We start from the raw sequence: 72,089 nt of genomic DNA, 5'->3' as shown, positions 1-72,089 counted from the left end.
TAAGTAACTGTTTACGTTCGCTCGAAGAGTAATACAACTCATGGAGGCCAAACGTAAAACTGGTAACAAACTTTAAGTAAACTGTTCTCCTTTACAAAATTGACGACAGTTATTTACATACGAAACATTTCCATTCGGAATCGGATTAAAAGACTTCGGAATTGGATTCAAAGTTTCAGTTTTGTTTTAGGGCAAACGATTTTTGAAACCCTCTGCTACTTATAAGAATGAGGAAGAAATAAGTATTATTTTTTTGATAAAAAAAAATAGCTAAAGCAGTTTGAAGGCGATTTAACCCTAAAGTATGTTAGCTCGAAGAAAAAACATCCCCTATAAATTTTCTTGTATTTTAATTGTGGCTAGGGACGGTGCATAAATGCAAAACAATATATTCTTTTGCTAGCAGTGTCTAATATAATAATCAGATTTATGTACAATGCTCTTTTACAGAGAAAAATGAAGTGCTTCATTTTAAAATTCAAAGGGAGAGTAAAAGCTTTAACATAAGGACACTGGCAAAAGTTTTCATAGCTTGGTGTTCTGAACTTCCTGTTCCAACGCCAGTTGTAAGTGACTGGTACCTGTTAGAAATGTTCTCCGCTGTGTCGCCGGCATCAAAGCGAATGTCTTCACTATTTCCTCGTTTGATAAATGCGATCGCGCTGGCGCCGCTGGTTTTCTTAAGCAGAACAATACTAGGGCTTCTCTGAACACAGGAATTCGTAATGCGTAGACAAGTGGATTGACGAACGAGTTGGAATAAGTTAAAACAACCACCAGGAAATAAAATTTCCTCGCTATCTGGACTTGAAAGACAACGATTAGGTAGTGCATAATAGTTATAGGGAGCCAAGAAAGCAAAGCAAGAAAAGATACAAACAGCAAGGTCTTTGTTAAGCGTTTCTTTTGCGAGATTCTGTCTTGTTGTTTTGAAGCGACTCTTCTGTGTTGAAACTTTCTCCAAATGGCGATGTTACAGCCACATATTACGAATATTAGAAGTAAGGCGTATATCGTCAAGGGATATATAGCATGTTGGGTTGAAATAAAGAGATTGAACGTAGTCCAGACAGTAGTAACAAGGAAAGCAAGTATCCAGACCATGAAGATGATAATGCGGTATGTTCGCATCGATAGTGTTCGGTGCTTCAGTGGCCAATATGTTGCGTAAAGTCTCTCGCCAGATATAAAAGCCACAGAAATTGACGAAGCGAGCGTGAAAAAGGTATCAACAATCAGGTAGAGAGTATACCAAAACACCAACCGTCCTCCGTTCCAAAGCTGAAAATGAGCCCCAATACGGTAAATGTAGATCGGTAAAGCCACTGTTCCTAACATCAGGTCAGCAAACGCCATATTGATGACTAGAAACAAACTCCTTTTACGAAGGCTCCTGTTTACTGCAAACAGAACAATGGAGAGCAAGTTTCCTACAACAATAAACATAGATGACAAAATAAAAGCGGTGCACAATGCGATGCCTTCTGCCTTGGAAGGAACAATTATTGATGAACCAGTCGCGTTCTCTGAGCTATTCGTAGCTGCTTCTGTTCTCATCATATTTTAGTTTCACTGAACGATTGAAACGTCGATTAAACTTTGCCGATAAAAACGTATCGTTACTTGATGGGAAAAATAGGAGTTCTGCAAACCACAATATCTGAGAAAGAGGAGCGGGTGACAGATCATGACCAAATTTGTAGCTTTTTGACCGTTTTAAGGCCAATCATCGTAGACTAATCTTTCACATGACATGTCTCAGTTGACTTAAAACTGACGCAACCTGTCAAGACATATTTTAAAGAAAAATTTTAGAATGATTATATTGCCGTAATTGGTGACTAAGATGCGTCATCCATCAAGAAGCTTACATCATGTTCCTCAGATTTGACGGGTTGATCAACACAGAAGCGTCTGCTGTGTTTTTTTTCGCTTGATTTTTAAGTAAAGATTTCAAATGATGGTTATTTTCTTGAAACAGTGAATGAGTGAGCTTGTTATTCATATACTCCATGGTCGTTTTACGGAAAAGTTTGTAAAGAACTGACGGTTCTCAAACGTCTGTAAATAGTTCCCTTTAATAAAACTGCACAATTAATTTCCCCAAGCATTAAGCAGGAAGTTGATTGTAAAAAAGAACTCGCAGCATCGAGCGATCGATCGAAAGAGGTTATGAGTTTTGTAAGGAAAGTGAAAATTAACAGCGCTAAATATTACAACTTTGAGAACGTTTGTTATGTGAAAGCAAGGTGTAAGTGCTGTATCGTGCGATGCCTTCAATTTTCAAACGTGTCGAGGAAACAGCTAATACCCAAAGCCGAAGGAGTTAACAATGTTTGACGGCATCAATTGACATGTAGTCACCTTTTTCCTTAATATACGCCAATCATTAAAGATAAACTTAGAAATGATGGAAGAATTCCTCTTAAGAAAAGCTTATGTTTTTGCTTATATCTTGTATTTGCGCTTTTCAAGGCACAGTTATTAACGGGTCACTCAGCCTGCCTGGCTAAACGTGCTAATATATTTTGTTGAACTCGTCCGTATCTTTAACATGTTTATGTCCTTGTTATTTTGCGCTCACTGTAAATAACCATCTGCTAAGTGGAATTTTTGACCCAAGGCGAATGAAAGAAAAACCGAATCGAGGCGGCAACACGAATGGACATTTCACATTTTAAAATTTACTAATCTTCGTTGTAATAACCGGGAAATTTAGTGAAAAGCTAACTCTTGGTGACAGCAGCTTTATAAACTGTTTTTGTTGCTCTAAATTTGTGTTGCTTACGCTAGTGGCCATAGAATTATAGAATTAGTTATTTCAAAGATTAACAGGCAGCTTATAATTGAAAAGATCGTGAAGCATCGATCAATCGATCGAGGAAATTTAGGCTGAGGAAACTTGGAGTAGGAAGAAAACTCTGCTCTACTAGTTACAAAAGAGAAAGCGAAACGATCCTTTATGAAAACAATAGCTTGTGCAGCTTGAAGCTCTGTTGAACACTAATTCCAATTCAGATCTATATGTACAATGCAAAATTATAATGAGGATACTGCAACCATATTGGAGATCCATTGGAAAGTTTACACGAGAATTCTAAACAAAATTTAAAAGGCTAAAATGTTCAAAATTTAAAGAATTATCCATAAAAAATAGTTTGAGAAGGTTAATTTTGACAGAAAGCAAAGTGCAAGTGCTATATCGTGACGAGGAAACAGCTCATGCGCAAAACCGTGGGCGTTTACGTAACAACGTCTGACGGCACCAAGTGACATATTGTCAACTTTTTCCTTGATGTACGCGAGTTATTAAAGGTTAACCAATCAAACGACCGCAGCTTTTATGCACTGTTCTTGCTAGACTGAATTCAAATTTCTTCAAATGGCTAGAAACTATTTGCTTTTAAAACTGACTATGAAATAAATTTTTGCAAAAAAAGTGCAATGGAAGTCCTCAATCAAAATAGCACTCATTTCTGAATACTAAATTATCCTGCCTTTCACATTCTTTTGCAAGAATTTAAAATTCACAATGAGCTTGGTTCGACACAGAATAATCAACAAATGAGTGCTCGGCTACGGTGAAAAACGATAGTATATTTGTTTAAATTTACATGGAAGTATCACAGAACTGTATTTTGAGACAGGTTTTTACTTAAATTCTGGGGATATTGTGAATTTTCATCTGCATTTTCGAGTATTTTGCTGTTACGTGATTGTTAAATGTCTCATTTTATTTTAGTTTATTGGCCAATTATTCTTTGAGTTAAAAAGGAAGGAAGAATAGCTTAATCAACAGCTGGGTAAGCCATTGATAATTTAATAGATGTAGTTGCTTGGTTTGCATGGATATTGACTTTTTATTGTTTATAGAGTTCTTCAGTAATCCATTGACATTAGGGGTACGTCATAAATATAAATGAATATGAATATTGCATGAATATTGCGTGAATATTGCATCAATATTTACTTTTCATAGTTCATGGAGTTCTTCTGCAATCCATTGACATTAGGAGTCTTCGACATTTTTCTTTTTCAAAAATACATGTATAAAGAGATTTACATGTGCAGAGCGATTTATAAGTGAAAACAGCAGATATATTCACCAGACCTGCTGTAGCTTTTTAATTTTGCTGCGTTCGTTAATTGCCATCTGTTACAAGCTAATCATCGATGTTTAGTCACTGGCGGCGCACGTAATTAAAAATTTTAATTTAAAAAGGAAATGTTTGTCGTTCTAACTTTACAAAAGAATAAAGAACAGAATCATATTTACTCAATGTCTTGTTTGATCTTGAATTTCCAAGAAGTATTTACCACTGAGGAACCATACCTTACAACTTAATTCTCTATGAAGAGAAGACACTTAAAGATTTTAAGATTGCGGTTAGATCTATTGTAAATTTACATTTGTAAACTAGTCTTAGCTATTAAATATTTATATCTTGTAAGTTTGTCAATTTCAATTTTCTTTCGCTTAAAGTTATTTTTCTCGGTAAATTAGCATAATTTTGCTAGAGGCCTAATCATTCTCATCAACCCGAGTTGAAATAAAGTTATTTATCTATCTACCTATCTATCTATCTATCTATAAGTCAACGTTATAATCCTTTCCGACGGGGAAAGTAAACTTAAAGATTTGGAGTTGGTTTTAGCATGCCACTTTGAGTTAGGTTGGCAATTGAGTGCACATTGTTAGCGGTCCAGTGTTAATGAAGTGATAAAGATGCGGCATATGTTTTCGTTGTCCATTTTATGGCCCACAAATTTGAATAATGACCATCAAATAACCATTGGCGCTCTCTTAGTGTTAAATTTCAGTTTCGGAAAAATAAATAGACTTGGAATGAAAATTCAATGTTACACAGTGTTGTTCTTGTTCTTGAGCTAGTAATTGTCCTTTTAGCGACTTAGGAACACGCTCCTAGCCTCTCTAACCAAGCGAAAAAAAAAAAAAAAAGCGCAAAATATATAGAATCCATTTAGGTCGTGTATTGGGATTAACCGTTTCTGGCTGGTGGGTTTTTCGTCTTCTATTGGGGGAAAACCGTTTTTGGCTGGTTTGGTTGATCAAGGCTTTTTGAACCGGCTTCAAACCAGGTTGAAACAGTTCAAAAAGCATTTCGTGATTATGCCGCGTGATTGTAGCTCGCGTGAGGACTGTTCCCAGGAGTTACCGCGTTTCAACCGTAAATGGTTAGAAAAGTGATCTATTGAGAAACGTCAACCGTATCAACCCAAATTCAACCGGTTCCAGTCGAAACGGTTGATCCCAGTAGAACACGACCTTATATTATACTAAATATAAGGTAATGTGGCATGGCAATAAAATCTGACTTATGTTGGGAAAGTAATCCTTTCATTTTGTATTAAGTATATTAGTCAGTAGTTTCACTAGCAACCTTCGTGGCTTCCTTTGGTGTTGATATATGGAACCCCAGGAATGTGGGTTCCCACTCCACTGATGAGAAATCTCGTGATCAGTGGGTAAAAAGAAAAAAAATGTATTCAAGGGTGGGAATGTGTATGGATGTAAATAAAATAGACAAAAAAATCAACGTTTAGGTTAGTGGTAAAATTGAGGGAGCGACCACTGCAACACAGCACACTCCAGCTCAATTGTGGTGTAGAAACGAAATAGTTAGAGGAAAAAAAATGTTAAATCAAAGCAACCATGAGCATATGAAATAGTAAGGAAAGGGGGTAAAAATGTCCAGTACTTTAAGTTTAAGTTATTGATATGGAAGGGAAGTTGAGTAGTGGTGGTGGGGAAGACTTCTGGTGGTTTCGTGGAAAGGTACTTCAGGGTTTGCAAGGGTTGGTTTAATTTCTAAAGTTAAGTGTGTCGGTGGGGTTAGGGGAAGGGGGGTTTAGGCGGAAATTATTCAAAAATAAGATTTAAAGGTTAGTTGTTAAATCTTGCACTAACGCTGAAGGACCAACAAACTACAATGCAGCCACGTCAACCACAAGGTAGTACAAATTGATAAACAAATAAATAAATAAATAAATAAATAAATAAATAAGATAAAATTAGATAAAATACATGCATCTAGCGATAACTGTCTGATATCCCCGGCCCCCCACTTCAATGTTGTGTGGGCGCAGTGATCTGAGTAGTCTTAGAAACAGTAAAATCAAACCCCCAAAACATTGGGGGTTTTATTAAAGAACCAATCAAATTGTCGCTTAGAAAATGGGACGGTATGTTAGTTGTTAAATCTTGCACTAACGCCGAAGGACCAACAAACTGCAATGCAGCCACGTCAACCACAAGGTAGTACAAATTGATAAATAAATAAATAAATAAATAAATAAATAAATAAAATAAAATTAGATAAAATACATGCATCTCGCGATAACTGTCTGATATCCCCGGCCCCCCACTTCAATGTTGTGTGGGCGCAGTGATCTGAGTAGTCTTAAAAACAGTAAAATCAAACCCCCAAACATTGGGGGTTTTATTAAAGAACCAATCAAATTGTCACTTAGAAAATGGGACGGTATGTTACACTAAGCATGAACACTTAGCATGGATCGTGGGGAAGAAAAACAGCTTCAACAGCCAGAGGTGAACATAAATATTAGTTTTAGCGCAAAAATAAAGCATTTTTGTATCAGCTAAGTGTTGTCTCCACTCTGAAAGAGAACTTATAGTGCCATATAACTTTACGAAATGTTGACTAAGACGTTTTTAAATACTTCAGAATCTTGTTCAGAATCTAGCATGTCCTTAGACCAACCGACGCATTACAAGATGTAGATAAATTAATAATTGTTAAATTGTAGGAGGCAAAGCGGAAAAACTCTTTTGCTAAGACAACTTAGCCAGCCGAAAGCTACTTTACCACGTATTATTTTCACTCAAAGGAAAAGCACAGTACCGAAGCCCTAAGAATGTTTCGCTAAAACGTATCAGTCAATTTTTTCAGGGTGTTATTTCCAGCAGACGAAAATTGATTAGACGTAAAAAAGTGTAATTGCTGGTTTTCACTGTCATGCCACAAAAACAAAATGGTAAACATTCAATAAATTAAGTCAAGAATCCGAGATATGATAGATGATTAATGCATAAACACCCTGTTTGGTTTTTCATACCTGCGTTATTCGGAGAATTGTGTTGTCTAAATTGATAGATCTCTGTGTGGAGACGCCATGTTGCACCGATATTGCTGCTGTAACTAACAGAAGAGTGTTATTTTCTCTTAAAGAAAACGTATAGTGTGATAGCTTGAGAAAAGTTTGCTAAGACGCATTCAAATTTTCCAGGGTGCCTTTTTTTCAAAAGAACATTAAATAATTATAAAATGTGTAACTTTAAAAGCCCAATGAGCATCAAAACAGCGCTCATGTGTACATATCCGTATATGACGAAGGATGGAGATAAAAGCAGTCTTTTATCATAACATTGTCGCCTTTTTATGTAATATGTAACATCCATCAGACCTACTCAAAGTTTTCATGGTAAGAGGCACACTAAGTGAACGTTCGTTAACGAAATGAGAAATATTTTTAGACTACTCTAAGTAACTGTTTACGTTCGCTCGAAGAGTAATACAACTTATGGAGGCCAAACGTAAAACTGGTAACAAACTTTAGGCAAACCGTTCCCCTTCATAAAATTGAAGACAATTATTTATTTACGAAACATTTCCATTCGGAATTGGATTAAAAGTCTTCGGAATTGGATTCAAAGTTTCAGTTTTGTTTTAGGGCAAACGATTCTTGAAACCCTCTGCTACTTATAAGAATGAGAAAGAAATAAGTATTGTTTTTTTGATAAAAAAACCTAGAGCAGTTTGAAGGCGATTTAACCTTAAAGTATTTTAGCTCGAAGAAAAAGACATCCTCTATAGATTTTCTTGTATTTTAATTGTGGCTAGGGACGGTGCATAAATGCAAAACAATATATTCTTTTGCTAGCAGTGTCTAATGTAATAATCACATTTATGTGCAATGCTCTTTTACAGAGAAAAATGAAGCGCTTCATTTTAAAATTCAAGGGAGAGTAAAAGCTTTAACATAAGGACAAAATATTTCATAGCTTGGTGTCCTGAACTTCCTGTTCCAACTCCAGTTGTAAGTGACTGGTACCTGTTAGAAATGTTCTCCGCTGTGTCGCCGGCATCAAAGCGAATGTCTTCACTATTTCCTCGTTTGATAAATGCGATCGCGCTGGCGCCGCTGGTTTTCTTAAGCAGCACAATACTAGGGCTTCTCTGAACACAGGAATTCGTAATGCGTAGACAAGTGGATTGACGAACGAGTTGGAATAAGTTAAAACAACCACCAGGAAATAAAATTTCCTCGCTATCTGGACTTGAAAGACAACGATTAGGTAGTGCATAATAGTTATAGGGAGCCAAGAAAGCAAAGCAAGAAAAGATACAAACAGCAAGGTCTTTGTTAAGCGTTTCTTTTGCGAGGTTCTGTTTTGTTGTTTTGAAGCGACTCTTCCGTGTTGAAACTTTCTCCAAATGGCGATGTTACAGCCACATATTACGAATATTAGAAGTAAGGCGTATATCGTCAAGGGATATATAGCATGTTGGGTTGAAATAAAGAGATTGAACGTAGTCCAGACAGTAGTAACAAGGAAAGCAAGTATCCAGACCATGAAGATGACGATGCGGTATGTTCGCATCGATAGTGTTCGGTGCTTCAGTGGCCAATATGTTGCGTAAAGTCTCTCGCCAGATATAAAAGCCACAGAAATTGACGAAGCGAGCGTGAAAAAGGTATCAACAATCAGGTAGGGAGTATACCAAAACACCAACCGTCCTCCGTTCCAAAGCTGAAAATGAGCCCCAACGTAGTAAATGTAGATCGGTAAAGCCACTGTTCCTAACATCAGGTCAGCAAACGCCATATTGATGACTAGAAACAAACTCCTTTTACGAAGGCTCCTGTTTACTGCAAACAGAACAATGGAGAGCAAGTTTCCTACAACAATAAACATAGATGACAAAATAAAAGCGGTGCACAATGCGATGCCGTCTATCTTGGAAGAAACAGTTTTTGTTGAATCAGTCGCGTTCGCACAATCTGAATGTAAATACGAATATGAAACATGAGTAGCACAGTCTGCGGTGCGATTCATTTTTTTAGTTCAAAAGAAACGATTAAAACGCCGATAAAACTTTGCCGATGACCACGTATTGGCAGTAGATGAGGGAAATTGGAGTTTCATAATTCGCACTGGTCAAGTGGCATCACCGCAAAATTTCTCAATTTTTTTTCTTTTAAGAACGGTCCTCGAAGGCTTAGTAAATAATGTTTCATTAAGATGCGAAGCTTAAGCTAAGAAGTCCACCTTACTTCCAAACTTGACGCAGTTTTTCAAGACTTAAGTATACGCATGTACAACCTTAACGAAACGGCAGATGTGTTATTAAATTTTGGCTGTAATGTTTGCACTTTGAAGAGGACGTGTGGCTAAGTACTTGACGAGCCGGGGCTTTGAGACCTGAAGGTAGAATAAATTACGGAGATTAAATTTTTAGTTTCTAAGCCCAGTCGTAACAGAAAAATTTCAAGAGTGATCAAGTGGCACATCACCATCATCACCGCTTTTTCGTAGGAAAGTAGGAGAGAATGCAGAGTGGCAAAATCACGAGTAATCGTATTAATGCGATTTGAAGGCGCTCCGTTAAGATAGATTTGCGGGAGAAGGCGCTTTCGTATATGTTTAAGTCTAATGTAAAGTAATAGATGTCCAACGCAAAGGCGGTGGGATCGAATCCCGTTCAAAGCCTGAAATTTTTTTCAGGTCTTTTTTCCAGTAGTGTTATGGCTGTATTCGCATCTATCATCATGTTTAAGTCTAACGTTTTTTTTCTAATATTTAAGCAGTATTTCGTTCAGGAAATCATTGATGAGAATTGATTTGTCATGTAATTTGAAGCTGTAAATGTAGTTTCTCATGGATAACATCGTCTAATTGAACTTTCTTTCTTATCCTTCTGGATGAGTTCCCTGTGGTTTCTATCCTGCCTTGCCCGGTCCATTAATCATTAACGTGACCACTGTAGATTCCTCAAAGCATTTCTTACCACCATGTTTTTAGTGGGTTACACTGTATCTGTATTTCGCGTTTTCGCGCCCATTTCCTGACGCCTTTCGTGGTGAGTTTAAGTGCTTACGCCCTCTGCAGTTTGGATGAGTGTGGTGAGACTTCTTAATATCCCCCCTTGTTCGTTAACTCTGTGCATGCCTCCCTGCGTTTTGAACCCTCGTTTACGCGCGTTTTTTTGGTGTGGTACACCATGTGCAAGTTGCGTTCCTGTGCGCATTTCCTCAGTGTGTTTTCTGTGGTTTTGTCACATATGCAAGACAAAATTACAAGATTTACTGGCAGGCTCGAACTCCTGAAAATCATGCATTCCTTCCCGGCATGCATTTGCTAATTTGCTCTTTGCGCGAGCAGATCATTTTAGTAATGGAACAGAGGCAGTAAATGACTTCCAGAGTGAACTGTGGATTCTTAGCCAATGAGAAAAGAGATAGTAACCACAGTGTGTGATAATAAAAACAATAATAAACTTTATTTACCCTACACATCTACACATTACAGTGCCAGCCTACACAATACAGTTCCGCTAGAAATCAGTGGCCCCGAAACAAAAAAACTGCAGTAAAATTTATAACTACGAAAAAAAAGTTACAATGTACAACAAAGAAAGAAAAGAGCTTGAGCGAAATTAATTACAAAGGTATCGTGGTAACTACATTGCAATCATAAAAATGACGCCGTCCGCAAATTATTGATCAGTAGTAAAATGGTGGCGAGAAGTGTTGTAACATGTGTAGGCTTTTCCAACGAATACCTAAACTCATTGATTGTTGCATATTGTATTTTATTCAACAACACTCACACTCATGCTCAGTGATATTAAGAAGTGGGAAAAATATTGTTTAGCGGGATAAGCCAAGCTGGTACAGCTTGGCTTAAGGGAGGTGCTAAAATTACGACCCACGCGAATCCGGGTGGGAGGGTGGGCCGTCCACCAGCTGACCCGCTGAAAACTGAGCTAGAATGTGAAGTTGTTGGGCGGGTTTCCAGTATTTATTGTATCACAGGCGCGCAATCTTACGTAATCCAATTTTTCAACCATTAGTAGGGGGTTATGTAAGAGTAATTCCATTTTGCATATCATTATGAGTGTTTAGAATAGTAACTGAAGATTAAACAAGGATTATTTATAAAGCTTATTAATGTGGAAGTGTCGGTCGTAGTATTTTGTACACTCGAAAAATAGCTGATTTAGTCATGAACAAAAAGGGAAAAGGTGGTGGAGTCTTATTCTTTGTTAGTCCAAATGAAAAAAACATGGGGCATTTGCTCTATCCACCTGTATCACGTCTAAGAAGACTGGGGAGAGAGATAGAATGAAGGTACGGAGTGTAGGACGCGCCCTCTCTTACATGATCCCCTCGAGTACTTGAAGGAGTGAGCTAGTTATCGAGTCCTACAAAGGCCAAGTTGCTGAAAATTATGGAGGTTTCAGTTTCGCTTGGGTCAAAGTATTTTTCATTGTCCTGAGCTTCCTTGATTTGACCGTTGGTAAAAGCCAAATTAAGGAACAAAAAATAAAAAGAGGAAAGCACCGTAAATTTTTGGGAAAAATTATAATTGACATTAAATACATGCCTTTTCATCAATTCAAAAAAAAATGTACACTGGGCTCTTTGCTAGTGAGACATAAATACTGTAAATACTCGCATTAGGTACTTCATTAAAACTTCTATTTAGTTACTTATTATAAGTTAGTTCTTATCACCTAGTTTACTTACTTGCTACTTGACTAATTTTACTGTTTTTGTTGCCAACTGGAAAGTGTTGCTTCTTTGGCCACTACGGCACACTTTCATTTTTTTGTTTGTTTTTCTATTTGTTCGTTTGTTTGCTTTTTTTTTTAATACATCAAATTATAGCAATTGAAACAAGTATGAGTAACTGAACTTGCACTTGAAGCCATTTAAACACTAAAAACTGAAGTCATTGCTCTGTGCTAGAGTCCTGGTCGAACGGCACACCATAGTCCATGATACTTCGAGAAATCAATTTTTCCTATAACTTTCATCAACTATAATTTACATGATCAAACGGCGCGAAGACGTTTGCCATAATTATAATCGACGATAGCTTATTTTAAGCTCCCTCTAGCTTCTACTGCCACGCTTCTTCGGTGTAAATCATAAACAAATGATTCTGGATAAACCTCATAAATTTTCTGGCAAGGGGGTTTCTAAACAGCAGACAACCGTTTACATGAAAAATCTTGGGTGACCCTGGGCAGAGGACAACTTGCTTTAAATGCAGAGAGCTTGTAGACACCACGCCTACCAGAGATAAATTAGGATATAAAGGGCATGAGGAAACTCGAAATATGAAGGGACCTGCTTTTTTGACATAAACAGTAATAGGAGCCATAATCGGGGACGGAGACCGTAAGCGCGCGCCATTTCTAGTATTGGGGCTGTCCCTATGATAAGGGACAATTTTTCTATTTTCAGAACAAATTGCGCCATCGTGCGCGGCTTACAGACGGACATGCTGCGAGGATTTTTGCAGATGTAGCGCGGGAAAATGGCGTCCGAAATTCCCGAAATGTTTGATGCTTTTGGCCCACAACTCAATACGTTTATGTCTGTTGGAATTTTGCTTCAGTATTTTCGTCGTAAGCTGCTTCAGTTTGAGTGAAGTAAGACAGTGTCGAATTTAGTTATGTCCCGCTTTATATCACTGGCCAAGCTGGGTTCCGCTGCTTCTTTTACAAGAGCTCTACATTACTCCATTCTAAGTTTCACGTATGTTGAAAATTAACAGCTTTTTCATCACGCAGCAAAAAAACTAGCTGGATATATTTGGATATTGCAGCGTTTCAGGACTTCAAAGTTTCCCTCCTCTTGCCACACGCTTGCGAGGATTTCGCCAGAGTCTATCGCGACCGAAAAGAAAAAAAAAAAAAAAATTGCAAGTTTCTGTATCGCCTGAATTGTAAGCACCGCTTGATGTTTCATCAAAATCCAATAAGTTTATGTCTGTAGATGCTGCTCAGTTTTGTTTGTGTACAATTCCAATAAATTGTCTGTTTTCGATGAATAAGAGCGCCCGCCGATGCGTGTTTTGTTCAGTCAGTAAATCATGACAAACTGGACGCACTTTCGTGTGAAAACGTACATCGAACTCATATAATATCTCTAGTTTTTAAATATGTTTAAGGTTGATAAATGTTTGAGAACATATTAAAAGCTTAGTTGAAAATATGTGAATACAGCAGAAAAATCAGCGAAATTACGGTGGAGCTTGTCAATGGCAGTTTACCGTACCCTTTCTATGTTATTTGTATTTTGCGGTCTCAGAGTGACCACGCCATCCTTATGCTTAAATCCAAAAATTCTTGACATAACACGATTACCACATTGCAAAGCGAGAAAGCATTTTATGGTGGACATCAGCTACACTTCTTCAAAAAAGTCTTCAATTCGACCCAGGTAGACTTTTGTCTTGAAATATCTCGTTCACAGCTATGCAAAGGAACCATTTTCACTGACTCCCGCAGTTCGTATCGGAACCGCAATGGCCCCCAACAATGGTAAGAAACGAACACGTACTGCTCTCCATGACGCTTATATTCCAAGACGGACTGTTAAATTACGCCAAAAAATAGAACTGTTGATCAAGAGTTGTTGAGTTCAACTCTTTTTTTCCACCCATGGAGGGTCACGCATTGTAATGCCAGCGCGTGACCGATTCACTAGATTAGAAACTCTGAAAATAATATTCTTCTCAGATTCAGGAAATGGGTGGTCAAATACTTAGGAAAATATTCAGCACATAATTATTATGAGCTGTTACCTTGCTGTGCAAGATTGCTATTAGACACGGCGAACATGGAGCAAGGACGATCCAGTCCTCTAGCCCTCCCCCCCCCCCCCGTTAATTGCGCATTTTTCGTTCCTTCTAAAACATCTGTTCCTTGCAAGACATCAGACATTTGTAGTGATTATTGTATATAGGCCAAAATCTTTTCTGACACTTCTGTTTGCTCAGTGTTGGACAATCTAACGAACAAGTTTCTACGTCCAATGTAAAATTTTGTGATATTTTCCGTGAAAATTGAAGCTAATTCGATTTTGTCTTTCAATTTGAATGTTTACACAGGTGTAATGATGCACTGATTTTCGAAGATGAAAGTGTATTTGGGCTGCGAATTTCCTGCCTTGTGCCTTTTTCAACCCGGATTCAAAGATCAGTAATCGGCTAGTTTTATATTTCTTTCAATGGGTAAAAGTGCACCCATGTCTGTATAGTGCTAACGGGCTTATAGACATATTTCGGGAAACCCGGTCACAGACTGAGGCCATCGCCAAAATGTTTCGCTTCCCATCGCCCAAGCGAAAGGCTATTTTTGGGATAAATTTAAAATAAAAAACTTTTTAGGCGCATTGCCTTCTGCCTTTTTTTGGTGTTGCCATGTTTAGTACCTTTCATAAACATCTTCAAGTGACTCTGACATCTAAATCAGACCTCATAACGACGTCTTCGAACACCTGTGAGAGTGAGAGTGGCAAAATGGAACTCATGGCCGTGAACGTATAATCAAGGCTTGCTTGAAATAATTTATTTGCTAATTTTTCAAAATTTTCTTTGCAATTGCATATCATTTCGTGCATCAGCTAACAAACACTTCAAACGTGGAAAAATCATTGATCCCGACATGCGTTAAAGGCTGAATAAAAAGGTTGTGATACTGGCTGTATAGTTATTTCTGAGAGGCTTACGGATACATTCAGGAACTTTATACAATTAATGTTTTCATAGAAGAGCACTCATTTCAGGTTCAAGGGATTCAAGATTCTGTTTATTTGCCTTTTTACGTAATATATAAGGAGGTTTTAGCGATATACCGAATGAGCAAAATTGGTATGGTAACTTTTATCAGCCGAGCTTAAAATCAAACATTGTTTTAAACAAAATAATGAGTAACATACTGTTGCACAGTAGGCTGTATTCAGCCGTCCGCTCCCCTGAAGAAGAACTAATACTGCAGAGGGGCGTCTGTGGGTTACTGTTCATAATAGGTTCTCTCGTGTAATTGACGTTGCTCATCTATAACAACATTTCAGTTTCACAACATCTGACGTGCCAAGTGGAAACAAAAACGAAATTCTTGTGTTCACGTGGTTTTGTCAAAAGGCCGTTTATGGCATTTGAGCATGTTCACAGATATTCACGCAATAATTGCTCAACTAGAAACTGAAATAATAGTGAGTTACCTCCCTTGCGACTAGAGGAAAAAATCTTTTACGACGTGTTACATCTTTTCCTATCTGACATGCTTTGAAGACAGACGGGGCAACTTTAGAAGAACTTAGCCTGCGAGCAGGCTCACCTTTGAATCACGCGCACGAGCGGCGAAGAACAACGCGATCCGGCGGGAAGGAGTCTGGTGAAGAGGCGCAAAGAAAGTGAGCTCACTTTCCTGTCCCGCGGCTACGCCGCGCGCGCTTGTGCTCCAACCACGAGAGTCTGCTCGCGGGTTAAGAAGAACTTAGCTGATGTCGCTCGATCTTTTGTAATTGTTCATGCACATTATCAAGATACGAGAGAATGTGAATTTATTATTCATGTCAGTCACTTCAGAATAAACTTTCCACGATGCGATCGATGACATTCTTCCTCATTTCCATTGTAACAGACCACGACATCACAGAATCAAACAGCTTCGAGTTAGCCGTAAGTCTTCGTTTTCGGTTTTAATGAATGTCACAGCTCTACATTATTCTCAACTGAGAGGGTAAACAATACCATTTTAGCTACTTACTACAGTAGGTTCCCTTTGAAAAGTGAAAAGTACGAATTGCAGATTCGGGTGTTTCCAGAAATTCCAAGAAAACAGATAATCATAAATGCGCTCCAAGAAATTAGTTTAGAAATACTATGAAGTTCCCAGAGGAAGCACCCCGCCATTACCTTATTTAAAATCTCCCGCATCTCACCTCCCGAGGATGCGTAGGGTATTTTCACGCATGCTTGATGGGTACGCCTTGAAATGCCCTACAAACTAAAACAATTCCGATTTCATTCGTCGCTATGCTCAGTGCCTCCCTCTCCTAGTATGGCAACTTGGTACACGCGACTGTAAATTATTTGATGCGCCTTTCGAAATTTGAACGAGGTTTTACTGGAGCTGCTGTCAATCAAACTATATCAGAACGATTAAATTTAAGTTTCATCGGCACGTAATGCTGCTTCTACAAAACATCCACCAACTGTTGTTGTTTTTCCTTGTACAATAAGGCTAGTATAAATATAAACATTTGTTTGTAGTAGGGAGTTGTTTTCGTTACGGGATAGAGTGAAGTTCTACTGACACAATTTTTTCCCACCATCATCATGGTGTGTGCGATTCATTGCAGTCCATTCTTACAGAAAGTTTCGGCAGGAATATAAAGCATGTGCTAGAGCAGGTCAGTAATAGATTTCTAGCAGATTACCTCTGGCAGGAAATTTTATTCTTGGACCTACCGGCCTATTAGAGGAGGTTTTTGTAGTATCCGGAATATTTAATGGCAAATGTTATGATTAGAAGACGGTATTTCATGGCAAGGTAGTCATTAGGCAAATCCCAGCGTTCTGATTGGTTCTTTCTGGGTTGGGATTTTGCCAAAAGAAACGTTTCCATGGAAACGGTCATAAGCCGTGCATTTCTTGCTTTCCAAAGCGCGTCTTGAGGGTCATATAATAAACTACTTACTAACCTAACTTGCTCGAGCCGTACTGGGGAATATTGACCTTCACGCGGTCGACTTTGTACGGACCTCGCTGCGCTCTGTCCGTAATGGCACGACCTTGGGCCATTATTCCCTAGTGCGCTCAAGCAAACTAGGTTAGTAAGAGGTTAACATTTACGTTGTTTCTAAGAAAATATCTTATTAATTACCGTTGTGGAAAATACAATATAGAAAATTTCTTTTTTATTTTTCTATGTGCAACTATACAAGATGCTCAGACACCGGGCGTGAACTCCCGGAAATCATGCACTTGATCGCGGCATGCATTTACTTGACTGTTGCAGATTAGTAAAGGCAAACAAGGAATGCATGGTTTCCAGTGTCGACTGCAGCTCTGAACCGATAGGAAAGGGGATAGTGAGTAAACTGTGTGATGTTAAAAATGATCTCACTTTATTTACAAGAGGTAAGAGAACAAACCTGAAAAACTATCTAGTGCTAAATATAAATTGAATTAAATTTTAAACGCGTTAACGTAACTGTAGAGACAGTAATTGCTCTAAAGTAATACAAGATGTTTGCGAGAGACAAATCAAATTGAATGATATTATAAGGTGATCCATTTCATTTATCAAGTATTCAAACACAACTTTCTTGGCTGGATTACCTAAAATCAATTTTAGGCGGCGTGGCCGAGTGGTTTAGGGCGCTGGATTTGAAATCTAGATGTCCCTGGTTCAAATCCTCCGCCCTACCGCTATCTGGATTTGTTCTCGGTAGCCCCGAGTTCAACTCCTCGGCCGCGTTTTGTAAATAGCCAACTGGTCAGCCTCCCACCAGTTGGGATTCTTAATAGTTGATGTTATATTTGAAATATTTGTTTATTTATTTACAGTGTCCCCAATTAGCACATTAGTGCTAAATACATCGACACTTAAATAAAGTTATTATTATTATTATTATTATTATTATTATTATCAGTGATTGATGCATATTGCAAATTAACAGAATCTGTAAACAATCCAGTACAGTTCAGCAAAGTATTTTTCCTGCTTGTGTTTCTGTTTGTTTCTTGGACATTAGTAAAAGTCAAAAGGCTGAGTGACAAAAATACAAAAAGAAAACTCATCCCCACTAACAATTTGAAAAATGGAACTTTTAATATGATACCATAGACAGTTTTTAAAAATAATGGCAAACTGTTTAAATCGCAAGACAGAAGTTGTGTTGTGCGCGAGGTGACTCCTGGGTGGAAAATAACTAGAATCATGCAAGCGCTTATCTTGAACGAGAAGGCAAATTCTAGGCTTGGTAAGAAGGAAAATTTAATTTTTCATACCTTATAATCGCTCTGTAACAGTGGCTCGCTGGAGGGGTGAGTGGGAAACATTCTCAACAGGGACAACTTTTGACCATGTGAACAGGCCGTTAATTCGCCACCGACACTAAACCAACAGTCGCTTACCGACGATTGTGGGTTAAATCAAACAGATTTAGGCTTAATAAAGCTTAATTACCATATATTTTTGTTAACGTACGTTCTGAGAATTTAGTGTTACATCAGGACAATAGCTGTCACTGCGCTTGTCAGCGGCTTGACACACAAGCGAGGCGAAAGGGTCAATTCTGCATTGTATTGACCCTTTCGCCTCGTTTGCATACCTTTTAAACCAAAAAATATTTGACCGAAGACTCGACTGCAGTAACAGCTATTTATCTATACTCATCACCTGTGTTGATGATCTTTAACTAATGGCTACTCACTTTCTGATCTCTAGCTATCACTTTCTGATCTCGTTCATAAGACTTCTCACACGGACAAAAAGTGGTAACGAATTTAAACAGTGTTTATTTGATGCATGTGACCGCAATCTTGGATTAACACGCTTGAAACCTCGGGGAAGTTGCTGTTACCATGCGTCTCTGCAAGAACAGAAAAATAACCAATGACGGTGATTGCTTACCACTTACCCGGAAATTGCGCTAATTTCGGTCAGAATGTAAATGTAAGACAATTTTGGCTGGACTGATCGGAAAATTTTCGTAATTTTCACTATTGGCAAGGATCGGCAAGGATAGCGCATTGTTCCCTGTAACGAAACTCTGAGGTAAGTTAGAAATTAATTCTCGGTGACAGGCCAGTATGTCTTACATTGCAAAGCTAGCTTTCGTTCTGTTCGACTTAGGGGAATAAGATCACTGCTTTTTAGGCCATGTTTAGCAAAATATCCTGACTTGTTTTTAGCGAACCACGACTACTAGATTTGCACTGAACAATTAGACTATTCGCTCTTAATTTCTGTGATGGTTGACTCCGACGGCGCCCTCGTAAACAATCACGCGATCGAAATAATCGAGTTGTTAGTCAGAGTACTAAAGTGTCTGACTACTGCGTAAATTCGCAATCTTATTGGCTACACAGACACTCAGAGTGCGCGTTCAGTTACTAGAGGTTATTGCCGAAAAACAAAAAAAAACGTCTTGAAAACATATTGTTTGTCGAGTTGATGATTTACATGGTTAACATAGACACTCACGCTTCATTGACGAGGGCGAGGGCGAGACTTCGAGAGAACTATCAACTAATAAAAACCCTCCGCGAGTATTCTAAATGCAAAAGATTTGAAGACCCGTTGTTGACATGTCTAGCATGATTTGCATCTCGTGACTTATGACATGAAATGGCGACAGCTTTGTTAACGTTTATTAGCTGGCCCTTCTCCCTCCCCCTCCCCCCCGCCAAAAAATGTTTTCCTTCTAAAAAATACTCACCGTCATATCCCAAAGTCAAATGTCACGTTGTCTCCAATCAGCATAAACGGCGCCCACTCGGAAACCATGTCAAAGCCGTTACCTCTCATCCACTTCATGGCCTGGTGAAGGGATTCACTTGCACTCTCCCCACGAACAAGATGCTCGTAGAAACGACGCATCAGCTGCTCTGTTGCTTCGTCGCTTATGGCCCATAGAGCTACCAAAACGGATCGTGCACCGGATCCTAAGAACGCTCGGGCAATCCCAATGACTCCTTCAGCTCTAATCTGCCCACATGCACTATGACAACAGCTAAGTACCACCAGTTTTGCTCGCAATTGAACTTGTGCAATGTCAGACATCGTCAATAGGTAATCGTTCTCTTCTGGAATCCTGTTAGGAGTGGCTACTGGAGAAAGGGCAATTTCCCCTCTTTCGGCATTACCATGGGCTGCAAAATGTATCAGACTCACTGAATCTAACCTTTCAATTACTGCCTGCTTTGTTGCGTGCTGTCCTAACAAAGGTTTAACACCTAGCAGTCGTCCAATCATGACTGCTTCATTTCCTGCACAGGGTAATCTAGAAAAGGGCATTTCCTTTCCTTTGTAACACACCGTACCGACAACTGGATCCCCCACTATTAGAGCACCAGTCTGACTGTGATAGTATGCGGGACTGTCCTGAATGAGCTTGAGAGTCGTCAAAGAAGGAACGATGCGGATTCTGAATTTCCCTGATAAATACCTCCCGCCTTCATCCTTTAACGCTGGAAATGGAACTTGGTTTAAGAAGCGATCAGGAACAACAATGAGCTCAGGCTCCTCAAGTAGTTCAGCTACCGGACTGATTAGCATTCTGTAGTGCAAAGAAGCGCTCGATTCGGAATTTTGACTTTCTTCATCTTCTTCCTCTATAAGTCTTAATGCTGCGAGGCTCTTAACGTCATTTAAAGATCGATCTTCGCAATTCTCCTCGGATAAAACACCAAAGCTTCGAAAGCTTTTCGCGAAGAAATTATCTAACTTGCCAACTGGTCCGGCAGCAACTAGTTTCTCATTCACTGTTATTCTTCGGAAATGAATGATTCCACTTGTCTTGAGAACCCAGAAAAACAGATCATATCCATGATAAGAAATGTACAGACAAGAAGAGTTAATTTCTCTTTTCATGATATTTTCAATACCAATCCACGATTGCGGATCAGCTGAGATCTGGCTTTCAAGAGAATACTGAGTTACCATCAAGTCTGCTAACGCTCTAGCCCGTGCCAGCTCTAAAACATAAAGTGCATGGTTCGGATTTCCCTCAAAACAATAAAATGCACTAAGATTCCGGTAAGGAAAGGAACGAACGTCTGAAGACAATACCTTGAAATCGTCGTTGTCCCTTAAGAAACTTCGTAAAGTTTCGCTTCTGTTTATACTCAGAAACAGACAGGCCAACGCTTCCTGGATCTTGTCTTGGCATAATTTCACCATTGAAAGATTGCAAAGAAATTTGAACTCGCTGTCTAAGTCTTCAATATCTCGACTAATTGACACTGCCTTTTCAAGATAACCTTCAGCCATGACATATTCACCGAGAGATTGATACAATGCTCCTAAGTTTCCGTAATCTGCTGCTTCTCCTCGTTTGTCACCAATTTGTATTCTAATGGCAAGTGCTTTCTCAAGATATTCTTTAGCTTTTTCATATTCACCAAGAGACTTAAACACAGTTCCTAAGTTTCCGTTTGAAGTGGCTTCTCCCCGTTTGTCACCAATTTGTATTTTGATGGCAAGTGCTTTCTCAAGATATTCTTTGGCTTTGTGATATTCACCAAGAGATTGAAACACAGTTCCTAAGTTTCCGTTTGAAGTGGCTTCTCCCCGTTTGTCACCAATTTGTATTTTGATGGCAAGTGCTTTCTCAAGATATTCTTTGGCTTTGTGATATTCACCAAGAGATTGAAACACAGTTCCTAAGTTTCCGTAATCTGCTGCTTCTCCTTCTTTGTCACCAATTTGTATTCTAATGGCGAGTGCTTTCTCAAGATATTCTTTGGCTTTGTGATATTCACCAAGAGATTGAAACACAGTTCCTAAGTTTCCGTTTGAAGTGGCTTCTCCCCGTTTGTCACCAATTTGTATTTTGATGGCAAGTGCTTTCTCAAGATATTCTTTGGCTTTGTGATATTCACCAAGAGATTGAAACACAGTTCCTAAGTTTCCGTAGTCTGCTGCTTCTCCTTCTTTGTCACCAATTTGTATTCTAATGGCGAGTGCTTTCTCAAGATATTCTTTGGCTTTGTGATATTCACCAAGAGATTGAAACACAGTTCCTAAGTTTCCGTAATCTGCTGCTTCTCCTTCTTTGTCACCAATTTGTATTCTAATGGCGAGTGCTTTCTCAAGATATTCTTTGGCTTTGTGATATTCACCAAGAGATTGAAACACAGTTCCTAAGTTTCCGTAAGCTGCTGCTTCTCCTTCTTTGTCACCAATTTGTATTCTAATGGCAAGTGTTTTCTCAAGATATTCTTTGGCTTTGTGATATTCACCAAGAGATTTAAACACAGTTCCTAAGTTTCCGTAATCTGCTGCTTCTCCTTCTTTGTCACCAATTTGTATTCTAATGGCGAGTGCTTTCTCAAGATATTCTTTGGCTTTGTGATATTCACCAAGAGATTTAAACACAGTTCCTAAGTTTCCGTAATCTGCTGCTTCTCCTTCTTTGTCACCAATTTGTATTCTAATGGCAAGTGCTTTCTCAAGATATTCTTTGGCTTTGTGATATTCACCAAGACATTGAAACACAATTCCTAAGTTTCCGTAATCTGCTGCTTCTCCTTCTTTGTCACCAATTTGTATTCTAATGGCAAGTGCCTTCTCAAGATATTCTTTAGCCTTGTCATATTCACCAAGACATTGAAACACAGTTCCTAAGTTTCCGTTTGAAGTGGCTTCTCCCCGTTTGTCACCAATTTGTATTTTGATGGCAAGTGCTTTCTCAAGATATTCTTTGGCTTTGTGATATTCACCAAGAGATTTAAACACAGTTCCTAAGTTTCCGTAATCTGCTGCTTCTCCTTCTTTGTCACCAATTTGTATTCTAATGGCGAGTGCTTTCTCAAGATATTCTTTGGCTTTGTGATATTCACCAAGAGATTTAAACACAGTTCCTAAGTTTCCGTTTGAAGTGGCTTCTCCCCGTTTGTCACCAATTTGTATTTTGATGGCAAGTGCTTTCTCAAGATATTCTTTGGCTTTGTGATATTCACCAAGAGATTGAAACACAGTTCCTAAGTTTCCGTAATCTGCTGCTTCTCCTTCTTTGTCACCAATTTGTATTCTAATGGCGAGTGCTTTCTCAAGATATTCTTTGGCTTTGTGATATTCACCAAGAGATTTAAACACAGTTCCTAAGTTTCCGTTTGAAGTGGCTTCTCCCCGTTTGTCACCAATTTGTATTTTGATGGCAAGTGCTTTCTCAAGATATTCTTTGGCTTTGTGATATTCACCAAGAGATTTAAACACAGTTCCTAAGTTTCCGTTTGAAGTGGCTTCTCCCCGTTTGTCACCAATTTGTATTTTGATGGCAAGTGCTTTCTCAAGATATTCTTTGGCTTTGTGATATTCACCAAGAGATTGAAACACAGTTCCTAAGTTTCCGTAATCTGCTGCTTCTCCTTCTTTGTCACCAATTTGTATTCTAATGGCGAGTGCTTTCTCAAGATATTCTTTGGCTTTGTGATATTCACCAAGAGATTTAAACACAGTTCCTAAGTTTCCGTTTGAAGTGGCTTCTCCCCGTTTGTCACCAATTTGTATTTTGATGGCAAGTGCTTTCTCAAGATATTCTTTGGCTTTGTGATATTCACCAAGAGATTTAAACACAGTTCCTAAGTTTCCGTAATCTGTTGCTTCTCCTTCTTTGTCACCAATTTGTATTCTAATGGCGAGTGCTTTCTCAAGATATTCTTTGGCTTTGTGATATTCACCAAGAGATTTAAACACAGTTCCTAAGTTTCCGTAATCTGCTGCTTCTCCTTCTTTGTCACCAATTTGTATTCTAATGGCAAGTGCTTTCTCAAGATATTCTTTGGCTTTGTGATATTCACCAAGAGATTTAAACACAGTTCCTAAGTTTCCGTTTGAAGTGGCTTCTCCCCGTTTGTCACCAATTTGTATTCTGATGGCAAGTGCTTTCTCAAGATACTCTTTAGCTTTGTCATATTTACAAAGAGATAAGAAGAGAGTTCCCAAGTTTCCATACGAAGTGGCTTCTCCCTTTTTGTCACCCATTTCCTTCATGATTTTTATGGCTTTCTCATAAAGTTCCTTTGCTTCTTTGTATCGATATTGCTGTTTACATATTTTAGCCATTGCTATTGTTAGATTCCTTTCCTCGTCTTTTTTGCTACACTTGCGGTAAATTTCAAGAAGTTCCCTGCCGTAGATTAAGGCTTTTGTATAATCAGGGATATGACAATACGCATTGAAAAAAGTTTGATAAATGCAAATGTTGATTAAATTGAAAAGTTTTCCCGCTTTAAGTACTTCGTTATTTAGGCAGATCAAACATTCTTGGCAGACCTCAATGGCCTTTAGACCACGATCAGTGTTGAGAAGGAAAGTAGCAACAACCAAGCCAATAGAGATGGCTTGTAAAATGTCTGTTATGATGCCCATGTCGTCCCTTTCTATAGGCCCTGTCAAGCGGATAACACGAATCAAGATTTGTAGCTATTTCGAGTAATAATATATTTTTGTACGTCTTTCTACCTGGTTGTCTAAGTGGGTAATGGCGAATTCAAAGCTGGGGTAGTCCTGTTATGGACTTGCATTTTGTCATAGGGGAGCAGAAATAGTCCCAATCTAAACAAAAGAAAACTGATGAAAATACGAGGCCGTTGGTTGAATGCAGTTAGTTGTCTTGGCGTGTGTGAAAACCGTCGTGTTGATCATTTCAGGGCAATGCGTTTTTTTCTTAGAGTTGCATTTGCCTTTTTGTTTTTCTTTTTTTCCAGCAAAAATCACCGTTAAAGTTCAGGCTGCTTACTAGTCTTTTTTTTAGCTAAGTATTGTTGTGACTTTTTATCGATCCCAAAATTATTTTATCGGCAGTGTTTAGTCCTCCAAAATCTCTACCCTAGCCTATTAATAAAAATGTGGCCGAGCAGATTGCGTCCAATCAGTAAAAGAAAAACACACTGAACATAGCCGAGCTCAGTCACATTCATATTTTTTTAAAATATATAATAAAACTTTGTATCTGGTGTGTGACTGCTAATTCCAGTTCTGGCTACTCTACTCAAATGACGGTGATAATTTAACTGTTTAATGTTTCCCGTTTTCTCCAGTCATTGAGCTCGCGAAAGTCCCCCTTTTTTTCCTCGAAAGTGCAGAGCGACTGTGAAAGTTAACGTGATGATTTCAGTCCAATATGAATGACAAAGCTAAATCTGATTTGCACTTACCACTTTTGCACTACAATGGAACAAAAACCGATATGCGCCGACAACGATAATATTTCCTGTAAAAATTGTTGAGAGGGAAAAGTTAAGCAGATTTTTACTCCACAGCGGTACCTCCAAACAAGAATTCGTTTGATTTTTTTCTTCGGGTGACTTACAGCACTCAAAAACTGAAGAAAATCAGTCACGCGATTCATGAAAAATCTCTTTCAGTGTAAATTGACACTATTAAACATCGCTTTCAAATACACGCTATATGTGTATGAAACGGTATCAATCACGAACAGCTTAAAGTTTACAAACTTACCGTGTTCAGTCTCTCGATCCTTGGACGAAATTAAATCAAAAGTGATAGAGACTGAAGAGCAAAAACAAATGCAAACTAAATAGTGGAATTGATTACTGATGGCAAAATCCAATGCCTTTTAAATCATATTGTTTTGTTGACTATAGTTCATAGATTGAAATGATTATTAAGCCCAACAAAGTCCTTTGTTGTATGTTTTTGTTTTCATTTCGGTCTTGACCGTGCTTTAAACACAATAGGTAATTATTACTGTTTCACAGACTATATAACTCAACTGAAAAGTTTCGGTTGTGTGGCTTATGCCTATTATATATAATCGCAAAACGAAAGACTGTTTACTGTGTGGACCTTCCAACATAAATCGTGGCATCTTTGTTTGCTCTTTTGAAGTTTGTCAATTTTTGAAACTATATACCCCTCTAGTAACTATGAGTTGATTAATGGATAAAGTTTACATTCCTCGCCTTCCTTTCATAGAAACTAACTGACTTGCTCACAAGACAAATACGGCAACTAAAGACGAATGGCTTTTGCCATCGTTCTGTTGTAATTCTTCATATTTGTTATATGCGAGTGCTCATTTTATAATTTACTTTGCACGATCTCATTGAGCTCCTTCTGCCGCCGTCTCATGGTAACAATATCAATTGACAGAGCTAAAAACTTTCTCTTTCTTACAGGAAACAATTGAGTTTGGGATTTATCATCACTGCATGATTGGCTCAGTGAAGGTCGTGGCTGTCATAATTGAGCTCTATATTATTCTAACTGGTTAAGAAACCAGACGATGCAAAGTGAAACTACGTAAACCACTTGGGTGGTTCTCGATATTTCGAGGAAACACTGATTATCCTAATACGTCATGCATGGAAGATCTATTTCGAAGTTTCTGGAGTGTCAAAACATAAACTTGGCAGGATATGCGAGATAAGCTGAAAATCATGGCGGGACGTGGAATGCGGGATGTAGGATTCAGGATAAAAATATCTTGGCCTGAGCAGCATGTGCTCATTTCAACCAGGAAATGCGGGATAAATTTGATGTTGAGGGGCGGGATGTGGGATAAAAAACAGCAAATCACAGTTACTCAATGCCTGGAGAAATACATTTACCTTTCGACAGTGTTTGGAAACACTAATAAGTTTGTAAAACAGTTTTCCAATCGCGTTTCGGTCACACCAGCGTCGTTAACTATAACTGGTTCAAATTAGTCTTTAATAACATGACGTTAAAGTTAAAAGTAGTTCTTGATTACGGTCGATGCTACAGCAACAAATTCTCTCAGGTTCTTTCTTTGCATTAAAAAATTAGATCGACTGCAAACAGTTTACTTAATGATTTCAGTCTACTATGGATAACAAAGCTATTAAAATAGTGATTTATACTCACTGGTTTTGGTGAGTCGACCACAATGAAACCAAAATGACTACGCGTCAATAACAGGACCTTTTCCTCTGAAACGTAGAAGAGGAGGAAAAATTTAGCAAATTATTACTGCGCAAACGATGCTTCCAAACAATTATTCGCGTGACGTAATTTTCGCGTGACTCACTAATAGCTCTTACAAGAAAAAGAAAATCAGCCACGCGATTCATGCAAACCTCTCCCAGTGTAAATTTAAAGTATTAAAAATCAGCTGTACTTATTATATGCGCACTCAACGCTATCAGTCATGCACAGACAGCTTACAGTTTATAAACTTACCGTGTTCAGTTTCTCGGTCTTCTGATGAAAGTGAAACAAGAGTGATAGAAACTGAAACAACACTGGGGGGTTTTCTTGCAAGACAATAAGAGGTCCAATAGGAAATCAAAACAATTTAAAATTGAAATATGTTTTAAACGTTGAGCAAAACAATTAAATAAAAACATTCGAAAGTATGTTACATTATGTCTTTCCTATGTGCATTCTTTGTCACATACTGACCGTTAAGTCTAATAGCTTTCAAAGTACATTGAGTGTTTGACCATATCTAATAATCAGTATAATGGTTATCAAGCTAGACAAATTTCTTTGTTGTCTGTTGTTCTTCGCTCTTTGGTTTAACCGTGCATAAAACACTATAGGTGTTAACTCAGTTCTGACTTATTGGTTTACCAACTTAACTGTTTCGCTTAAGTAATTTTGAATGAACTGTTCATGATCGCAAAGCGAAAGATTTTTCACAGTCCTAGACCATCCAGCATAAATCGCATGAATCTCCCGTGAAAGCTGCTTTTGCCATCGATCTGTTGTAAAATATGGAAGACCGTGAATTAATTTTTCGTCAGTTTGCACTTTATAATATACTTTGTGCGATTTGGGCGAATTCATACTTTCGTTTTCCCATGGTAACAGACATCAGATCTGACAGAGCCAAAAACTTTGTTATCTACTAGAAAGCGGTAGAGCTTGCAGTTAATCCCCTCTTTATGATTGTCGGAATGTGGTCGCTATCGTAATCGAGCTATATATTATTCTAACTGGTTAAGATAGAAACCAGACGATGCAAAGTTAGCACTGAAGAGCTGTACTAACCACGGAGAAACTTAGCCTTTTAAAGTGAAACTACGAAAACCGCTGGAGGGAGTTCTAGATATTTCGATGAAACACTGATTATCATACTACATCATGCATGGACGGATGTATGTCGAAGGTTTTAGAGTGTCAAAACCTAAGCTTTGCGGGAGGCGAGAAAAGCTGAAAATAAGCAGGTGGGATGTGGCCTGAGCAGCAGGTGATCATTTCAACCAGGAAATTCGAGATAAATTTGATATCGAGGGACTATGAATGACAAAGCTGAACTTTTTTTGCGTTCACAGGACGCAGTTCATAATCTTGGGTATACTGTGGTTTCAAGGTGACCTATTTAGACATATTTTCTTCTAACGTCTGCATTTTCTACGCCATTTTGAATGACGTCACACGCCATATGCGCAAAGACTATCACACACCTCAAGGTTTTCGTTGTGGTGTGAGCAAGTCTGAGCATCTAAAGACTACCTCGTGGTTTATAGTTTATTTTGTATGTTCATAAACACGACTTTGAATCGCCGTGGGTTTGGGATGTTTACCGTGGGAACAGCTGTGTTTCATTGGCTGTAGTTTGATGTGGTTAGTGTGTTACACTCTACTCAATCTCGCACAGGAACTACTACAAAACTACAATAACAACACGTTTTCTCATCGATCCTCGTTTCGTTTTTTTCTCGCCAACGCGTGGGATTTTCGATCCCATAATAATAAGTAACCTGGGGCTGGGCCCAGTCCCTCACGTTCTACTTGTAACACACTCCCCTCCAACAGAAATGTCGTCCCGACATTATAACAGGAAATACAAAACCAAAAAGAACAATGGTTAGGAGGGAGCGTCAGTTCTCATCATGTTTCAAACTGAATACTTATTGTGGCAGTTCCATTATCCGCAGGTTTTGTCTTTATCAGTTTGTAACTAGAGGGAAAATCCAACACAAATTTCGCTTATGAGTTAAGTCACAGAAGGCGAGCAACAGGTGTGCTTGTCCATGGTTAATACTCGGAGTAATCAGTTGTGACTTCAGGAGTGTTCATTACTGGTTTGTCCATATGGGCTGTGGTATATACTGCAGCTGTGGAATAAATGGGATGTGCGGGGTGCAGTGAACACACCGGCAGTGAGGTACAAGCCAGTTGGCCATGACTTGGTAGGGAAGTATCACCTGAGGGCATTGAATTGCGTTTACTACTGGGTTTAAACGTTGGTACTCGGGTACCCCCATCTGACTGTAAGTCAGAATCCTAGGGGGTCGTCTCTCCCTTCTAGGTCGCGTAGCTCCCTCTAGGTGTTCCTCTGAATCTGAATTGTCACTTTCCTCAGGGGCCATATCAGTCACATCTAGAACGGATGAATTTGGCACTGATGAGTCACCAGTGTCCACTTGTGGGTCAGGTTGGTGCCTGGTATCTGACATAGTGGCACAATCTTCATTATCACAGTGGTCCTGTGGGTCCATAGGACGGGTGTCTACTTCCGCCGGAAAGGCTATTTCATGGGTGACTGGAGAGGACAGTGTGGTCATCTCATACTCATCATCGGAACTCTCTCCAATGTCTTCAGGCTGAGGTGGCACTCTAGGTCTTAGTTGGGTGGTCTTGGATGATGTTCTCGTTGGTTTAGGCAGTGGTAAAGCATCACAAGGAAGTAGCAAGTTACGGTGTAACACTCGTTGTTTCCCACGGCCAAGTTCTGGCTTTACTCGATAGACTGGACTATCAGATATGCGTTCCTCAACTACATAAATTTGCTCTTCCCAGTGTGAACGGAGCTTTCCAGGTCCTCCCCTTTCTGAAAGGTTTCTAACAAGTACGCGGTCGCCGGGGAGTAGGACTGCTGCGGAAGCCTTCTTGTCGTAATACACTTTACTCCTGGCTGACGATTTCTGGGTGTTCCTAGATGCTAGGTCGTAGGCCCGTCTCATATCTGCTTGCCACGTCTTTACATAGTCCTGGTAATCACCCTGTTGAAGGTCGTTGTCTAGGTCAAACAGCAAATCAACTGGTAATCGTGGGGAACGGCCAAACATCAGGTAAAATGGCGAGAACCCAGTCGTTTCGTGTCTTGTGCAGTTGTACGCATGTATAAGCTTGTTTAAGGAATCTTTGCAGTTCGATTTCTTTTCCTCTGGGAGGGTCCTTAGCATCGAGAGTAACGTTCGGTTCATGCGTTCTACCTGGCCATTGCCCTGTGGGTGGTATGGAGTGGTTCGCGAGCTGGCAACTCCACTGAGACGTTCTAGGTTGTGGAACAATTTGTTTTCAAACTCACCACCTTGGTCGTGATGTATTCGTGCTGGGAAACCGAACCTTGGGATAAACTCATTGTAGATCTTCTCAGCAGCAGTGCGGGCCGTCTTGTTGCGCGTTGCATAGGCTTGGGCATATTTGGTAAAGTTATCAACAATCAACAGTACATATTCATATCCACCTTTGCTCTTGTCCAGATGCAGAAAATCAATGGAAACTACTTCAAAGGGTGCTGATGTCATCAGGTGCATCATAGGTGCTTTCGTGACTGTGTTTGGTTTCTTCTGTTTGATGCATCTGCAACGTTGTGTCACAAAATACTCTATGTCACGGTACATATGTGGCCAGTAGAAGCGGGACCTTGCAAGTTCCGCGACTCTCTCCACTCCAAGGTGTCCCATCTCTGTGTGTAGTTCTTTAAGTACCACTGGGATGAAGTTGTGTGGCAGAACTAATTGTATCTTAGAGCTTGTTCTTCGTCGCAGGATACCATGTTCATCAACTTCCAGTTTCTTCCATTCTCTCATAAGGTTGGTAACTCCATGGGGTTCATTCTTCAGTTGGCCACCACCCGGTTTGATCCCGTGTGTCTTGTAGTAAAGCACGCGGCATATAGCACTATCCGAGTGCTGTGCCTCCTTGATTTCACTAGGGCTGAAGGGTTTTAGATTCAGATCCTTTAATGTCGGTTCAGGAGTTGTCAAGTCTGCGGCAATTGCCGTAACCCATGGGATTGTGCCTTTTGCCTGTTCCCTAACTGCTTCCACGGTTGCTTCAAGGACATCTTTGGGTACTTCCTCTGTACAATCGCTCATATACTTGTCTATGTCCAATGGGATTCTTGACAGAACATCCGCGTCAACATTAGTCTTGCCCGGTCGGTACTTGATTGTAAAGTTATAATCCGCTAACTCGGCCACCCACCGATGCCCCGTGGCATTCAACTTTGCCGATGACATCACATACGTTAACGGGTTATTGTCAGTGAAAACCGCGAAGGATGGAGCATAGAATAAGTAATCCCTGAATTTGTCAGTAACTGCCCACTTTAGGGCCAAGAATTCTAACTTTCCTGAGTGCAAGTGGTAGTTCCGTTCCGCGGGCGTCAATGTCCTTGAGCCATAGCCAACAACTCTCAATTTCCCCCCTTGTTCTTGGTAGAGCACCGCCCCAAGTCCTTCGCTTGAGGCATCCGTGTGCAGTACAAATGGTCGTTCAAAGTCAGGATAAGCCATTACCCCTGGCTGCATAAGAAGTTCAATTAGGAAGTTTAATCGCTCTTGGTGTCTTTCATTCCACGGGATTTTGTGATTTGATGACGATTGTCCTTTCGATGTCGGCAACTTCCACTTGGGGTGCTCTTTCTGTCCTTTAGCTCTGCTGGGCTGGTCACTGCATTCTTTAACTGAAAGAAGGTCATAAAGGGGTTTGGCTAATCTGGAGAAGTCGCGAATATATTGGCGGTAATAGCTTATGAAACCCAGGAGTTTGCGCAATTCACCAACAGTTCTTGGTTTAGTTTCCTTAAGGGCTGCCACTGCTGCAACGTCTGCTGAGTCCATCGTGTAGCCATCTGCTGAGACTATTCTGCCTAAGTAACGAACACGGGGCTTAAACAACTCGCATTTCTTTGGCTTCAGCTTGATACCATACTCCTGCAAACGTTTAAGTACCTTTCGCACATTGTCTACATGCTCAGAAAATGTTCTACTGTACACCAGGACATCATCAAGATATGGAATACATATTTCATCGCGGAGACCTTCTAGGCATTTCTCCATGTACCTCTGGTAAGCTGCCGGTGCATTTTTAAGGCCAAAAGGAATCCGGTTCCACTGGTGTAAACCCCAGGGGGTGATGAACGCTGTTAGATGTCGGTGTTCTTCTGCTACGAATCCTTGATGATATGCCTTTCCTTGGTCTAACACTGAAAAGTAAGTGTTCCCACTGAGACTATTCAGGATGTCTTGGATGCGAGGGATGGGCTGGCGGTCATCCTCATCCTCCTGGCGGTCATCCCCATAGTCTCAGACTGCCGTCTTTTTTTCTCACACACACCACTGGGGAAGAGTAGGGTGACTTTGAGTTGCTTATCCAACCACGATTGATCATATCCTGCAAGTGTGACTTTACCTCTTCGTACAAGGGCTTTGGAATTAAATTGTATGTTTTTTGTACTGGGACGTCATCTCTCAGGTTGATTTCCAATTTCAAATGTTCGGCACATCCAATGTCACCATCATCTATAGCGAAGGCCCCGGATTCTTCCCTCAACATCTCCTTGACAATCACCTGTTGCTCACTTGACAAATGGCTCAAGTCAACTGGGGGAGTCCACTTTGCTTTACTTTGTTCGGGCTGACTTGGCTCCCACTCATAACTGGTTGCCTCACTCCAAGTTTCACCTTCCTCTTTCTCTTGTTTCTGTTCAGCTTCGACTGGCAGTGGCGTGACGGACTGCACTAACTGTATAGTGCCTAGTTCTGTCCGCCTACGTAAGGTCATCTCTCGTTCGGTGTTGTTGCATACTGGAACATACATTCGGCTCGAAGACCTCGGGGAGATTCGGTGGAGACAGCCCTGAACTTCTAGCGCCTCAGGCCACGCCCCTTCCTCTTTGGGCTCAAACACAACAGGCAAATCTTCTTCTAATAGTCCAAAGTGTACCTGACATTTGACTCTCACAGTCTCTCCTGGTGGGACACGTATGTCTTGTCTGCCGACTCTGAGCATACCGGTGTCAGCTTCATCATCCATACTTTGGATGAAATTAACCAGCGCTCTTGCTTCGCCCTCTTTCACAGATGGGAACGAGTCATTCACTATTCGGGGCAATAGGCTGGTTGTGTTGAGGCTACTACTCCTCTTAATGACCTCTTCAATGACATTAAAGCCGATGATGGGATACTCCTGATTATCTTCACTTCCTATTAGTATGGGTACTGTCAATGGCTCCGAGTACCCGTCCTCCCCAACCAACTGGAACTCTACCTCAATCCAGCCATCATATGCGATTTTTGTACCGTTCACGGCCTGGAGATTTAATCCATCTTCCCCCACTAACTCGCTTATGTCTCTTACTGGCTCGTTTGGTAGGTTAATTTCTTTCCAATGTTTGGACACAACACAAACTTGAGCTCCGGTATCCCACAGGGCATCCACCTTTTCCCCTTGAATCAAGTAGGAAACCACACATTTTCTTCCCACTAATTTGGTGAGTTTAGAGCGTTGTCTCGGGGTTAGGTGGGAACTGAACGACGTTTTCAATGTTTCAACACTTGCCCTTTCCCTCAGTTCAACTTCGCTAATGGCTTGACATAGTTTCTTATGCTTCTCCCAATGTTCCCTTTGACAAACTTTTGAACAATAGTGGCTAGTATGGCACTGTGAACACCGCAAGTATTGATGTGCCCAATCCTCCCTCTTTCCACAGTTCATGCATTGTTGGGACTGCTCATGAATCGGGGGGGGGCTGCTCCTTGTCCCGTGGGGGCAACCCTTGTCTGTTTCCCTGGGGGCTTGCTGAGTTATAGCCCCTTCGGCTTGACCTTAGGCATTGGTAACTGAAGTGGCCGACATCACCACAGTTGAAACAATGGTTGCAACGGAAACCCCTTCCTTGTCTTTCACAATTCCAGCACCCTCTAGGGCGAACCCTCCCTTGCTCTACAGGGTTGTACTGTGGGTGAGGGCTAGCGCGGCTTTGTTGTTCCATGCCCTCCCGGATAGCAGCCAATTCCGCTTTCAACTCTCTAACTTCAGTAAGAAGGTTAACTTTTGGTGGCTTTTCTGGGGTTTTACCTTCAACTGAGGCATGGCTGTCGTCATGGGTGGCCAATTGAGCTACAAGCTGTGCGGGGGTTCGGTTTGTGAGCTGGTCATGACGGGAACCAAGCTTCTGCATTCTTTCTGTTTCATTACTAACTGCTGCATTCAATTTCTCAAAAGTTCTTCATCTTCCACTTGGGTGTTTTGCAGGCATGGTTTTATCTCCATTTTAATGTTATCATTCCGTAACCCAGTTAATAATGAATGCAGAAACATGCACTGTACCAGCTTTGGGTCATACTTCAAATCAGATCCTGCTTCTTGAGATGCAAACAGTACTTTCTGCTTTAGATCAAGGAGGCGAACAAGAAAGTCCTGAGGGGTCTCCCCAGCTTCCTGTACTGCCGAACTGAGCAGCTGATACATTTCCGTAGCCCCCCTTTCTTGGTAATGTGACCGGAGTATTTTACGTAATCTGGCAAGATCTAGATCGGGCTTACCTTCCAAGTAGCTCCTCAATCTAAGGCCTGGATTGATGGCTCGAATAACGGCCTCGACAATTTCTTCTTCTTTATAGCCCCGTTTCAATCCAGCGTTAATTTGGTGAGAAAAACTGGTAAAGCTCAAGCGATCTTTCTGACGTGAATCTCCAATCTGTCCCGATATTTTAAATTCCTTCCTGAACGGTGGAATCGCTGTGGTTTCTTTAGGCGTAACTGCATTAGTGCTTGACTTGACAGCAGACTTCTGATCCACATGTTCGGTTTTCACACCACCCTCTTGTTCACTCTTCGCGTCCTTCGTTGCCGGTTTCTTTTCTTTAATTGTTTCTCTGAGATTCGTTAGTGCTTCAGTTCCGAGTTCTTCGGCGTCTAAATATTTCGTTAGGATTTGTATTAACGCCAGACGTCCCGTATCCGTCTCTTTAACTTCGATATGTAGCCCGCACAGATTTCTCGAAGACTCGCTTCGCTAAGCTGACAAATTGCTGTTCTCACCTCTATCTGAATCTCTTCGACGACTTCTATACACATTTCGATGGTTTCTTTGTCACGTCGGGGTCACCAAATGTTACACTCTACTCAATCTCGCACAGGAACTACTACAAAACTACAATGACAACACGTTTTCTCATCGATCCTCGTTTGGTTTTTTTTCTCACCAACGCGTGGGATTTTCGATCCCATAATAATAAGTAACCTGGGGCTGGGCCCAGTCCCTCACGTTCTACTTGTAACAAGTGCAGGTTGCACAGGGGCTGGTACCCTTTCGCGAGCTAAAATTTATCGGCCTGAATGTTCGGCGCGGGTTGCCCAATAGAGCGAAGGGAGTCATTGTAATTTCGCTAGCCAACATTTATATGGGCTTGAACTGATTGATGTAGGAAGCATCTCAAAGTTAAGCATATTGTCAGGGATTGTCAGAAACTAAAAACGACTGTATTGCACTTGCATTGTACTTGAATTGTTAGAAATACACTTGAATAGGGTTAACAGACACCCTGTTGTTGCTTTTTCAAGACCAAAAGTTAGTATACGAACAATACAGGTCAAGAATCGGCTTTCATAACCATTTCGTGAATGCACACGAGGTCTTATCACATTTTAAGGATCAGTTATGAAATATGATGTGCGTGGCCTCAATTACGGACAACGATGTCGTATTGTGGAGAATTTGCGACAATTCTCTGAGCCAAGACGTTAATTTTCATGCCAAAATTGAAACATGTTACCCAATAAAAAATGTGGAATTATGAGGTGATGCTTTGGTTGACACAAATGATGTGCTGCAAAGTGTATATAGGGCAAACGACTGATGTGGAGGAAAATCTAGACCCTAAAATTTTTGATGTCATTGATTCGATCGTCATTTTCTGGGAATTAGAGCATGCACGAAACGATACAACGTGACGTGATAGTGGCGCTAACGGTCTAACGTAAGTAGACTAGCTATTATCTAAACATACCAACAAATATACCCCATGTTGCGGGCGTAAACGGGGACGTGGTAGGGATCGGGAGGCAAAAAAAAAAACCCGTGAAAGAAAGGGAACAGCACCCTATCCCGATGAAGACGCTCGTTTCCAATAAGCATCCCAGTTTAATTTCCTCAACCCGTAAAATTCAAAAAAAAGAAAAAAGGACGTTACACACACACAAGTACGCAGTGCGGACCTATTTTTTTCTTAGACGCGATAATCGCTCCTTCGAATGTTTACGATAAACCAGTTCGCGATTGCAAATGTTTGCTTACATTTGTGCTTCAAGCTTAAAATAAAGTACGATAAAAAAACACTTTTACAAATTAGCTTTGACGCTGAAACCGATTACCAGTTAATGTGAAAATCTTTAGCGCGAAATTAGAAGGCTTATGTAAATATTTTTGTGAGTCTACGGAGACAGGCGCCGTAACGTAACGTATCAACAAATCGTATTTTATACGGCGGACCTCAAAATAAAAATATATCTGTCTGTAAAACCTCGATTGCTGATGACAAATGTTGATTTTAGTAATAGCCAGAGGTTGAAAGTCAGCAAGTGAAATCATTTAAGGTATATATATTAGTGACGGCGTCGAACGCATTTATAATCTTTGATTACTACTACCTTACTCACTAGTTTCCGTGAGTCAACAGAGTGAAACCAAAACTAACACGTCAGTAACAGGACCTGCTCCTCTGAAAATAAGCAAAAGGGAGATATTTTAGCGAATTATTACTACACAAAACGTGCTCCCACGCAGTCATTCGTGCTACTTAATAATTCGCGTGACTCACTATTGGCTATTCACTATTAGTCTCTTCCAGTGTAAACTCTAGATCTTGGGTATGTGCACGCTACTAGTCACAAATAGCTTACAGTTTATAAACTTACCGTGTTCAGTTTGTCAGTCTTCTGATAAAAGTGGAACCTAAAGTAATAGAAACTGAAACAGAACTGAGGGAGTTTCCCTGCAAGACAACAGGAGGCCAAAACAATTAAAATTGAAATAAGTTTCAAACGTTCGGCAAAACAATCAAATGAAACATTCGAAAGCAAGTTACATTTTTTCTATTCCCATTCCTTGCTAAACACTGACGGTAAAGTCTAATAGCTTTTAGAGCATATTGGGTCTTTGACCATGGCTAATAATCAGCGAAATGGTTATCAAGCTAGACAAAGTTCTTTGTTGTTCGCTCTTTGGCTCAACTGTGCATAAAACACAATAGGTTTTAACTCAGTTCTGTCTTATAGATTAACGATGCTTTGCTATGTAAAGGCAAACGATGCAGCTTGCAATTAATCATCACTTTATGACTGTCTGAATGCCGTGGCCATCATAATCGAGCTATACATTAATCTAACTGGTTAAGATAAAAACCAGACGATACAAAGTTAAGGTTACAGTATACCTTCAGGGGTGTCTCGCGTGCAAGCGATATAGCGAGTGCAGTTTAAGCGGTAGATACCGAAACCTCTATGTCAAATTAAAGCTTATAGAGCCGGCTATCAAACTATACCAAGAATTTTGAAATAAAATGAATTGTCGAATTTTTCACGACCACTAAATGCGAGCGCCCGACTCACCTTTCGAAAGCTACAAGTCAAAGCGAATTTTGTTTTTCGCCAATTTTATTTTTTCCTCGGTTTCAGGGCCCAAAAGAACGCTAAAGGGCGCTAAAAGAACGTGTCTGAGTTTTGCCATATTCAATCGCAGTAAAAAGTTACAGAACATTTTCGAAATAGGATTAAAAAAATGTGGAGTGATCGTACAAAAATCGCTCTTGAAGAAAAAATATTTCGAAATTAAAAATTCGCAGACACGTTTTGGTAGTTTATATGTTAAACTAGCTACTGTCCAAATTTGAGGGCAATTGAACAAATTTCCTTTGAGTTAGAACTCTTCAAAGTGTCTGCTTTAAGCGAAAAAATTTATTGGAGAAAACAGCGTAAAAAAAAATCTTCCACTTCGCAAACAAACTCCGCCCACAAACGCCTTCAATTGGGTTCTCAGATAACTGAGCCAATCAGGGCCGGGACAGTTTACTACCATTAACCTCCTGGTGAAATTTACGCGTGAAGCTCCAAAAACCCGTGTGTTTTGCAATGCGCTCAAGGCGCCGAAGACGGAGAGATCATTTCTCTGTAGCTCCGTTTTTCTCCAAGCTGGTCACTCTGGCAAAATGGGGAGGACGAAAAAGGAGACGAACGCTAGGGTGGCTGAGCGAAGAAAACAAATAAGAGAATGTGCGGCGGAGCAACTGTGCATGGATAATATTTTAATGGATTTCAACGAGTCCAACGATTCATCGATATCGGACTCATCAGAAGAGTCTCTGTCAAGTTCCCAAATTTTTACAGAACCTTTCTTTTCTCTTACCTCGAATTTTTTGCCCACCTTATACGATAGCTATAGCTTCATTTGCGTGGCAAACTTTTGGTTTTTCACTCACTGATGTATTCTCATTCGTTCTTCGCTGTTTTCGCTTTTACGAACTGGTCCATGTTTTTAACGTGGTCTACGTTTACTTATAACTTAATAGAATTACACCAAGTACTAAAAATGCTTGGTAGTCAGAGCAACAATGCTGATCAACCGAGTAGTCAATTTGTGACACCCGTACAGGTAATTCCCGCGAAAATCGTCTCGGTTGATTGCATACGCGCCATAGGGCTGTCAATCAAGAGGTAAACTATCACTTCCGGTGAAAACGTAAAACCGCCATTTCTCTGCCAATATTTAGTCTTTTTCAATTTTTTTTTTCAGAAATTAGAGATTATTCTTCGACCACTACTTTGACCCAAAAATCCAAATTTGAAGAAAATTGCCGACTTGAAGGTATACTGTAACCTTAACTAGAGCTGTACTTACCAAGGCGGAACTTGCTTTGGAAAGTGACACTACGAAAATCGCTTGAGGGGTTCTAGATATTTGAAGGAAACACGGATCATCATAATACGTCATGCATGGAGGATGTATTTTTAAAGTTTCTGGAGTCTGAAAACATAACCTTGGCGGGATGCGGGAAAAGCTGAAAATCCAGGCAGGATGCGGGATGTGGGATTCGGGATGAAAATATCTCGGCCTGAGAAGCATGTTCTCATTTCAACCGGGAAATGCGGGATAAATTTGATATTGAGGGACGGGATGTGGGGTGAAAAACAGCATTTCGCGGTTACTTAGTGACTGAAGAAATACATTTAAATTTTTGTCCTATCTGCATTCTTTGTTAAATAGAGACAGTAAAGTCTAATACTTTCAAAGTATACTGTGTTTTTAATAATCAGTCACCTGGTTATCAAGCTAAACAAAGTTCTTTGTTGTATGTTGCTCGCTCTTCGGCTTAACCATGCATAAAACACAATAAGCCAATGTTAACTCCGTTCTGTCTTATTGATTAACCAACAGAAATGTTATGCTCATGTAATTAACGCACTGTGTATGATCGAAAAACGAAAGATTGTTGACAATCCTGGACCTTTCAATATAAATCTTGACATCTTTGTTTGCTCTTTTGAAGCTTCTTGAGCTTAAAAACCATTCCTGTTTACTATTAAACTCTGTGTCCGCTGATTAATATAATTTACATTCCACGCTGGTTCCTGTCATAGACAGACTGACTTGCTCTGAAGAGAAACAAGGCAACTAATGAAAGCTACTTTTGCCATCATTCTGTTGCGAAATATGGAAGACCGTGAATCAACTTTTCGTCAGTTTTCACTCCATAAAGTACTAAAGCACTACGATTTGATCGATTTCAAACTGTTGTTTTCCCATGGTAACAGACATTAGAAATAACAGAGCCAAAAGCTTTGTTGTTTACTAGCAAACGATGGAACTTCGAATTGATCATCAATTTATAATTGTCTGAATGTCATGGCTATTTTAATCGAGCTATATATTATTCTAACTGGTTAAGATAGAAACCAGACGATGCAAAGTTAGCTAGAGCTGTACTTACCACGGCGGAACTTGCTTTGGAAAGTGAAACTACGAAAACCGCTTGAGGGTCCTAAGTATTTCGAGAAGATACTGAGTATCGCAACACGTCATGCATGGAAGGTTCATTTCGATGTGAAATGTCAACGCATGTTGGAAGGCGAGGTAAGTCAGCTTAAAATCCAGGCGGGATGCGGAATGCGGGATTCAGGATAAAATATACTGGCCTGGCCTGAGAAGACATGATGTGCTTATTCCAACCAGAAAATGAGGGATAAATTTGATATTAGGGACCTTACGCATATACGACGGCTACGGCGAGGACGACGCCTGGTAAAAAAAATGTGTTTCTATTTTACTTTGGAATTAATTTTCTCATTTATTTAATTAGATCTATCCAGTGTGTCTGTCGGTATTAAAACTTGCCCCTACTGAATATGCTACAAACATGTTCAGTTCCAAATAGAAATACGAAAAATTAGCCGTTGTGGTTCGCGTTCTCCAGACAACGCAGAATTTGGTCATTTCATGATCACCTCGTAGATTTGCAGGGGACGGCAAAGAAATGTACCAAGAATTATAACGCACGTGAGCAGCCACTGTTTTGCTCATTAAAACTTTTATTGGGTGACGTTCTCGTTGCCGTTGCCGTCGTGTTTTGCGTAAGATCCCTATTGAGGGACGGGATGCATGATGAATACCAGCAAATCACGCCTACTCAGTGACTGAATTCATCAATATACCTTAATTGGAATCCCCGATGAGACACGAAGGACGCATTTTCGACTTCTCAATCGCGCCTCATCTATAGTCAAAACAGCGTCATACAGTAAATATGATTAGAAACTGGTTCTGATTGTTAACATAAGGTTTCCAAAGCAGGATCAAAATGATGGTCTGAGTTCTTTCTTTGTGTTGAAAAAGTAGATCTAATGAGAACAGTTTACTTGATGATTTAAGCCTACAATGAATAACAAAGCTAAACTCGTTTTATACTCACTAGTTTTGGTGAGTCGACAGAGTGAAACCAAAACTAACACGCGTCAGTAACAAGACCTTTTCCTCTGAAAATAAGCAAAAGGGAATAAGTTAAGCGAATTATTACTGCACAGAACGGTGCTTCCAAGTAATCATTCGTGTTACTTAATAATTCGCGTGACTCACTATTGGCGCTTACAGCAGGAAGAAAAGCAGTCACGCGATTCATGAAGTCTCTTCCAGTGTAAACTCTACATCTTGTGTACATGCACGCTATTAGTCACAAATAGCTTAATACAGTTTATAAACTTACCGTGTTCAGTTTGTCAGTCTTCTCATGAAGTGGAACCCGGAGTGATAAAAACTGAAACAGCTCTTAGGGAATTTCCTTGCAAGACAATGGGAGGTCCAAGAGGAGTTCAAAACAAATCAAAATTGAAATAAGTTTCGAACATTGTGCAAAACAATCAAATAAAATCATTCGAAAGTAGGTTACATTTTTTCCATTCCCATTCTTTGTTAAACACTGACGGTAAAGTCCAATAGATTTCAAAATATATTGGGTTTTTGAGCATAGCTAATAATCAGTGAGCTGGTTATCAAGCTAGACAAAGTTCTTTATTCTATGTTGTTGTTCGCTCTTTGGCTTAACCGTGCATAAAACACTCTAGGGGTTAACGCAGTTCTGATTTATAGATTTACCTACAGAAACGTTTCGGTTATGTAATCGCAAAGCGAAAGATTGCTCTCAGTCTTGGACTTTTCAACATAAATCTCGGCATCTTTGTTTGCTATTTTGAAGTTTCTCGGGCTAAAGAACCGCTCCAGTCTAGTAGTGAATTATTTGTTGGCTGATAAATACAATTTATATTCCAAGCCTTCCTGTCATAGACAGACTGACTTGCTCGAAAGAGAAATAAAGCAACTAATGAAAGTTACTTTTGCCATCGTTCTGTTGTAAAATTTGGAAGACCGTGAATTAGCTTTTCCTCAGTTTTCACTTTATAATGTACTTTGTGCAATTTGGTCCATTTCAAACTCTCGTTTTCTCATGGTAACAGACATCAGAACTGACAGAGCCAAAAACGTTGCTATGTAAAAGCAAACGATGGAGCTTTCACTTAATCATCACTTTGTGATTTCACGAATGTCCTGGCTATCAGAATTCAGCTATATATTATTGTAACTGATAGAAGCCAGAGGGTGCAAAGTTAATTAGAGTTTTACTTAACACGGCCGCCAGAACTTGCTTTGAAAGTGAAACTGCGAAAAACCGCTTTACGGGTTCTACATATTTCGAGAAAACACTGAGTATCATACTACGTCATGCATGGAAGCTTTACTTCGAAGTTTTTGGAGTGTCATAACACAAGCTTGGTGGGAAGCGAGATAAACTGAAAACCAAGGCGGAATGTGCAGTGCGGAATGCCGAGTACGACATTCGGGATAAAATATCTTGGCCTGAGCAGCATGTGTTCATTTCAACCAGGGAAAGCGAGATAAATTTGATATTAAGGGACGGGATGTGAGATGAAAAACAGAAATTCACTGGGTTACACAGTGACTAAGGAAATTAATTTATCTTTCGGGAATGTTTGGAAACACTAATGAGTTAAAGAGTAGGGATTTATAAAACAGCTTGCAAATCGCGTTTCAGTCACACCAGCGTCATATATTAACACCGATTCAAATCAACCTTTAAACTACACGACGTCAGAGTTAAAGTAGTTAGTGATTACATTCGACTTCAAGGCTACAAATTCTGCCAGTTTTTTTGTTTTTGTTCAAAAAGTAGATCGACTGTAAACAGTTTAATTAATGATTTCAGTCCACTATGAAAAACAAAGCTATAAAAATATTGATTTACACTCACTGGTTTTGGTGAGTCGACCACAATGAAACCAAAATGAATACGCCTCAATAACAGGACCTTTTCCTCTGAAACGTAGAAGAGAAGGAAAAGTTAAGCCAATTATTACTGGGCAAACGATGCTTCCAAACAATTGTTCACGTGACTTTATTTTTCGCGTGACTCAATAACAACTCTTATAACAAGAAGAATAACAGTCACGCGTTTCATGCAAACCTCTCCCAGTGTAAATTTAAAGTATTAGAAAATCGGCTATGCTTTTTAAATGTGCAGAGAACGCTTTCAGTCATGTACAGACAGTTTACAGTTTATAAACTTACCGTGTCTAGTTTCTCAGTCTTCTGACGAAAATGAAACTAAAATTGATAGAAGCTGAAACAACACTTGGGGTTTTCCCTGCAGGGCAATAGGAGGTCCAATAGAAAGTTAAAACAATTTGAAATTGAAATATGTTTCAAACGTTCTGCAAAATAATCAAATAAAAAAAATTGAAAGCAAATTATATCTTTTTAGTCCCCATTTTTCGTTATAACTTTCAAAGTAGATTGGGTTTTTGACCATAGCTAATAATCAGTGAAATATTTATCAAGGTACTGAGACTAAGTTCTTTCTCGTATGTTGTTCGTTCTTTGTCTTAACCATGGATAAAACACAATAGGTGTTAAGTCAGTTTTGCCTTATAGATTAAACAACAGAAACGTTTCGGTTATCTAATTAATGCATTATTGAAGGATTGTTCACAGTTCTGGACCTTTCAACATAAATCTTGGCATCATTGTTTGCTCTTTTGAAGTTTCTCAGGCTTAGAAACCACTCCAGTTTACTATTAATTTAACTTCGTGTGGGCTGATTAATAGAATTTACATTCCACGCCGGTTCCTGTCATAGACAGACTGACTTGCTCTGAAGAGAAATAAGACAACTAATGAAAGCTACTTTTGCCATCGTTTTGTTGTAAAATATGGAAGGCCTTGAATTAACTTTTCGTCAGTAATTACTTTATAATGTACTTTGTACGATTTGATTGATTTCCAACTCCTTTTTTTTGGTGGGAACAGACATTAGAACTGACAGAGCCACAAACTTTTTTGTTTACTAGCAAACAATGGAGTTTGCAATTGATCATCACTTTATGATTGCTTGAATTTCGTGGCTATCGTAATAAAGCTTATAATAGTATTCCAACTGGTTAAGATAGAAACTAGACGATGCAAAGTTAGCTAGAATTGAGCTTACCACGTCGGAACTTGCTTTGGAAAGTGAAACTACGAAAACCGCTCGAGGCGTTCTAGAAATTTCGAGAAAACACTGATTATCATAGTACGCCAAGCATGGAAAATGTATTTTGAAGTTTCTGGAGTGTCAAAACGTAAGCTTGACAGGATGCGAGATAAGCTGAAAATCCTAGCGGGATGTGGAAAGCGGGATGCGGGATGAGAGCAGCACGTGTTGAGTTCAACCAGGAAATGCGGGATAAATTTGGACCTGATGGACGGGATGCGGGATGAAATAAAAGTTACGGTTACAAAGTGACTGGAGGAATTAATGTACCTTTTGTGAGTGCTTCGAGACACTAATGAGTTGAAAAGGAAGAGTTTTTTAAACAGATTGCCAATCGTGTTTCGGTCACACGAACGTCGCTACTTATAACTGGATTTGATTAGTCTTTAAATACATGACTCAGAGTTAAAAGTAGTTAGTGATTAGCTTCGACGTTGCGGTCACTAATTCTCTCAGGTTCTGACTTTGCATTGAAAAATGAAATTGACTGTGAACAGTTTACATCACTATTTCAGTCTGCTATGAATATATTATAACTAGGCTAAAATCATCATTTATACTCACTAGCTTTGGTGAGTCACCAGAGTGAAACCAAAACCAATACGCGTCAATAACAGGACCTTTTCCCCTGAAAAGTAAGCAAAGAGGGAAAGTTAAGTAAATTGTTACTACTGAAAAACGGTGATTCCAAACAATGATTTCTGTGACGAAATTTTTCGCGTGACTTACTTTTGGCGCTTACAGCAGGAAGAAAATCAGTCACGCGATTCGTGACGTCTCTTCCAGTGTAAACTCTAGATCTTGTATATGTGCACGCAACTAGTCACAAATAGCTTACAGTTTATAAACTTACTATGTTCGGTTTGTCAGTCTTCTCCTAAAAGCGGAGCGACTGTGAACAGTTAACGTGATAATTTCAGTCTAATATGTATAACAAAGCTAAATCTGATTTGCACTCACCACTTTTGTTGAGTCACTAGAATGAAACTACAACCAATATGCGCCGACAACGATAATATTTCTTGTAAAAATTGTTAAGAAGGAAAAGTTAAGCAGATTTTTACTCCACAACGGTACCTCCAAACAATAATTCGTTTGATTTATTTGTCCGCGTGACTTACAGCGCTCAAAAACTGAAAAAAATCAGTCACGCGCGCGATTCATGAAAAATCTCTTTCAGTGTAAACTGAAACTATTAAACACCGCTTTGAAATACACGTTGTATGTGTATGAAACGGTATCAATCACGAACAGCTTAAAGTTTACAAACATACCGTGCTCAATCTCTCGATCCTCGGACGAAATTAAATGAAAAGTGATAGAGACTGAAGAACAAAAACAAATGCAAATTGTTAACGGTGGAATTAATTACTGATGGCAAAATCCAATGTTTATTAAAGCGTATTGCGTTGTTGACTATAGTTAATAGATTGAAATGATTATTAAGCCCGACAAAGTTCTTTGTTGTATGTTTTTGTTTTCATTTCGGTCTTGACCGTGCATTGAACACAATAAGTGATTTTTTCTGTTTCACAGACTATATAACTCGAGTAAAAAGTTTCGGTTATGTGATTTATGCCTACTTAATGTCGTTGTTCCTAGCGAAAGTAAGTTAACCGTGGCGACTTGCAATTGAACCAGAGCTATTACTCAAATACAAACAACTCGTGATGGCGTTAATGGGGGAACACTGCCTTGCGTTTGGTTAGCCCATGCGACTTCCGGCGATAGCGTGACAAAACAACCTCACTTATCTCCCCAGCACCACGAGCTGAATGACAGACAGCATGTGCTGGATCGGACAAGAGTATCGGTTAGCAAGCGATGTTCAAAGGCGATGAAAAAACAACAAGCTTAGGGGAAGTCGCTGCGCAGACTTAACCGCACCACACAGGAGTGACCCTTTGTTTGTTATGCAGGAATACATGACCAACCTCTTCTCCAAAGGGAGGGAGGGAGGGAAAATTAAACGATAGATTTACAATAAGTAATAGCTACGTTGCTTAGACGAACTCAGACTGGACTCTGAACAATTTTCTGAGCTTTTATATGGAGACGCTCGTCTGCTTGTAAGCCAGTAGGGAAGGCTGTACTACCGAACAGCTTACCCTAACACGTGTAACATCTTAAACATGAATAGTGCTTTAATGCTTTGTGCCAATGCTATGGTACGTTATAACGTTTAGAAGGTAACGAAACTACCATGTTTTAGGTTTAGCTACAATAAGGCTCACAGTTTGCTGACCTTTGAAATATAACTGCTCAATAGCTCTATAGAAAGTGATGCCGCCATGAACGGCTCATTGAGAACGTACGTCACGCTCCATTAACTATATTTTACTGGCGTGACAGTAAAATCTCATTATATATGATCGCAAAACGAAAGACTGTTTACTGTTGTGAACCTTCCAACATAAATCGTGGCATCTTTGTTTGCTCTTTAGAAGTTTGGCAAGTTTCTCCTCTTCTAACTATGAGTTGATTAATGAATAAAGTTTACATTCCTCGCCTTCTTTTCATAGAAACTAACTGACTTGCTCACAAGACAAATACGACAACTAAAGACGAATGGCTTTTGCCATTGTTCTGTTGTAATTTCTCATATTTGTTATACGCGAGCACTCATTTCATAATTTAGTTTGCACAATCTCATTGATTTCCTTCTGCCGCCATCTCCTGGCAACAATATCAATTCACAGAGCTAAAAGCTTTCCGTTTCTTACAGCAAACAATTGACTTTGGGGTTAATTATCACTGCATGATTGTTTGAAGGTCGTGGATATCATAATGGAGCTCTATATTATTCTAACTGGTTAAGATAGAAACCAGACGATGCAAAATGAAACCCCGAAAACCACTTGAGGAGTTCTCGATGTTTCGAGAAAACACTGATTGTCATAATACGTCATCCATGGAAGATCTATTTCGAAGTTTCTGGAGTGTCAAAACATAAACTTGGCAGGATATGCGAGAGAAGCTAAAAATCATGGCAGGATATGGAATGCGGGATGTGGGATTCGGGGTAAAAATATTTGGCCTGAGCAGCATGTGCTCATTTCAACCAGGAAGTGCGTTTAAATTTGATATTGAAGGACGGGATGCGGGATGAAAAACGGCAAATCACAGTTACTCAATGCCTGGAGAAATAAATTTACCTTTCGGGAGTGTTTGGAAACACTAATGAGTTTCTAAAACAGTGATTTATACTCACTGGTTTTGGTGAGTCGACCACAATGAAACCAAAATGACTACGCGTCAATAACAGGACCTTTTCCTCTGAAAAGTAGAAGAAAGAGAAAAGTTAAGCAAATTATTACTGCGCAAACGATGCTTCCAAACAATTATTGGCGGGACTCACTAACTGCTCCTGCAAGAAAAAGAAATTAGCCACGCGATTCATGCAATCCTCTTTCAGTGTAGATTTAAAGTATTAAAAATCAGCTCCACTTACTATGTGTGCCCCCAGCGCTACCAGTCATAGACAGCTTACCGTGTTCAGTTACTTAATCTTTTGATGGAAATGAAACTAAAAGTGATAGAAACTGAAATAAAACTAAGGGAGTTTCCCTGCAAGACAATAGGAGTTCAAATAGGAAGTCAACACAAATTTAAATTGAAATACGTTTCAAACATTGATCATAACAATCAAAGAAAATCACTCGAAATCAAGTTGCATGTTTCTATTCCCATTCTGTGTTAAATACTGACAGTAAAGTCCAATAGCTTTGAAAGTATACTGGGTTTCTGACCATTGGTAATAAATGGAAATGGTTATTAAGCAAGACAAAGTTCTTTGTTGTATGTTCTTGTTCGCTCTTTGGAAGAGTAAGTAAAGTTAAATCAATTAGCACTGCGCGGACGATGCTTTTAAAGAATTATTCGCTTGACTCACTAATACTTGTAATAACATGAAGAAAATCGGTCACGTGATTCATAATTTGTTCTATGTACACCCAACTCTATCAGTCACAGACAGCTTGCTGTTTATAAACTTACCCTATTCAGTTTCTCGATCTTGTGATAAAGTGAAATCAAAAGTGAAAGAAACTGAAGAGACACTGTAAGAGTTTCCCTGCAAAGCAAGTGGAAGCCAAGGAAAAATACAAATTAAATTTTGTATAATTTTCAAACGCGGCTCAAACCAATTGAACTAAAACACTTCTTCTAAAGTGTGTTATTACATTTTTTGCTACCTCCATTTCTGCTCATGGATGTTATATAACATCCATGAGCTTAGGAGGCAGTCGGATGGCGCTCACTCACTCACTCACTCCATTCTAATTAATTTATTCATTAAACCTGGATAAAACAATTTTCTCCTACCTCCCCTGCTAAGTATTGTTTTTGTCCAAAAGTGTTCAGTTGTCTTCCGGAAGGTTCTTTGACGAGGGGGGACTAGAAAGGCGACCATTTTTGCCCGATAAATCGAGACCCTGGGTACGAGTTTGTCGAACACCTCGAAGATTGAAGTGGGCTATTTTGCTTTCGTGTGATTTTCTTTCGTAAATATGTTGTTTTTTGCCTATCGGCTTTTGCTCACACCTGGATGAAAGCTGATAGAGGTATTTATGACTGTGGTCATGTGTCGTTCGCAACGGCACGATCGCCGAGGTTAAAGAATTGATACAAGACAGCCGGGAAGACAGAGCCAGAAAGTGAGATCCTGATTAGCTTTTTTTCTTGGAGAGAATTTGATGGTTTCCACTCTCTTTCTCTCGTTGCGTAGTCAAAGGTGAGCTTAGGTTCTTGTTAGGTTTTGGTTTCATTGTTTCTTTACTGTTTTATTTTGCACGCACACATTGAAATTTTGCCCGTGTTAGTATCGCAAGCTCGAGATTTGTAAGCTTGTTTTTAAATACTTAGGGAAAAAATGTCGAATTGCCTTATCTTTTAGTTTTGTTGTCGTTCACACTACATTTCTTTTGTATTCCATGCAGTTCGACCAGAGTGAAAATTTCTTCACGGATGATATGCAAGGCAACCCTACATGTACGATTGAGTAAATATACACTGCAATATTTTAGTGATGGCTGAACAAATTAAGTCCAAGAGACTGTGTAGATCTATTTTTTTGCGAGGAAGATACGCTGTCCAATTGTGTCAAAAAGCCGGACGCATGGTGGCTGGTGATGTAGAGTTTTTCTTTTTTTTCTTGCTCCTAAAAATGACAGATTTAAACAAATTGACACCAAAACTTGAATTAATTATGGAGAAGAGAATGCTTGATACTTGTCAATATAAGTATGTTCTGTAATCGTTGCAAAATCTATTACTAGTGAGACTAGCACAAACAATTACCAAGATATATAGGAATAAAATACCGTAATTTTTGTTTCCAAGAAAGAAAATTATTGTTATTTTACTTGCATGCACTACAATATGTATTACCCTTATTATTGTAATGCACCAAGCTGGGGGACTTCTTCCTACAGTTGACTAAAGGTGCACTTTTTTTCAGGCTGAAGGTATTATAAGACTTAAAAGGACAGGGATTTCAAACATTAATTGATTATTTATCCCAGAAATAAGATCTAGTGGGCCAAATTAGGTTTGTGAAAGGGGTTTCAGGCTAGAAGCTACATGTATATGAAAGGAAAGCCTTTCTTGTTAAAAACACTGTAAAATGGATAGGTCTTTGACCCTGGGCCAGAGCCTCCTTGTGTAAAACTTTGTTACTTCCCTTCCTCCTCTCCATGGACGTAGTTCTATAGAAAAAAAACCTTATAAATTGTAAATAAAAACATTCCCTTCACTTCAGGTTCATGATTGAAACAAAACTGTCTGAAATCATTCTTAAAATATTGAAGGCAATACTTATTTTTTCTATAGATTTCCTGTTTACCCAAAAGCTACAATCAAATTGTTTATGTTTGACTTAACTTAAAGTAAACAAGATTTTGCCAATATCCATGTCTCACTTAAGTGAAATTGGGCAAAATACTCTTGGCGGTCCTGGCATTCTCAAGTTGATTGTCTAAAATAAATTTCAAACTCATGTATTGTAATTTTTGCATATAGTAATCATTGTTATACAGCTTTTTCATAATGTTAAATGAACAAGGACCATAACGAATTTACTTTGACCCAAAATGCACTTCTGACTCATATCCATAATTATATTGTCAATTTTGGACTGACTGGTAAATATGGTGAACTCTCATTTAGTGATTTCATTTTGAAACAGACTGTTGTTATTCTTTGACACTACATCATGTACAAGTTAATATGATAACAATGTTCCGATTCCAATGAAAATTAATCATTATCCATTTTAGAATTTATAAGCTGTCTGTGTAAACAATGTGTTATTTGATTTTTGTATTTCTTTTCTATTTCGAGCAGTCTGGCCTCGAGCCCTGGCTGGGAGCATTTTATTGTGCTCTTGAGCAAGACACTTAACTCTCACAGTGCCCCTTTCCACTCTGGTGTATAAGTAAGTACTGGCAAATGTAATATTGTGTGGTAACCCTGCAATGGACTAGGATCCCGTCCAGGGGTAGTAGAAATACTCCTAGTCGCTTCATGCTACAGACACCGGGATAAGTGCCGACCTGATGGGACACTTGGTTCATATGCAGACTTTACTTTCACTTTGGAGTTGTTGTTTGCCTCTTTTTTAGAACGAATGCTCATGCAAAACATTTCACATGAAAATGACTTGATTTTCAAGAGAATAAACATACAGGTGACATGCATTTTCATACGAATAGTTTTGCACAAAGACTCGTTTTGCCATAGAGGCAGAAGGCAACTATTCATCCATGAGCTGGCTCAGGGAACCTTTGCTTTGTCAACATACCAATGGGAAGTCAATAGCTTTAAAGGCATATTGAACCTGCATCACTTCGTCTACAGAACGATAAATGTTTCTGCCAAAATTGTTTCCAGTACAGTGGAATCCCGCCATACGATCACCTAATTATTGCAGCCACCTTTTTTGTCTCGGTGAAACGCCCATACTTTTCTTTATAAGAAAGCCCCGTTAATGCGGCCACCCCGTTATTACGGCCAACGGACACATTCTGAAATCCCAATCTGTATAACCCTTGATAATTTTACCCCGTTTATACTGCCACTCAAACCAGTTATGTTCATCTTTCCATTGTTAATATGGTATGTAATGATTGAAGAACAGTTGTTTTTAGAAGTGCAATTGTGATACATATGTTAAGACCTCACTCAATTTAGACCAGTCATGAAATTTGATCCTACCCGTTAATACGGCCGCATTTTCATGGACCGTTGATGGCCGTATTAACAGAGATCCACTGTAAAATAGCAAGGTATAAAAGAAAATCAGTGTCCTCGGAATTTCTTTTCTTTCTCATGTTTACGATACCTAAGTTCGCCTGAACGTGTCACCCATTACAATAAGAGGAACAATGGAGAACTTTAATTTAATAATGTTGACAGTGTCATGGCTAACAATGTTGTTTTGGAAGACCTGAACCATACCGCTAATCTGTGTCTAATCTTTGTCTTTCTGCGTGTAATCTAATCTGTGCAGTGGCTGTCGAATTGACTTTGTAGAAAGCTTGCTTGTCTTAGTTAATTTCACTTCCAAAAACTTGTAAATCGTAAACCGTTTGAATTCGTACAGAAGTAGGGTAAATTAATTAAACCCAGAGTAGAGAATGCAGCACCTTCCACAATAGACAAGTTCTGCTTGTTGCACATAAATTATGAAGAACTTTTAAATGATCCTCTCCCACTATAAATTAATTTCTACTCACCAGTCTTTTCAGATCAACAGGATGAATCCAAAATCAAATCGCGTCAACAACAGTAACTGTTTCAATAATAACAAAGAAGTTAAGCAGATTATATATGGAAAAGCGTTACTGCTAGCCAGCATTCATTCGAGCGACTATATTTTCTTGCGTGACTGATTGTTAGAGCTCGCAACCCAAGTAACATTTGTCACGCTATGCATGCAAATTTCTTGCAGGGGAAATTATTTAATAGTATTTAATATTGACTTTTGTGGCAGTGTTATAAGCTGATGTTTTGAAGCACGATGTAAATTTACAGTGTTTAGTTACGCTATATTGACATCAAAGTGAAACCAAGAAACTGAAATAACATTGAGGAAATCCTTGTAAGATAGAGGCAGACAATGACAAATACAAATAGAATAGCTAGAAGACAGCTAAATGAAAGAGTAATTCTAATGAGTGTCACATTCTTTGCTATCTTTCATTTTCATATACAGACGAGATAGCCCAAATTTCAAGGAAACAGATGATTGTATCACGCATGCGTTTGTCGGAATTCGGGATTGTGGGTTTAAAACAGGGTACGGGAAAAATATACCTTGTTTTTGGTGGAAAGATCATTTGCAGTCTTCGGCGAGCGGGAGGCGCGACTCTTTTAGAGTTAATGGTGGGATACAGAATTATAATATAGAAAACAGGAAATCGCATTTTCACTGTAAACTCTACAGTTTCACTGAACTGATTTCTAAGGAGCGCACACAAGCTCAATAACCACCAAATACCCCTCTAGAGGCCACAAGGAAAAAAAACAAAGATACAAAGAAACAAAGAAACAAAGAAACAAAAAAGAAAACAAAACAAAATGACTACTGCTACTGTTCAGAGTTCGTTCGTTATCCTCGTTTCCTCCCTGGGTCCTCCCTCCCTCAGTAGGGTGACGTGATACGGGCGGCTATAAATTGTTTTGTTTGATTTGTTGTGGACACCCAAATTATCAATCGAAGAAAATCGAACTTATTTTTGCCGACCTAATTCAAGATATATGCGAACGATATTATTCGAGTTTGACTGGTTCTTAATGTTGGTAGAACAAAACATGCCAAATTTGAGTTAGTTATCGTCCTTACAGTGAGGCCAGTATGTGTACAGCATTGCGTGACTGAAAGAGACCCGTTCTGCAATAGAGTTAGGTTCTACTTCAGGGGGGTAGCTAGGAGGACCCTGGGGTGCCCATGACCCCCCTTTTATAAGCCTTTTTTAAGCAAATAACCTACAAAAGTTGCGAAAACGACATGAAAACCTGGTGAGTACTCTCACTTTGACACATTGTGACCCCCCCCCCCCACCCATTTAAAAAATCCTTGTTAAGCTCCTGTTAACTTAGGGAGGGGAGATGATCAATGTCTTAGTAAATGTAATAGAGGTGTGTTCATGATCCATTATAGTCTTATCTCAACCCTTAATGTATTCGCCCATACCCGGTTGGTAGGGACATGAGGCATTAGCTAAAGCAGATCACTAATCGAGTACTAGCAGACTAGTACTGGCAAAAGCATTTGATTCGGGATATCGAGACCATAAACACTAGGCCATACAATGATATGAGGAGGTTTTCGGGATATCCCGAATAAGCGAGATCAATATGGTAACTGTTAACAGTGGAAGCCGAATTTATACAATGTTAGAAACAAAATATAATTACGGCCAACTTACCGTTGCACAACATACTGTGTATAGCCGTTTGCTCTCCTCAAGAAAAACTGCAGAGGGGGGTCTATGTGACATTGTTAATATAGCGTGTTGTTCGCATAAATTATGGTTCCACAAAATTATTTCAGTTTCAAAGCATCTGACGTTACAAGGGGAAACAGAAACAAAATACGAAAAAGATATTGCCGTATGCCCGGGGGGGAAGGACTCCCATATGGAATGGACGGGGATGCTCGTCGTCTCGCTTAGGGGTGTAAATTTCGGATTTTGGTCTCGCTTAGGGTGTTCTGGGCAAAATGTCATTATCTTTAGCCGTCAAGGTCTCATTAAGGGTTGCACGCGAAGAAATAACAAAACAGAAAGAATTTTGATTCTTTATGTTTACTCAATTCATATAAACAAATTCGCCATCATTAAAAGTCACTGTACTTTTTATTTGTCTGTTTTATAAACTGGTCTCTTTTAAAGGTCTGCATAAGCTTCGGCCAGGCCCAGATTGGTCTCTTTTAGGGGTTAAATTCAAAATTCCGGACGACCATCCCCGTCCACTCCATTTGGGAGTCACCCCCCCCCCCCGGGGGCCGTATGCACGTAAACTTTGCACTGATAAAGCCATTTATGACCTCTGCTACGGAAATCACAGAACAAACAAGCTTCGAGTTGGAATTCAGCCTTCCCTATGTTTTTTTCTTTTTATGAATATGGTAACGAGTTATTATTCTCGACTAAGAGGACAAACAATACAAGATTAGCTGCTTACCATATTAGAGCTTCCTTTGAAAACTGAAAACTGCGAAGCATTCCGGTGAGAAACGTATTTTGTACTTTTGTTCAAGCGGAACTGATATCTTAGGAAATACATTATTAGCTCAAGAAACACAAAATACACCTAAAAAGTCCAAACAAAATAAAACTGACTGGTCAGATTTTATTCCTCATTGTTCTAACTGCCTCCCCGACCCCCTCGAGCAGGGTATCTGGTGTAAATTGTCTAGTTTGATGCGCCACCCGAGTTATCAAACGTAGAAAGTCGAACGTTTTGCTGAAGGTAAATCAAGCTATTTGTGTACTACTAAACTGGAGTAAGTACTGTTGCTTGTACAAAACAATCCCATACCAAAACCATTTTTTCGTCGGCACAGTAAGGTTTAATTGTGCGTAGAGCATTTTGTTCCGGCGGAAGGAGAACTCAGGGTATTGCTCTTCTTGGGTCGGGATGGGAAATGGACAATTTATTTCCTTACCGAGCTATAATAAAAGGTGTGTTATAGATTTATTGCAGTCTATCGGCTCAAGCCTGAAGTCGGGAAGGATGTGTAGTAATAACTTAAGCTAGCGAAGGCAGGTCAAATATCCTCTTCTGGCAGATTACGGCTAGGAAAGGTTTTCGTTCGAGACCTTCCTGCTTTAACCAAAACGCAATAAAATCAACTAGGACGTTTTCGTGATATCCCGAAGAGACAAGATGGATATAGTAAAATTTCATTAGCAGAAGCTGATAACAACGACTTACTTACCGTTGCGCAGTAGTTTGTGTACAGCCGTCCGTTCTCCTCAAGAAAACTGCAGAAGGGTGTTTGTGTGTTTCTGTTAATAATTCTGTTGAACGCACAAATTATTCATCCGTAAGACTATTTCAGTTTCACTGCCGTCTGACGTCATAAGCGGAAACAACAAAATAAGTTGCTGTCTGCACGTGATTTTTGCATAAGGCCGCTTATGACCTTTTCTATGTTCACCGATACTGAAAAAATAGACCGCTCGGAATAATTTCGTCATGACCAATGTTGTTTGATACTTTAGTTAATTAATATTTTAAATGTCAAAGTATTAAATGAGAATCTCCCATACAGGGACACCGTAAATTTACTATTTGTGTCAGTCTGTTGATGATATTCGTCCTAAGGCTCGTTGTAACAGGCCGTGAAGTCATAGAACCAAACAGCTTCGAGTTTGCTATTAGTCTCGACTACATTTAATTGTTAATTGGTTAAGAAAAGACCAAAATATAAAGGATAACTTTTACTTACCACAGGGAATTTCACATTGGAAAGGGTCGAAAGTGAATTCTATAAAACACTCAGAAAAAGGATGATATACATATATATATATATATATATATATATATATATATATATATATATATATATATATATATATATGACGCCGGGGTTTGGCGTAATGTGCGATGGGTTTGAACAAGAGGCAGGATATGGGATATGACACTTCTTCTCAGAAGCATAATATGCACTCTTTAAAAATTAATGGCGGGATACGCATTGACAAACAGCAAATTGCGAATCGTTTCTTAACTCCGCAGAGTCACTAAAATAAACTGTGATGAATGGATTTTGTCTCATGCGACAGAAAAAACGCCTCGAGAGGCCGTCTAAAGAAATTGTCCTGATATTTTTCTCGTTATACTCGTTATACCCTCCGGCAGCTTAAAGTAATACGCGGTTTTCAAGTTATCAAGATCGAACAAAATCGAAAGAAGTTTTAACGGGGTTAAATCAAACTATATTAGAACGATTCCATTCGTCTTTTCGGTACGTAATATTGCTTTTGTTCTTTTTTTTGTTGTTCTTCTGTACATTAAGGGTAGTACTTATAGAACATCTGTTTGTGGCGAAAAGAAACCACTGTTCAGGATCAACCTGTCATGATTAAGGTGTTCACTTCTACTTGGGGTGGAGTGATTTTTGCAGTCCATTCTCAACTCTTAACGTGGGAAATTCGAAAAACTGGTTAAGAGGGACATAAAGCATTTGCTTAGGTAGGTCACTAACAAACTGCTAGCTGATTATTGGTGCCAAGAGCATTTGAGTTGGGACCTCAAGATAATAGCCACTAGGCCATACAATTTTACCAGGAAGTTTTTGCGATATCCCGATTGAGCACAATGCGTATGGTAATTTTCATCAGTCGAACTTAAAATCAAACATTGTTTTAAACAAAATAATGAGTAACTTACCGTTGCTCAGTAGGTTGTGTTCAGCCGTCCGCTTTCCTGAAGAAAAACTGCACATAGACTCCCATGTGTAACTGTTCATAATAGAGTCGCTCGTGCAATTGACATTGCTTATTGATAAAAAATTTCAGTTTCACAGCATCTGACGTGTCAAGTGGAAACAAAAAGGAAATTGCTGTGTTCACGCGATTTTGTCATAAGTTTGTTTATGACATTTGAGCATGTTCACAGATATTCACGCAATAATTGCTTAACAAGAAACTGAAACGATTTTGAGTTACTTCCCCCTGAGACAGAAGAAAAAAACTATCTACAGTGTGTTACTTGTTTTCCTATCTGACATGCTTTAAAGACAAAGGGCGGCTTTAGAAGAACTTAGCTTACGAGCAGGCTCACCTTTAGTTCACGCGTGCGAGCGACGAAGAGCAATGCGATGTGGCAGGAAGGAATCTGGTGAAGAGGAGCAATGTTTACTTTCTCGTGTCGCGACTTCGCTTCTCGATTTCTCGCTCGCTGCTATGCCACGCGCGCTTGTGCTCCAACGTGAGCCCGCTCGCAGGCTAAGAAGAATTTAGCTGATGTCGCTCGATCTTTTGTAATTATCAAGATTCGTAATTATCAAGACACGAGAGAATGTGAATTTACCATTTATTTCAGTCACTTCATAATAACTTTCCACGATGCGATCGATGCCATTCTTCCTCATTCCACCGTAACAGACCACGACATCACAGAATTAAACAGCTTCGAGTTTGCCATTAATCTCCGTTTTCGGTTTTTATGAATGGCACAGCTATACATTATTCACAACTAAGAGGGTAAACAATACCATTTTAGCTACTTACAACAGTAGGTTCCCTTTGAAAAGTGAAAAGTACGAATTGCGGATTCGGGTGTTTCAATAAATTCCAAGAAAACAAATGATCATAAAGTGCGCTCCAAGAAATTAGTTTAGAAAGACTATGGAATAATAAAGTGTATTATTGTTTGTCTCACGATGTAGTCACTTGAGATGCAGATCGCGACGTCTTCTTCAGGCGATAAGGTCGACTGATTGCACGGTATCATTTATATCACAAAGGTCGGCTGTGATTGGTGCATTTCGATCCTCCTATTGTTCCATTGTTCCGGCGAGTAGCTGTTCCCTCAGCGCTCCGTTGTTGTACCGTTCTCCTGTTGTTGTGTTTCTTGATCGTGGGTATCCATGCTTCAGGAATTTCAATTCCACTATCCCTGTTGATGTTATTAAGGTGAAGTCTTATGTGAATAGCTTCCTTGACCCTACGTGTGTACCAGTGAGGATCTCGATCAATAAACTTGACATCATTCCAGATGGGATAGTGGCCGGTCTCGTGGGTGTGTTCAGAAACGGCGGAGGTCTGGGTACGGGCGAGTCGTATGTCCCTGTCGTGTTCTTTGATCCTCTCCTGCATAGATCTCCCTGTTTCCCCGATGTAGACTTTGCCGCACTCACAGGGAATCCTGTAGACACCATCTTGTTTAGCCGGGTTGACAGTGTCGTTTGGTCGCACTAAGTGTGACCGAAGTGTCGTGTCGGACTTAAAGACGGTGCGAATGCCTTGTTGTTCTAGGCAGCGGCGGAGAGACTCCGAAACTCCTTGGACATAAGGTAAAACGGGGGTGGATTTAAACTCCGCGAGAGGCTCTCTTCTTGGGGTTGTTCGCGCCTTTCTGATCTTCTGTACAAAAGAGGAGGGATATCCGTTAGAAACAAGTACAGATGACAGATGTTTCTTTTCTCCAGCGATTACTGATGGTTTGGTCACGAGACGTTTAGCCCGGTCGTACAGACACTTCACAATACCGTTCAAATCGCGGACTTCTTGGATTTCGAAACGTCGAAACGTCGCGATCTACATCTCAAGTGACTACATCGTGAGACAAACGATAATACACTTTATTATTGCATCTATCACGATGAATAGCAACAACATTTTCCTCAAAGACTATGGAGTTCACCGAGGAAGCACGTTTTTCAGTTTTCCCAATTCCGCATCCCGCCATTAACTTATTTAAAATCTCCCGCATTCCGCCTGCCGAGGATGCGTAATGTATTTTCCACGCATGCTTGATGGGTACGCCTAGAATTGCCCTACAAAATGAAGCAATTCCGATTTCATTCGTCGCTATCCTCAGTGGCTCCCTCCCCTAGTAGAGTAACTTGGTACTCGCGAGTGTAAATTATTTGATGCGCCTTGGACAAACCAAGTTATCAATCAAAGAAATTCGAACGAAGTTTTACTGAAACTACTATTAATCAAGTTATATCAGAGCGATTGAATTTAAATTTGATCGGTACGTAATGCAGCTTCTACAAAATATCCCCGGCCCGGATTGGTGTTGTTTTTCTTCGTACAATAAAGCTAGTATAAATAGACAAATTTGTTTGTAGCAGAGAGTTGATTTCGTTATGGGATAGCTTAAGTTCTACTGAGGCACATTTTTTGCCACCACCACCATGGTGTGTGCGATTCATTGCAGTCTATTCTTAAATTAACTTTGGGCAGGAATATGAAGCATGCGCTAAAGCAGGTCAGTAATAGATTTCTAGCAGATTACTCCTGGCAGGGGTTTTGATTTTTGGACCTACCGGCCTATTGGAGGAGGTGTTTGTAGTACCCGAAATATTTAACGACAAGTGTTATCAGTAGAAGTCTGTATTTTATGGCAAGGTAGTCAGTAGGCAAATCCCAGCGTTCTGTTTGGTTCTTTCTGGGTCGGGACTTTACCAAAAGAACCGTTTCCACGGAAACGGTCATCAGCCGTGTACTTTTTGTTTTGGAAAGCACGTCCTCAGGGCCATATAATAAACTACTTTCTAACCTAGCTTGCTCGAGCCGTACTGGGGAATATTGGCCTTCGCGCGGTCGTTATTGTACGGACCTCGCTTCGCTCTGTCCGTAATGCAACGACCTTGGGCCGTTATTCCCCAGTACGGCTCAAGCAAGCTAGGTTAGTAAAAGGTTAATATTTTACATTGTTTCTAAAAAAATATCCTCTCAGTTACCTTTGCGGAAAATACAATATAGAAAATTTTTATTTTTTTTGTGTGCAAATATACAAAATGCTCAGACACGGCGCGTGAACTCCCGGAAATCATGCACTTGATCCCGGCATGCATTTACTTGGCTGCTGCAGATTAGTGAAGGCAAACCAGGAATGCATGGTTTCCAGTCTGGACTACAGCTCTGAACCGATAAGAAAGGGGATAGTGAGTAAACTGTGTGATGTTAAAAGTGATCTCACTTTATTTACAAGAGGCACTAGAACACATATCAAAAACTATCTAGTGCTAAGTTTAAATTGAATTAAATTTCAAACGTATTAATATAACTATAGAGACAGTAACTACTCTAAAGTCATCATCAGTTCTGGAGGCGCCAGTAGGCGCACACTCTAAAGTAATACAAGATATTTGCCAGAGGCAAATTAAATTAAAGGGTATTATAAGGTGATCAATATCATTTACCAAGTATTGAAACACGGCTTTCTTAACTGGACTACCTAAACTCAGTGATTGATGCGTATTACAAATGAACAGAATCTGCAAACAATCCAATACGCTTCGGCAAAGTATTTTTCCTGCTCAGTTGTGTTTTTGTTTGTAGAGTTCCTGGACATTAATAAAAGTCAAAAAACTGAGTGACAAAAACACAAAGAGAAAACTCCTCCCCACTAACAATTTATAAAATAAAACTTTTAATATGATACCATAAACGACCCTTTTTAAAAGTAATGGAGCACTGTTTAAATCGCAAGTCAGAAGTAGTGTTGAGTTCGAGGTGACTACTTGGCGAAAAATAACTGGAATCAAGCAAACACTTATCCTGAAGGACAAGGCAAATTCTGAGCTTGATAAGAAGGAAATTGTAATTTTTCATACATTATAATCGCTCGGTAACAGTGACTCGCGGGACGGGTGAGTGGGAAACATTCTCAACAGGGACAACTTTTCACCATGTAAGTAGGCCCTTAACTTGCAACCGACATTGAACCACCAGTCGCTTAACAGCGATTGTGAGTTAAATCGAACAGATGTAGGCTTAAAAAACACTCAGAGAAAATTAATTCTCTCTACTCAATTACCATATAGTTTTGTTAACGTACGTTCTGAGAGTTTAGTGTTACATCAAGACGATTTATCTATACTCATCACCTGTCTCGCGGACAATGTGTTGATGATCTTTAACTAATGGCTACTCACTTTCTGATCTGTAGCTATTACTTTCCTTTCTCGCTCATAAGACTTGCCACGGAGTTATTTCCTGAAAAACCTGACTCGTCCATTTGATTCAAAATTGTTTGTATTCGAAGGAAATCTCACACGGAGAAAAAGTGGCAACGAATTTAAAAAGTATTTATTTGACGCATGTGACCGCAATCTTATATTACAACGCTTGAAAGCCTGGAAACGTCGCTGTTACCATGCGTCTCTGCAAGAACAGGAAAGTAACCATTGACTACAGAGACACTCAGAGTGCGCACTCAGTTGTTAGAGGTTATTGCTGAAAAGTATGAAACAAAAACGTCTATAAATCATATTGTCGAGTTGATGATTTCCATGGTTAGAATAAACACTCACGCTTCATTGGCGAGGGCGAGGCTTCAAGAAAGCTATCAACAGATAAAAACCTTGCGCGAGTGTTCTAGATGCAAACGATTTGACCCGTTGTTAATGAGTCTAGCAGGATTGGGATCTCGTAACTTATGACATGAAATGGCGACAGTTTCGTTAACGTTTATTAGCTTCCCTCTCCCCTCCCTTCGCCAAAAAAGTGTTTTGTTTCTAAAAAATACTTACCGTTATTTCCCAAAGTCAAGTGTCACGTTGTCTCCAATCAGAATGAACGGCGCCCAGTCGCGAACGTTGTTAAAGCCGTTACCTCTCATCCATTTCATGGCCTGGTGAAGAGATTCACTGGCATTCTCCCCTCGAACAAGATGCTCGTAGAAACGACACATTAGCTGCTCTGTTGCTTCATCACTTATGGCCCATAGAGCCACCAAGACGGACCGTGCACCAGATCCTAAGAACGCTCGAGCGATCCCAACGACTCCTTCGGCTCTAATCTGCCCACGTGCACTATGACAGCAGCTAAGTACCACCAGTTTAGCTCGCAGTTGAACTTTTGCAATGTCAGACATCGTCAATAGGTAATCTTCTTCTTCTGGAACCCTGTTAGGAGGTCCTACTGGAGAAAGGGCAATTTCTCCTCTTTCGGCATTACCATGGGCTGCAAAATGTATCAGACTCACTGAATGTAGCCCGTCAAGTACCGCCTGCTTTGTTGCCTGCCGTCCCAACAAAGGTTGAACACCTAGCAGTCGTCCAATCATGGCAGCTTCATTTCCTGCATAGGGTAACCTAGAAACCCAGGCTTTCGTTCCTTTGTAACGCACCGTACCGACAACTGGGTCCCCCACTATCAGAGCACCAGTCTGACTGTGATAGTATACAGGACTGTCCTGAATGAGCTTGAGAGTCGTCAAAGAAGGAACGATGCGGATTCTGAATTTCTCTGATAAATACCTCCCGCATTCATCTGTTAACGCTGGGAATGGAACTTGGTTTAAGAAGCGATCAGGAACAACAATGAGCTCGGGTTCCTCAAGTAGATCAGCTACCGGACGGATTAACGTTCTGTAGCACAAAGAAACGCTCGATTCGGAGTTTTGACTTTCTTCATCTTCTGCCTCTATAAGTCTCAATGCTGCGAGGTTCTCAACGTCACTTAAAGATCTATCTTCGCAATCTTCCTCGGATAAAATACCAAAGCTCCGAAAGCTTTTTGCGAAGAAATCATCTAAATTGCCAACTGGTCCGGCAGCAACTAGTTTCTCATCTACTGTTATTCTTCGGAACTGAATGATTCCACTTGTCTTGAGAATCCAGAAAGACAGATCATTATTATAATAAGAAATGTACAGACAAGAGGATTTACTTTCTTTTTTCATAATATTTTCAATACCAATCCACGATTGCGGATCAGCTGAGATTTGGCTTTTAAGAGAATACTGAGTTGCCATCAAGTCTACTAATGCTCTAGCTCGTGCCAGCTCTAAAACATAAAGTGCATGGTTCGGATTTCCCGAAAAACATAGGAATGCACTAAGATTCCGGTAGAGAAAATCGCGACCGTCTGAAGACGATACCTTAAAATCGTCGTCCCGTAAGAAACTTCGTAAAGTTTCGCTTCTGTTCATACTCAGAAACAGACAGTCAAACGCTTCCTGGATCTTATATCGGCATAACTTCACCATTGAAAGATTACAAAGAAATTGGAACTCTTTGTCTAAGTCTTCAATGTCTCGACTAATTGACAATGCCCTCTCAATATAATCTTCAGCCATGACATATTCACCAAGAGATTGATACAATACTCCTAAGTTTCCGTAATCTGCTGCTTCTCCCCGTTTGTCACCAATTTGTATTCTAATGGCAAGTGCTTTCTCGAGATATTCTTTAGCTTTGTCATATTCACCAAGAGATTGAAACACAGCTCCTAAGTTTCCGTAAGCTGCTCCTTCTCCTTTTTTGTCACCAATTTGTATTTTAATGGCAAGTGCTTTCTCAAGATATTCTTTGGCTTTGTGATATTCACCAAGAGATTTAAACACAGTTCCTAAGTTTCCGTAATCTGCTGCTTCTCCCCGTTTGTCACCAATTTGTATCCTAATGGCAAGTGCTTTCTTAAGATATTCTTTCGCTTTGTCATATTCACCAAGAGAGTGAAACACAGTTCCTAAGTTTCCGTAAGCTGCTGCTTCTCCTTCTTTGTCACCAATTTGTATCTTAATGGCAAGTGCTTTCTCAAGATATTCTTTGGCTTTGTCATATTCACCAAGAGATTGAAACACAGTTGCTAAGTTTCCGTAATCTGCTGCTACTCCTTTTTTGTGACCAATTTGTATTCTAATGGCAAGTGCTTTCTCAAAATATTCTTTGGCCTTGTCATATTCACCAAGAGATTGAAACCCAGTTCCTAAGTTTTCGTAATCTGCTGCTTCTCCTTCATGGTCGCCAATTTGTATTCTAATGGCAAGTGATTTCTCAAGATATTCTTTGGCTTTGTCATATTCACCAAGAGATTGAAACACAGTTCCTAAGTTTCCGTAAGCAGCTGCGACTCCTTTTTTGTGACCAATTTGTATTCTGATGGCAAGTGCTTTCTCAAGATATTCTTTAGCCTTGTCATATTCACCAAGAGATTGAAACACAGTTCCTAAGTTTCCGTAATCTGCTGCTTCTCCTTCATGGTCGCCAATTTGTATTCTGATGGCAAGGGCTTTCTCAAGATATTCTTTGGCTTTGTGATATTTACCAAGAGATTGAAACACAGTTCCTAAGTTTTCGTAAGCTGCTGCTACTCCTTTTTTGTGACCAATTTGTATTCTAATGGCAAGTGCTCTCTCAAGGTATTCTTTGGCCTTGTCATATTCACCAAGAGATTGAAACGCAGTTCCTAAGTTTCCGTAATCTGCTGCTTCTCCTGCTTTGTCACCAATTTGTATTCTAATGGCAAGTGCTTTCTCAAGATATTCTTTGGCTTTGTGATATTCACCAAGAGATTGAAACACAGTTCCTAATTTTCCGTAATCTGCAGCTTTTCCTTCTTTGTCACCAATTTGTATTCTAATGGCAAGTGCTTTCTCAAGATATTCTTTGGCTTTGTCATATTCACCAAGAGAGTGAAACACAGTTGCTAAGTTTCCGTTTGAAGTGGCTTCACCCCGTTTGTCCCCAATTTGTATTTGGATGGCAAGAGCTTTCTCAAGATATTCTGTAGCCTTGTCATGTTCACCAAGAGATTGAAACACAGTTCCTAAGTTTCCATAATCTGCTGCTTCTCCTTCTTTGTGACCAATTTGTATTCTAATGGCAAGTGCTTTCTCAAGATATTCTTTGGCTTTCTCATATTCACCAAGAGATTGAAACACAGTTCCTAAGTTTCCGTAATCTGCTGCTTCTCCTTTTTTGTCACCAATTTGTATTCTAATGGCAAGTGCTTTCTCAAGATATTCTTTGGCTTTGTGATATTCACCAAGAGATTGAAACACAGTTCCTAAGTTTCCGTAATCTGCTGCTTCTCCTTTTTTGTCACCAATTTGTATTCTAATGGCAAGTGCTTTCTCAAGATATTCTTTGGCTTTGTGATATTCACCAAGAGATTGAAACACAGTTCCTAAGTTTCCGTAATCTGCTGCTTCTCCTTCTTTGTCACCAATTTGTATTCTAATGGCAAGTGCTTTCTCAATATATTCTTTGGCTTTGTCATATTCTCCAAGAGACTGAAACACAGTTCCTAAGTTTCCGTAATCTGCTGCTTCTCCTTCTTTTTCACCAATTTGTATTGTAATGGCAAGTGCTTTCTCAAGATATTCTTTGGCTTTGTCATATTCGCCAAGAGACTGAAACACAGTTCCTAAGTTTCCGTAATCTGCTGCTTCTCCTTCTTTGTGACCAATTTGTATTCTAATGGCAAGTGCTTTCTCAAGATATTCTTTGGCTTTGTGATATTCACCAAGAGATTGAAACACAGTTCCTAAGTTTCCGTAATCTGCTGCTTCTCCTTCTTTGTCACCAATTTGTATGCTGATGGCAAGTGCGTTCTCATGATATTCTTTAGCTTTGTCATATTTACAGAGAGATAAGAACAGAGTTCCCAAGTTTCCGTACGAAGCGGCTTCTCCCTTTTTGTCACCCATTGCCTTCATGATTTTTATGGCTTTCACATAAAGTTCCTTTGCTTCTTTGTATCTATATTGCTGTTGACATATTTTAGCCATTGCTGTTGTTAGATTCCTTTCCTCGTCTTTTTGACTACACTTGCGCAAAATTTCAAGAAGTTCCCTGCCGTAGATTAAGGCCCTTGTATAATCAGGGATATGACAATACGCAGTGAAAAAAGTTCGATAAATGCAAATGTTGATTAAATTGAAAAGTTCTCCCGCTTTTAGTACTTTATTATTTAGGCAGATCAAACATTCTTGGCAGACCTCAATGGCCTTTAGACCACGATCAGTGTTGAGAAGGAAAGTAGCAACAACCAAGCCAATAGAGATGGCTTGTAAAATGTCTGTGTTGATGCCCATGGCGTCTCTTTCTATAGGCCCTGTCAAGCGGATAACACGAATCAAGATTTGCAGCTATTTCGAGTAATAATATATTTTTGTACATCTTTCCACCTGGTTGTCTAAGTGGGTAATGGCGAATTCAAAGCTGGGGGTACCCCTGTTATGGATTTACATTTTTTTAGAAATAGTCCCAATCTAAACAGAAGAAAACTGATGAAAATACGAGGCCGTTGGTTGAATGCAGTTAGTTGTCTTGGCGTGTGTGAAAACCGTCGTGTTGATCATTTCAGGGCAATGCGTTTTTTTCTTAGAGTTGCATTTGCCTTTTCGTTTTTCTTTTTTTTCCGCCAAAAATCACTGTTAAAGTTCAGGCTGCTTACTAGTCTTTTTTCAGCTAAGTATTGTTGTGAGTTTTTATCGATCCCAAAAATATTTTATCAGTGTTGAGTCCTTCAAAATCTCTACTCTAGCCTATTAATGAAAATGTGGCCGAGCAGATTGCGTCCAATCAGTAAAAGAAAATCACACTGAACATAGCCGAGCTCAGTCACATTCATATTTTTTTAAAAATATGTAATAAAACTATGTATCTGGTGTGCGACTGATAATTCCAGTTCTGGCTACTCTACTCAAATGACGGTGATAATTTAACTGTTTAATGCTTCCCGTTTTCTCCAATCATTGAGCTCGCGAAAGTCCCCCTTTTTTTCCTCGAAAGTGCAGAGCGACTGTGAACAGTTAAGGTGATGATTTCATTCCAATATGAATAACAAAGCCAAATCTGATTTGCACTCACCACTTTTGCTGAATCACTAGAATGAAACTACAACCAATATGCGCCGACAACGATAATATTTCCTGTAAAAATTGTTAAGAGGGAAAAGTTAAGCAGATTTTTACTCCACAACGGTACCTCCAAACAAGAATTCGTTTGATTTATTTCTTCGCGTGACTTACAGCGCTCAAAAACTGAAGAAAATCAGTCACGCGATTCATGAAAAAATCTCTTTGTGTCAATTGAAATGATTAAACATCGCTTTCAAATACACGTTATATGTGTATGAAACGGTATCAATCACGAACAGCTTAAAGTTTACAAACTTACCGTGTTCAGTCTCTCGATCCTTGGACGAAATTAAATCAAAAGTGATAGAGAGTGAAGAGAAAAAACAAATGCAAATTAGATAGCGGAATTAATTACTGATGGCAAAATCCAATGCCTTTTAAAGCATATTGCGTTGTTGACTATAGTTAATAGATTTAAATGATTATTAAGCCCAACAAAGTCCTTTGTTGTATGTTTTTGTTTTCATTTCGGTCTTGACCGTGCTTTAAACACAATAGGTAATTATTTCTGTTTCACAGACTATATAATTCAACTGAAAAGTTTCGGTTACGTGGTTTATGCCTATTATATATAATCTCAAAACGAAAGACTGTTTACTGTGTGGACCTTCCAACATAAATCGTGGCATCTTTGTTTGCTTTTTTGAAGTTTGTCAAGTTTCAAAACTATATGCCCCTCTACTAACTATGAGTTGATTAATGAATAAAGTTTACATTCCTCGCCTTCCTTTTATAGAAACTAACTGACTTGCTCACAAGACAAATACGACAACTAAAGACGAATGGCTTTTGCCATCGTTCTGTTGTAATTCTTCATATTTTTATATGCGAGTGCTCATTTCATAAGTTACTTTGCACGATCTCATTGAGTTCCTTCTGCCGCCGTCTCATGGGAACAATATCAATTGACAGAACTAAAAACTTTCTTTTTCTCACAGCAAAGAATTGAGTTTGGGATTTATTATCACTGCATGATTGGCTGAAGGTCGTGGCTATCATAATTGAGCTCTATATTATTCTAACTGGTTAAGACACCAGACGATGCAAAGTGAAACTACGAAAACCAATTGATGGGTTCTCGATATCTCGAGAAAACACTGATTATCCTAATACGTCATGCATGGAAGATCTATTTTGAAGTTGGCGGAATATGCCATTTTGAAGTTGGCGTAAACTTGGCGGAATAGGCAAGATAAGCTGAAAATCATGGCGGGATGTGGAATGCGGGAGGTAGGATTCGGGATAAAAATATCTTGGCCTGAGCAGCATGTGCTCATTTCAACCAGGAAATGTGGGATAAATTTGATATTGAGGGGCGGGATGTGGGATAAAAAACAGCAAATCTCAGTTACTCAATGCCTGGAGAAGTAAATTTACCTTTCGGGAGTGTTTGGAAACACTAATCAGTTTGTAAAACAGTTTTCCAATCGCGTTTCGGTCACACCAGCGTCATTAACTGTAACTGGTTCAAATTAGTCTTTAATAACATGACGTTAAAGTTAAAAGTAGTTCTTGATTACGGTCGATGCAACGGCAACAAATTCTCCCAGGTTCTTTCTTTGCATTCAAAAATTAGATCGACTGCAAACAGTTTACTTAATGATTTCAGTCTACTATGGGTAACAAAGCTATTAAAATAGTGATTTATACTCACTGGTTTTGGTGAGTCGACCACAATTAAACCAAAATGGCTACGCGTCAATAACAGGACCTTTTCCTCTGAAAAGTAGAAGAGGAGGAAAAGTTTAGCAAATTTTTACTGCGCAAACGATGCTTCCAAACAATTATTCGTGTGACGTAATTTTCGCGTGACTCACTAATAGCTCTTACAAGAAAAAGAAAATCAGCCACGCGATTCATGCAAACCTCTCCCAGTGTAAATTTAAAGTATTACAAATCAGCTGTACTTATTATACGCGCACTCAACTTCATCAGTCATGCACAGACAGCTTACAGTTTATAAACTTACCGTGTTCAGTTTCTCGGTCTTCTGATGAAAGTGAAACAAGAGTGATAGAAACTGAAACAACACTGGGGGGTTTTCCTGCAAGACAATAAGAGGTCCAATAGGAAATCAAAACAATTTAAAATTGAAATATGTTTTAAACGTTGAGCAAAAGAATTAAATAAAAACATTCGAAAGTATGTTACATTTTGTCTTTCCTATGTGCATTTTTTGTCAAATACTGACCGTTAAGTCTAATAGCTTTCAAAGTACATTGAGTGTTTGATCATATCTAATAATCAGTATAATGGTTATCAAGCTAGACAAATTTCTTTGTTGTCTGTTGTTCTTCGCTCTTTGGTTTAACCGTGCATAAAACACTATAGGTGTTAACTCAGTTTTGACTTATTGGTTAACCAACTTAACAGCAAATGCCTATAAAAATTAAGCAACCAACGGCCAGAGTCGAAATTTTTTCTTCTCTTATATTTTGCTTACCGATAGCTATTGGTAAGTAACTGAACGTGATGTAGTTTGTTTCCAGAAAGGCCGCTTCAAATTGGGGGAAATCGATAAAATCTATTTTTGCTGTCGGCAACTTCAAAACAGTCAAAATTTAAGACGAAATGGACCGTTCCCAAACTTCACTTGAGTGCAAAAGGGAAGAAACCGAGCTCAAATATTTTCCGATGCATTAATTACTAGAGTGTTTTACTTCTAGTTTGGTGGTAGATATTTAACTTAGCAGTAATCTAGACGGGAAACAATATTATTTTAGAACTGCTTTATTCTTAACCGACAAAATTTTACATTTTAGCTGACAGTCGCGATTAAAATTTTAGGCATGTGCTACACCTTGGTTTACCCTGAGACTCAAGCCATACGGTCTTTAAGCATTGTACTAAGACATATGTAAAAACTGACTTGGTTAATTCAATTTGTACTTCACACGAACTCCCCAAAGTTGACCAAAATTTGGTTGAAATATGAGACAGCTGAATAATTAACATAAACGTCTTGTTATTTCTGAAACGGAACGATAACATTTTCTTAGCCGAAATTTAACATATTTCTTAAGTATGTATCTCATCAATACAAACATTAAATTGAGCAAAGCTTTGTTGGCTTCTTAAATGAATCTGACTGATGTTGCCACCCTCTAAAATACAACAGATTACAAATTGAGGAGATAAACCGATAAGGCGCGGTGTTGTGTGACAAAGAACAAAATCCATCTGTCCGCTCCGGGTGACTGAAAAAAGGAATTGTTAATATTAAAAGAGCAGAAAAAAACAAAAAAAACGAAAACAAAATTGTTGAAAACCTCTTAGACTTTTCGAACATTATATCTATTTGTATCATTACGATTAAATACTTTGAAGAAGATACAGTCTGGCTGGTACTTAATTTAATTTTAAAACAGTCAGTTCTTGACACCTGCGTCAATAAACTTAAAGAACAGAAAACACGGAAACTGGTTCAAGTTATCTAGGAACTATGGAAAATAGTTGCTCATTTCTTTCGATTGTGGGAGGCCAATGTGGTCACGATAGAAGAGACAGGAACAGAGCAAAGGAATGTATTCCATTACTTAGCTGTAACCGGGATGTAACCGGCCACAAGGCGATGTTTGCGTTTCACGGCATAGATAATAAAGTTAAGTTGATTCTAGCGAGAGCATCCTTCTTCTTCTTTCCCCGAAAAATTGACCAGATGACAGTATGTCCAGCACATAGAGCATCGCTAGGTATTGGATGGACACGCCGAGTTCCGGACAAGTGTAAAGTGCCTTCAATACTATCTCATCATAGCGGGGATATCAGCAAAAGGCCAAAAGCAGATAGAGGTTTAAGCAAAGCGGACTCCTACGCAGTGTCACAGGAAACTGGAGTTTTTCTTGCTGTTGGCTCAGGTTTGTACTCTTTAAAATATAAGTATCAATGTTGTTGTTACTCTTGACGAAAGTGTCAGTAAAATGAATGTTTAGTCAGAGTTCTAATTTTTGTTTATTTGAGCTGCAACGCCATGAGTTGCAATGCCTGATTCAAATAAAACGTAATTAATACAACGAGGTTTTAACCTTAGAAATATCTCAGAAATGGTGATAGTTTGTGTGTTTGTACGTTTGTCTAGATCTGTTTCAGTTAAGGCTGTTACAAGCCTTTGGGGTGCAGAAGACGATGAGATTGAGAGACGAAAGAGAGAGGGGCTTGGGGCGAGGAGCGTTCGCGCGCTGCACTCTTCCCTCTTCATTTTCTCGTACGTTTTCTTTTTCTGTCGAGTACCTTTGCACTGGCTGTTTCCCAATTAACTAGACGAGTCGCCAGAAACAGGCTAATTTTAACTAGGTATTCACAATTATAATAAAAACTGTGCATTGATTATTTTGATCGTGGGCGTATGCCCTAAATGCAGGATATCCGTGATATTTCAGAACGTTTGCCGGTCTGAAAGACTTGCCTATATATGAAGGTCAACCAATAAACATCGGCATGATTATAGTAGAGAGTACAGCGCCTGATACCAAAAGTCTCATAGAAAACTGAACACAAGAGATTGTTTACGATTGTTTGTTTTAAATTTTGTATAAAGTTTCCCCCAGTTTTGTTCTCTTTATTGATTCAAGCAAAATGGTATTGCGAACATATGTGGAGTCGCAGACTAGAACACTGTATTAAAAAAAAAACAAAAACAAAAACAATCATTTGCGACTGGATGAACAGTCGAATTATGAAGAAATGGATGTTAGAGAATTACAAATGTCTACGTAAAGTGAAATCTAAAACAACGCAAACAGGTCCTTTTTCGCGTCGTTGTTTCTCTACACCCTCCCGGTGGGAATAATTTTGTTCTGTCACGCAACGCTACAGCAGTCAAAGCCAAATGTGCCCTTGGGTAATGGAACGTTTAGCTGAAATATATTTTGGGCTTTTTGAAAGCTTAAACTTTGAAAGTGTACAAGATGTAAAATTTGGATGGAAAAAAGGATTGATCGAATCTAATATTTCCGATAAAATGCTCGGTTCAAGTCCACGGGTGAAGTTAGAAGGTTCGCTGCCTCGAGTTCGTTGAGCATTGGGAAGAGGAACTGACACGGATAACCAGGAAGCAACTTGCCTGGGGCAAATTTAAAGTCAGCCAGAAAAGGGTAAGACATTAAGGTAATTTCGTAAACAGAAATCTAAACACAAGTTCTTGCAAGTGAAGTTTTCAACAGTAGCGGCAAGCCGTCGTAATTGTAAACAACAACAAACCGCCACGGTCTCATATTTCAACCAAATTTTGTTCAACTTTGGAAAGTTCGTGTGAAGCACAAATTGAATTACCCAAGTCAGTTTTTACATATGTCTTAGTACAATGCTTAAAGACCTTATGGCTTGAGTCTCAGAGTAAACCAAGGTGTAGCATATGCCTAAAATTTTGTCAGCTAAAATGTAAAATTTTGTCGGATAAGAATAAAGCAGTTCTAAAATATTATTGTTTCCCGTCCAGATTACTGCTAAGTTGCATATCTACCACCAAACTAGAAGTAAAACACTCTATGTATTAATGCATCGGAGAATATTTAAGCTCGCTTTCTTCCCTTTTGCATGCAAGCGAAGTTTTGAGAACGGCCCATTTCGTCTTAAATTCTGGCTGTTTTGAAGTTGCCTACAGCAAAAATAGATTTAATCGATTTCCTCCAATTTGACGCGGCCTTTCTGAAAATAAACTACATCACGTTTAGTTACTTACCAGTAGCTACTGATGGGAAAAATATCAGCCAAAACAAAATTTCGGCTCTGGCCACGAAATTTCACTTTTGCTTGATTTTTCCAGGCATTGGCCCTTAACTGTTTCGCTTAAGTAATTTTAAATGAACTGTTCATGATCGCAAAGCGAAAGATTTTTCACAGTCCTAGACCATCCAGCATAAATCGCATGAATCTCTCGTGAAAGCTGCTTTTGCCATCGATCTGTTGTAAAATAT

At 39.3% G+C, this 72,089-nt stretch overlaps 1 protein-coding gene across 1 annotated transcript; it reads right to left on the bottom strand.

The window, feature by feature from the left end:
• Positions 1–17,938: 17,938 nt before the first annotated feature.
• LOC145461497 (uncharacterized) lies at positions 17,939–67,888 on the bottom strand. Its single transcript, XM_081445650.1, has 6 exons — positions 67,829–67,888; positions 66,434–66,452; positions 62,608–65,366; positions 60,479–60,482; positions 19,513–23,824; positions 17,939–18,663 (listed from the first exon to the last, which is right to left on the bottom strand). The coding sequence occupies exons 3-5, from the start codon at positions 65,344–65,346 to the stop codon at positions 19,515–19,517; spliced, it is 7,053 nt and encodes a 2,350-aa protein (XP_081301776.1). The 5' UTR covers positions 65,347–65,366; positions 66,434–66,452; positions 67,829–67,888; the 3' UTR covers positions 17,939–18,663; positions 19,513–19,514.
• Between the last annotated feature and the right edge of the window lie 4,201 nt (positions 67,889–72,089).

The sequence above is a fragment of the Orbicella franksi genome, chromosome 1, assembly GCF_964199315.1.
Source record: "Orbicella franksi chromosome 1, jaOrbFran1.1, whole genome shotgun sequence".
NCBI lineage: Eukaryota > Metazoa > Cnidaria > Anthozoa > Scleractinia > Merulinidae > Orbicella > Orbicella franksi.
Note: the sequence above shows the minus strand (reverse complement) of the source record. Positions and strands in the feature narration are given on the sequence as shown.

Bases quoted from the DNA above. Each gene is read 5' to 3' on its own strand.
- LOC145461497 (XM_081445650.1), bottom strand. From the start codon at position 65,346: ATGGGCATCAACACAGACATTTTACAAGCCATCTCTATTGGCTTGGTT.